The sequence below is a fragment of the Phoenix dactylifera genome, unplaced genomic scaffold, assembly GCF_009389715.1.
Source record: "Phoenix dactylifera cultivar Barhee BC4 unplaced genomic scaffold, palm_55x_up_171113_PBpolish2nd_filt_p 000797F, whole genome shotgun sequence".
Taxonomy (NCBI): Eukaryota; Viridiplantae; Streptophyta; class Magnoliopsida; order Arecales; family Arecaceae; genus Phoenix; species Phoenix dactylifera.
The window spans coordinates 143,143-215,231 of record NW_024068164.1 but is presented as its reverse complement, the minus strand read 5'-3'; the positions used below and the strand labels follow the sequence as shown (position 1 = coordinate 215,231).

The following is a 72,089-nucleotide window of genomic DNA, read 5'->3' as shown; positions in this document are numbered from 1 at the left end:
GGAGAAATATCTAAGTATATGCAAATATCTAAGTATATGCTCATAATGCTTTTATGCTTTGAATTGAATACAAATCAGCTTAAATTGAAATATGTTGATTGTGTTAAGCTGATTAAATCTAAAGCATTATCATGAAGTATGTTTTAAAAATATATGTTTTCTACTTCATGCAACTTTGCTATGTATTACTTCTAGAAAACAATATCTTTTATATTGCATATACTCCAAGTTTTGTCATCATCAAAAAGGGGGAGATTGATGACCCAAAGATTGATTCATAGATTGATTTTGATGATCACAAAACCTTGAAGTATAGATACTAATGTTTATGTTGCAAGGAGAAAGATATTTATTTTGCAAGGAACATAGCAAGTTGGAAGAACACAAGAAGGCCTCCAAAAGCTCTCAAGAAAAGTTAGAAGAAAGCTACAATTCATTGGCCCAAGTTTAAAGTTCAAAAGGTTCAAATTGGAGGAGTAAAATCAAAGGAAAAATTCGAAAGAATAGTCTTCGAGTCGACTCCTGAGGAATTCGAGTCGACTCCAATGTTTACCGAGTCGACTCCGGGGAAGTATGAGTCGACTCCTAGGAGTCACAGGCAAAAAAGTCAGAGAGCAGTTTTCGGGTCTGAAATTCGAGTCGACTCCAGTGGAACGCGAGTCGACTCCGATGGTTGGCAGGTCGACTCCAAAGAAAGCAAGAGTCGACTCTCAGCGGTACATAAAGAAAAAGTCAGAGAGCATTTCATGGACTCTGAGATTCGAGTCGACTCCCGCAATACACGAGTCGACTCCGAGACTGCGCGACCATCAACAGACAGAAGATCAAGTTACTGCCTCTGAGATTCGAGTCGACTCCCAGACAGCTCGAGTCGACTCCACGATAGCTTCACGTCAAAAGGCAGAAGACCAACTTTCAGAAACTGAGAGCCGAGTCGACTCCGAGGAAGTTCGAGTCGACTCCAAGACTGGATGAGCCAAAAGACAGAGGATCGGGAGTTCGGGCTCTGAGATTCGAGTCGACTCCCAGGACAGTCGAGTCGACTCGAGTGGATCAAATTCAAAATTGGATCCACGGACTTCAGTGGATGAGCCGACTCCGAAATTGCCAAGTCAGCTCCAGAAGTTGGCGAGTCGACTCCAGGTTAAGACGAGTCGACTCCCAGTCAATGCACTTTAATTCAAATTTGGAACAGTGGCCGAGTCGTCTCCCAGTAAAGCACAGCCGACTCCTGCAACAGGCGAGTCGACTCCTTGATCGCGCGAGTCGACTCCAATCCCAACGTAATATTGTCAGGAAAGTGCAGACTGTGTCAACGGCTCTATTTTTGTCTCTAACGGCTATATTCTTGTTTCCACGCCATCTAAAGCTATAAAACAAGAAGAGGTAGGGGAGAACGAATGGAAGTGGGAGAAAACATTTAGGAAAGAGATTACAAGGGAAATCTCCCATAAGCACAAAAAGGGCCATCCAAAGAGAAATAGAGAGAAGAGAGCTTCCAAGTGAATCCCAAAGCTCCTCTCCATCAGTGTGCTGCCCTCCGGTGATCCTCTACCTTCGTGCCAATCAGAAGAGGGTCAGTAAAAGAAGAAGTCGAGCTCCTCCATCTTTCAAAACTCGTTGAGGGCTTCTCCTTTACTCTGTTTGTTTATATTTTATATTTGCTTGTTTAAGAAGCTTTGATTTGTTTTAAACTTTGTTTTATTATCTTGTAACTTGATTCAATCACGGGATTGAATCAAGGGGTTAAGGTTTGTTGGTGAGCCAAAGGGAAAACCAACGGTGTAAGATTTGTTGGTGAGCCAAAGGGAAAACCAACGGAGATAGGTTTGTTGGTGAGCCGAGGGTAAACCAACGTGTAAGGGTTTGATTGTGATCCCGAAAAAAACAATCGGAGTGGTTCTAGTCGGTGAGCCTGGGAAAACCGACCGAGTTCGTTGTGACCTCGTAAAACAACAAGTTGGGTTGTGAGCTTGTAAAACAACCGACTGTAATCTGTAGGATTATAGTGAAATTCCCAAAAAGTCTTGGGGAGTGGATGTAGGTGCTGGGGTGCACCGAACCACTATATGTTTGCTGTGTTTGTAATGCTTTTTGTCATTATCTAACTCACACACTTACTCACTTAGATAAATTGCTTGCTTAACTATTATCCGCGAATTCTTTAGTTGCAAGCATACTCAATCAAGTCACATTCTATACATCAAACTGTCGCTAAGTTTAACTTTCACTGCGCATATATACAACTTAGCATAATTAATCAAAAAGTGCTAGAAGTAGCTTAAAAGTTTTAAAAGACCCAATTCACCCCCCTCTTGGGTTGTATCTACTGGGCAACAGTGTGCTTATTAACTAAGACTGCACTAGTTTTAAAAAAACTAGATACCTCATAGCTCAATTTTTTAATGTCTCCTGGAGAGATGCTTAATTCTGCAGTATCTGAAGTTCGCATCTGAACAAAATAAAACTATATTCAAAAGGCAAGCAATTGCACAAGAAGCAGATTGCATGACCATGTAAATGGATTGCTGAAACTTCACTACTTGTGTTGGAAAATAAAAACTTCCTTAGATCCCAAGAGTAAACGTCATGAAAATTAGTAGCATCACAAATATGCTAACCTTTTTATCTTCCTGTTGTTGCGTAGGCATCTCCTTTGGTGAAGAACAAATGGTTCTGTCATCAACTACTGAGAAGCTAATTGGGGAAGATGAATCTCTCTTAGCAGTTTCTGTTAGGCAAACCATAATATGCTTAGGCCATTACTTCTATGTTAAAAGAATAAAATGCTACCAAGATCAAGAAGAAGATGCAATAGATCATAATTATGTCCAAACCTGACTGGTTTGAGTTAGATGAGTCCGTTTCAAGACCAAAATCTGGCAATCCTGTAAAATCCTCATGGGCAAGTACCATTGCTGGCATGCCTATGCATAGCTGATCTCCTATCTATAATACAGAAAATATATTCAATTTTTTCAGTTAGAAAGCAACCGAAAACGAAGGGGGGAAAAAGCTCATGATAAATTTCACCTGCAACATATCAGATTTCACATAAACGCTTAACCTGAGGGTCAGACAAATCTACTATTAAAAACAAGCCACCTAAAGAAAAAAATAACATTAATATCTCCATTTGCTGGATAAAAGGAAAATACTTCTCATTAGTTTGGTAGATAAGTAGTCTTGGGCTTGAACCTTTAGTAGCACTCAAAACATATCACAAATTAGAAATATTCATATCTCTATCCATTTTTATTTGGCAAGTATGATTATGGACATGTACATTCATCGGATGCCAAAATTCATCTCCATAACTACTCTAAATGGATACAGATGCAATAACTTGTGGGTACAACTGCATATACAATCCGGATAGTAAACTATGTTGGTAAAAATTGTTCTACTTTAATGTTTTATTAACTCAAAATAAACATACAAACCTCCGGACTTTATGGAAAAATTAAATTGAAAACTTCTTCATATTTCTTGTTCCTCTTTTGAGCTTATGAGAGCTATATGAGACTAAATAGGGCTGAAAATAGATTCAAAAATTGAGATACAAATAGGATGTTTCAGTCGGTTTAATGAAGCAAAAGGTCCTAGAGATTCAAATTTAGTCAAGATGAAGCAAGGAACTTTGATAATACAAAACCAATGGCAAGTTAATGAATAATATTATTTCGCTAGATGAGCCTCACCTCAGGAGTAGTATCATCATCAAGAGAATGCATCGAAGTTGGTGAAGTCATCAGTGATTGGATAAAAGATTTGGATGGGCCAGCTGCACAATATTCATATGAAGCATCCACTTCTGAACTGAAAATTTCTTCTGGGGAAGGATGTTTATGGAATGAACAACAGGACCTTAATTCCTTTAACTCTTTATTCAGTTCCATGACCTTCGCCATCTCCTTTCCTAAGGGCCCCTTCATATTTCCAACTTCCCTCTCTGAATCCTGCTGACATGGATTGAATCTCAGAAAACTGAAGACCCAAGTGTGCATAAGACAAAAATACAATGACCTATAGCAGATTGCACTGGTAGCTCGGAATATGAAACATAGGTTATAAATAATAAACACCCTTGAAAAAATAGAATAGATAAACTTGATAGACTTTGATTTTTTTTTTTAAAAAAAATATGTTTAGTATTTCACCCTTTGTTCATAGGTACATACATATAAATCGGACTTATACATTAAACCAAAAAAAGCTTTGGTAAATATAAACAATAAAATTAATAAAAAACCATCCAAATTGTGATGCCACAATAAAAAATGCATAAAATAAAGTTCATTTGTTTGATGGTCTCCAATCTGGACAGTTGATACTTATTTTACTGTAACCTAAACATCAAAACCTAGTGGATATAAATTTACCCATGTTTTAAGATGTGTAGATCATAATCAATAAAGTGGATTTTTAATTTATTTTCCCTATCATGTATTTTAGCACACTGGTGCAATTAATGTTGTTTATTTTCTACACTTGATGTATAGTTTAGGACCTTCGAGATATACATTTTTTTTTTTGTTTCTAAGCATTTTTCAGATGTAAATTATGTCCAACATTTGGACTTTCGATTTTGCATAGTCAATCATTGATTTATTTATTGCCAAAGATTTAATGTTCAGTGTGTAGTCCAAATTATTATGCATGCATGATGTATGCATGAATGTTGCATGCCTGAATGTTTAAAAAAATAAAGCGATTTAGAACTTCATACATGCATTTCTTACAGGGTTAACTTGGCTGGAAGACATTATTCGTGTCAAGAAATATATAGGCAACATAAATCATCAATTAAAAAGGAATTGCTGCAATGAAGAAATTATCAAGTGTAATGAAAAAGAAACCTATTGTCGTGATATTACCTCAAGCTTTTGCTATACTGCTTAGAACATTCCATAAAGCCTTGGCAAAATCCTCATGACTTCTTCATTTCTCTTTATTTTTTGCAACTCAACATGCACTTCTTCATTACATTGCACTCCACATGCACTCCTCCACGAGATTTTGGAGAAATATTTAAAACTTGAAGGTATTTCAGACTCTTGAAGTTTCTGGGAGTTAACCTCTAAGATTTTTTATTAATTAACCAGGAAAAAAAAGCATAAATTAGAGGGAGGAGATCGAACGGTGCCATAACGGATTGTAAACAAAAAGAAACCCTGATTCACACATTGCCAAGAAAGGATCTGCAACCATAAGTTTCAAGGAAAATGTTCCAAAACCTTTTTTAGACATCTGATTCTCGTCATTTGCATCCGTATCAACTTTTCCTACGTCAACCTGAGAATGGGGAAAGAAAAAAGATGACATTATTGCGTTATCAATCAATTAACAACATGATATTATTATGCATATTTCTTAACATCAGTTCCTATACATCACAAGCTAAATAGCTAGAACCCCCCAGAGTAGCTGGAATTTGTTCGCATGACGATCACATTCTGTCTATGCGGTCAATTCATGCATTTAACTTTTCTATTGAATGATATAAAATCTCAGCTGATCCCATATAGAAGAGATAATTCCTCTTCACTAAGATTAAGGTTTTTTAAAATGACAGGAACAGGATGAAACAGTCAATGTTAAATTGAGGAGAAAGTGAGGCCAAATCCAAGACCTCCACAGACTTATCCATCTAGCAACCAAAAAAACAATAACGAAGCATTTCTAACAAAAATTTCCTAATCCGCCTCAACTTGCCCTTTTCAACTCATAAGTGATCAAGAATCCAAAATCCAATTATGAAAACTAATGTTCTACTTTAAAATCAGTCACCTTCAACTTATGCTCCCTATGCAACATCATTAGGTTAATTTTGTTAGACATAGACAAATGGTACTATGGTAATGATAGACCTCAAACAAAATCTAGAATGCATGCTTATAAATGTCATAACAAAATACAGGGTTTTCTAAAATGAAAAGGTTGGCATTGCAACCCTGAATGAAAAATATTATTATAACAACCATTTAGTCATAATCAATTTCAAGTATTTTGAAATTTAAATTTTTTTTATGAAGTATAAATCAAGGTTTTCATCTTGGCCAAGATCTCGGTTTGTATCGACATAGGCACCCCCTAATACGAGATGTCTAAAGCATGGGGTCTTATTATCTCAAAAATATATAACTGATAAAATTTGAGATATTGGCTGATAGATTATTCATATTGGCTGATATTTTTCAATCATTTTACTCCTTTAAATATGGTTTTTTACATTAAAAATTCTCAAATTATTGTTAAATATTGTTCTTATCTCGGATTTACCATATTGGTTGAAGATTCCAATATCTCAATCTGAAAATATCGGCCAAGATCTTGGAAAATTTCAGTTTTCCCCAAAATTTCCCAATTATCATATCAGCCAAGATAAACCGAGATCTTAGTTCATCTTAGTCTTGGGCTACTCACCAAGATATAAACTGATATATTGAGATTTAAAAACCTTGATATGAAATAGGAATTTCCCTAAAAGATATGTGTATCTGTAACATCTCGTTCAAAGAAGGAAATTACCAATTAAGCTCATGTAAATCATTGTTAAGTTCCTTAATGAACAAGCGTTGACCATCAATAAAAACAGGTTAAATGATCTTCTATAATATGTCCTGGGAATGAGGAATCATAGGGCTGATGATTGCCTCAAACAGGCAAAATAAATAAGACCATCATGCCAAAATGGAAGGTATGGATTGAGGAAAAGATGACCTATTTCTTAGATGAGCAAACCAGTGCCCACTTAAAATAGCTGTTTAGCATACCATTGGTAAGGTGAGGGCATTGAGTACATAGATCAGTCAGAGAGGAAGTTCTGGTAACATACAGCTCAAACAGCCTCAACTACGAGAACGATCTTCAAAATAAACTGCCTCAAATAAGTATCAAGTCAGCATGGTCACAGGATCAGATACTAGGAACAGGATTAATGACTGCAATGCGAAAATAACTTGCCCAAAGATGATGACCAGCCTTCAATGAGCAAGAAGCCACAATGTTGACAAAAAAACAGGACTGCATCAGTGGTAAAACAAGCAACAGAGTTGGTGGGCTCATTCAAGAAGGTATGATTATGTTTAAGACCATGCCAGTGAGCAAAGTTTAGGACTGGTAAATTTCTCATTTATTTATGACAGCATAAAACTCAAAAGATCAGGTTAGCCACCATAACATTGTAAATCCAATGCGGAGATATTTATGAACCATGACAAATATTTAAAAGGACTTCAGTCTACAGAAAATAGGCTAACAAAAAAAGAAATAGGAAATAAGCCACACTCATGAGACAAGCATCAACTAGAAGACTACAGAAGATCTACCTTAAGCAGAGCTAGCAGCTAGAGCTAGCAACGAGCCACCAGCCACAGGCTACACATAAAAAGCTAATATCTGTCCTACCACTGCTTCTATGCCTACTGCTCCAGCTTCCGACTAGTCCTATCAATTTCAATTGTACGATAGCTTCGTCCTTCAATATTTTCAAAACAAAAGGTCTTTCAGAACACAAGGTGAATTTTTATCCTTTCTGAGGGAGATATTCTGTATTTACCCCGACTTTCCAACCTAATCCACTATGTCCTGTTAAAGCCCCATTTTTCAGATGACACTTCATTTGATTGGTTCTGGCAACACTAGAGTTTGATGAGCAGCACATACAAACAACAGCTTTAGGAATTCTCACTAAATGTGATGTTCCATTACTAAAACTACTAGTTTATGACCCTCATCCTGAGTATTCCCCACCTAGTTGCTCAAATAAATTTCATCTGATGGAGTGGAATTGATTCATTGATATACTTCCTCAGACTGCATCCAAAAAAAGAACCAATGTACAAAACAGATCAAGCATTTACTTCAACTGCTTCCTAGTTGGAATTTATGGATGACAATCGAATGAAGTCATGATAATATAAAATGAAAACATCTGATCCTGTGCGCAGTTTAAGATTATTCCTATATCAAACTAAGGAAAAAAAGTCAACAAACTGAAATGTGAAGTCAAGATTTCCCATAAGAAATCCAAGGAAAAAGACAAAAGACAACAATTTGACTAACAAAAAAATATTCACATTGTCAACATGCCAACTTTTTCAATTCATACCTTCAGTGCACACAACATACGTTTAGGAATGTTATATAACGATAAGGACTCATCTGAAAGGAATAATACAACCACAAAGCTGAATGCTTGATGTTTTTATATCATTAGAAACAACTGACAATATTTATTTTGTGTAATCTTCAACGTTTGAAGAAAGTAAGAAGCATGAATTAAGTGACTTGGACAATAACAAGGAAATAGGACTTCAAGTATTAATATTCGTAAAATAGCTAATGAAATAAAAATTCGTTCACAAAAATGTGTCAAAATTCATTCATAACAAGAGCAGTTAAAACTAGGCTACAGGTATCGAAGTAAATGAGTTAGGATTTACCTTATTCTTAATGCATAACAAAGGTAAACACAGAAGTCACTTAAAAGACATATCAAGCATCAGAGTGTTAATGACAAGCTACAATTTTGAACTCTCCTAATATAACAGCATCAAAACTTGTCAATATTAGTATGCAGACAATATGGCAGACAAGTTCAGTGGTGTATGAATTCTCTACTAAAAAACACAAACAGCATTTCTTTGATTACAAAGAACACTAGCAAAAGACAAAATGGGTACGTGAAGCATTGGATAGAAAAATACCAATGAAGTTTCTGAGTTGTCGAACTTCATTCGCTTATAGTGATCCATTCTAATCAATGATGTTGTAGTTCTTTTCTGACTATGCAAGGTTTGTAAGTTCTTCAAGATTATTAAACCTGAAATTGCAGATGACAAAAATAAACAACATAACTAAAGGAGTAACTAAGGTAAAAGAATAAATGCATATAATATAGTTTTATAGCTAATATCGCAAAATCAATCACTAACAAACCACTATACAAAATCAAACTAATTAACATTTAATTACAAATAAACTTAAATTAATTTTATTGGTCTGCCCTTTTACATCAAAAGAAATAAGAGTGCAAGAAAGGATTACCAATATAGAAGTGCAAAGAGATGTAGCATTTTGACACCATTCGTTTATAGACACCATAAGAAAGGAGCATCTAACATAATTTTTAAACTCAAGGGAACAACATGCACAATCATACAATGAGATGACCGCTACTCTTCTATCCCAAAACAAGAGATAGAATGTCATTAGGACAATGATCTATAAAACTGGTAACCTCATCAGCATCCCTGTTATCGGGTTTATCAAGGAAAACAGACATAAGCGAAAACATGAAGCTAATAGAAAGATATCAAACAACATACAGGAGACATTAAATAGAAACTGAAAAGTGCACGAAACAGAAAAAAATGGTTCAGAACACCATATACATGTGCGACAAAAGATGTTAAACTATAAAATGATTTCCATATAGTTTATTGGATAACAGAACATGTATAAGTACAATTTTTCTCAATATGAAACATCTTTTTCTACACTGCACATTCCACAAGGGAATTAGCAACTAAAGTGATACTATTCCATCAACTAGGGAATTAGCAATTAAGTGGAACATAACATATTCTCTTTAGAAGGATTTTATGAATTTCCCTACTAAGATTTCAATTTGAAATTCTGCATGTAGCAAGGTTACAATTTATTTAGATTAATAATTAGAAGGATTTTATGAATTTCCCACTAAGATTTCAATTTGAAATTCTGCATGTAGCAAGTTACAATTTATTTTAGATTAATAGTGTTATTTTTGGGCTTGCTCTTTACGTTACCAGCTTCCATCTCACTATGTTTTAAATGGACTGTAAGCAAGAGATGGGCAGCCAGGGACTGCATAGCGAAGCACCAGGCAGGTACCTCAAGATTAAAGCAGCTTAAATAATAAAAATAAGGTCAAATGCAAAAAAAAGAGTTATATCCAGAAACAAAACATAACATACTAAATAGTATGTAGTTAAGTTTCAAACATGATGCAGAAAAACATTGAAGCAGGCATCTAGGCAGTTACATGCACCTTTTTCTAAAACATTAGCACATGGATTAGCACATTGACTACTTTCCTCTTTGTCCAGACTAGAAAACATGTCGAAAGAAACTCAAGAGGGTTTCCCCAAGGTAGCATGAAAATAGACATGATTTACACAGACAACAATATCATATTTGACATTCAAAAATGTGGATCTCGAAGCAGTGATTTCCGAAATATATAGAAACTAAAAATGTTGAAACCTAACAGGTGACACATTTAAATATTCCCTTTGAAAAGAAGACAGAGAAATTGAAGTACTACTTGATTTTCATGTAAGGAGATGCCTGTCTTAGTAAGAAGGACGTATCTGCATAATCTTCCCTCCCCCGGTTTTACAGTTAAAAATCTGCAAAATGAAACAACATGGATACTCAAAAATACTCAGAACCTAATTTTTCATGACTATTTAACCAGACAAGTTATTGATACCATAATGTACTTATAACCCCAAAAGGTGAAGTACATGAAAGGGAATGGCTAACAAAATGATCCTCAAAAACATTAAACAGCCAGTAAATCCCACCATCCTAAGCACCTAAAATCATTTATATGGTTAAACAAATATTAAGCACTTCAAAAAAAATTATTTGTAAGTTCATATAACGACATGCAGAAAATATTAAAGATGGTAAATGGTAAGATATCAATGACAAAATTTGACAGCTTGAAATTCATAAATGGTAAAATATAAGTTTATTATTCACTCTCAAAATGAACTAAGGGATTTTCTTTAAACAATTACAAAGTTGTTCAATCAAACAAGGTGTCTATGTATGTTCAACTCTCCAGTGAGAAACAAAATACATTTATAACCAAGTCCGCAAGAAAACCAAATCAAAACTTGTCTCCAAAATGCCTTGCCCAGGATACTCTATATTGAGAGAAAATGTGCTTCTCAACAGCTATGATTAAGAATATTTCTTGCATGGACAAGAATAAGTCTACAGGGACCATTATAAAACTTTCTTGTATCATGATGATAATTATGGTGGCTGCAAATTGAGAAAGCCATTGATGGTCCCAATCGCTTCAGGCAGAGTAAGATGTCTGTAACCAGATATAGCTATAAAAGATGCCATACCAATCACACAGCATGTGAAAGGACTGCTGATGCGGGAACATCCTTGGGTCCATGAAGTTGTCAACAAAAGTCCAACCAGTCCAAGCTTATTTTCTATCTATCTGGTTTAAAATTGTTTAGGGGATAACATAATGCATTTATTTCTTTTTATAGGTGATGGGCTTTAGATAGGACAGTATTAGGAGTTCTACCATTGAAATCACTGTAGTGAGAATTGTACGCCTACGGTAACAATGACCAGCATATAGCAGTCTCCTATTGTACTTGTGGAGTCCTAATTGGACCAAGGGTTATTGCTGGCTGTTAGCGTTGTTTCTTTGGAGTTTACTTTGAAGAGAAAGGGAAAAGACCTGGCATGACTGTCTCTCTCCTCTCTTATCCTTTCTCCCATATCCTCTCTTCTGTTCTTTCTTCTCTATCTTGCTTAAAATCTCACTTTTATTCTAGTTACTATTACATTTCACTTGGTGGGCTTTAAAAAAACAAGAAAAAAAAAAGATATGCGCTTCTTTTCTTGCAATCAAAATACCTTTGAACTGTTGAATTTCTTTTGAGTACATGATCTATGCCGGGATTAGATCTTAAACTGTTATGAAAACTAATTCTTCGTTCCTTTGATCACTTGATTATCCCTCAGCCTAAAGTTTAACTCTGACCTCAGGAACGACTAGATCCTTCTTTCCTTCCTTATCCCCCTCAATCTCTGAAATCCATGCACTGTATCATGAACTAGCATGCATTAGCCCTTCAGACCCTGATTTTGGATTATCAAAACCCTAGAAGCCCTTCTCAGTTTTTTAAAACCTCAAATCATTCACTTCAAGGGTAATCATTGCACATGAGAAACCTTAATGTCTAGTCTCCTGTAGCAACTGCTCGATGATGCACCATAACTTTTGTTGTGGATATATGGTGGTTATATGGAGATAATCATAAAGAGATTCAAGATCTATAAAGATACATTAATAAAGTCTTTGCCAACAAGCCTTAGGATCCTTAAAGTATTGCCATGGCTTGGTGTTGCTTGCTTGAAATGCTTATCTTCATCCTCAATTGAAGCATATATTTGGTCTTTAGGAAGCAAGAAAAGAATGGAAAAAAAAAATCATTTGAATCCTTTATACATTCCAATTGCCACAAGGCATTCGAAAATGGAGAGATCCACTAAAGCATCAACTTCCAATTGTTTATTGGTAAATATATTACCAAACCATAATGGTCCTACAATATTGGATTGTTAGCTTATTCTCTAAGGAGACCACATCTAAAGGCACTTGAAAGAATACCTCGATATGTCAGGACACTACCAATTTATCATTCCTGAGGTTGACTGCAAGACAATGGCTAGCACGACCAGCAAATCTATGTAGGTACATAAATTTATACATCAAAATGATCCATAAAAGGTGAACCAATGTTTTAGCCACAGCATGACTACCAAGCTGTTATGCAAAATGCTTATGCACAGTGTTTCATAAATGTAGCGAACACATTGAACAACCTAATGCAAGAGAGTTTCTAAACTGAAGTTGCAAAACATTCTAGTCGCTCCCAAATTATTTTTCCTATATCACCACAAAGAGCTTGGTCAAACAAGGTCAAATGTCATGGACAGTAAGAAACCATAATTGACATCTAATAGCAATCGGCTTAATAAGATTTCCTTGATTCGGCTCCATTAAATGGTAGGGATGGGCAAGAACACTGGAAGAACTCCTAAAAGATAATTTAAATAGTTTTTCATTCAAAATATCACTTCTTCAAGGCTTGATACAAATGTGGAACATGCTAGCATGAAACATTAATGCAAAAAGAAAGGGTATTCAACCAAAGCATATGGTCAATTTTCCAGATGTTGTCTCAAAAAAATGTATTTAACTTAAAAGTGAAGCAAATAATGTCTCTAGAAACAAAGGAAATTAAGAAAATATACTGAAATAAGCTAACAAGGATACATATAAAGTTTACATTTGTTGCAACTAGTTCTGAAATGGGAATTTTTTGAAAAAAAAAGAAGAAGGTAATGTTATCATACCAGAGTCATGTGCTTCTTGCCTTCCAAATAATATTTCAAATACCTAGTCAACTACCAAATACAAATGAGCATTACAACTTAGTAGATGAAGAATATTCCAAAAGAGAAGTATGCAAGTAATCTTCATACTGTCACAATCAGAACTCCAGGAAGTACTTAAGCGTCACATTATATAAAATGGCGGATTGTTTAATGTAACACAATAATTTTAAAAAAAAAACTTAATGGTAAAGCATAAATAACTACCAGTGCTTTACTTGTTATTATAGAATAAGCAGATTAGGACCCTATAAATATCAGAAATCAAGAAATGGAAATATACCAGCGAGTTCTTGAAATGCTTGTGCAATGGCTTCTTTGGATTTTTTTGGTGTTCCAGCAAGGACTGGAAAAAGAAAATCATGAGCAAGAAAAAAAAAGAATATACAACTCTCTATCGAATACTGAGGAAATGTGCAAAGTACTAGTTGTGTATTATTCAGAACTGTAAAGAACCATACCACTTAGTATTTAGTAGCTACTTACTCTTAAACACAGACCAAAAAACCATCGATGTGTTGTTGATGAAGTTGCTCTCTAACAATCGAGCACCCTGCAAATGGGAAAAAAGTGAAAATGATGACACATATGGATAATCAAATTTTGCAAGCTACACAATCGTCACTATGATCACATAGTCATGTCTACAGTAAAAACCCAGCATGTTTATACATGCCTGTTAGTATATTAATGTCCTAAATATCGGCTTAAAAAAATTATGGTGGTAGGCACATAAACAATGTCCGGCAACCATTGGTATTTAGCAACAAACTAGACAACAAGATTTATCTTGACAAAGCATATTGTCTCTACATTAGTTGAAAAGCATATTCCTCATTCAACCTCCAATTGTCGTGATCCAAAAAATTGTTGGAGAGTACTCCATGTCAGGCCTATCAAAAGTGATATGACAAACAAATTCTTCACATGCTAACCAGATTATAGGTGAATGTTTCTCTTCACTGCTATGCAGGCCATCAGTCTTCAAGAGTATACGTACTCTTTGGCACGTTGATGTAACTCTCCTCATTATGTGGTGTGGAGTCACATTCTGGCCCAAGATCAAATGAAAGGTGGAATGCAAGTATGCAACCTCAGCCCGCATCAATAATTCAATATGAGCCTGGCTCATAAGGCATGTTTAAGAACTAGCACTTATAGGTATTTAATGAAAGAGCGCACGCTAGGAAAGGAAGAGGCGCCAGGCCAATCAGCCCCACTAGTGGTGAGCCCCCATATTCCTTCTCTTAGGCTAAGAGAAACAGAAAGGGAGTTGGCACCACTATAGTCCCCACATTTATCACCCTCTTTTGTTCGATGGGAGAAATAGGAGGGGGCCAGGGTGCCCTCTATTGGATTTTCCCCTCCTATAAAAGGCCACTATTGGTGAGCCCCCCTCTTCTTTCTCTTGAGGGAAAGAAAAAGGGGACTGGCCCAACTAAAGTCCCCATATTTACTGCTCTCTCTGCCTCACTTCCATCGAAAGAAAGAAGAGGAGGTGGGAATGGCCTCTTTTGGATGCCCCCTCCTATAAATGCAAGGAGGGCTGACCACCATAACATGCATGAGATCCCTCTCTCGCACATGCAATCTCTCTCTCATCACCTACCTCTCAATTTCCTCTCTCTTACTCTTTCAAGCTTCCAGGGTGTAGAAGAAACAGTGGAATATTCCATTAGGTTGGCAAAGAGGGTCCAAGCAATAACTTAGGCAGGGGTACAAGGATTGGATGCCATGCCTTATGCATTCATGAGTGCACAGCTGTGAAACAATCTCAATTGGATCACGTATTTCAATCATACAACATATGTTATGATCCTAAAATATTTGTATCCTTGGTATCAAGTGTAACACATAGGTTTCATGTAATGCTCCTCTTATAATCGTGCTATAGGATTATTGCTCCCAATCTACTTCACATGCGTCCAGTCCATTTTGGTTCATAGTTCATGCATCTATACAAGAGAAACAACTTGCAAACATGGAAGAATAGAGAGACACCATAATATCCAGATCTTTCAAATGTTCCTCTCCGTTGCATGTGGACTTAATATATGCATCCGTCTTGTGTATAGCATCATGAGTAGTTGGTTCATGAACAAATATAATTAACCCAAATGGTAACCAATGAATTTAGATACTACCTAACGAGGAGAAAAAGGTAACCTGATTCCCTGTTTTTCTTTCTCTTTCTGCTCCAGCAAGGTCTGCTATGGTAAGAACAGCATTATTTGGGGGAAAATGCTGTTCATCATCCACACTTTTACGAGCAGCACGAATGTTTATTGATGCATTGAGATCGGCTGCAAGAAGAAACGGCAATAAAAATCAGAGACGTTTAAAAGGTCGCCAACAAACTCTTGCAGTTATCAGTTCGTAAATGAATAAGAAAAACCGAGATCAACAGCAAGAACAAGAAAACTAAAAAACAATAATGAATAGCTTAGAGAAGTTAGCATTACATTTGAGATCTGCATAAGCAAGCAAGACAAAAGGCATGCTTGTTTTTGCCTCTACTTTTCAGAAAAAGCCTTCCAAGACGCATTTTCATAAGAGTGCTTTAAAGAGAAGCACTTCTTCACATGTTTGGCTCAGTAAACTCATGATGGAAAAGCTCGAGTTAGTCAATGAGACAAAAGTATGTGCAGATAAAGCAATATATATATACACACATACTTACATACATATAGAGAGAGAGAAAGGAGTTAATATGCTCTTTGGTCCCCTAACCTGAATCAAATATGTAGAATTCAAATCCCGAGGTCAACGAGCATACTGAATTCAAATCAAGGTGAGCATAGCTTAGTTTGGGTCAAGATTTATTTAATGGGCCTGACTAATAGTTCAAAGCAAAGTCCAGCTGTCCATCTCATTTAAAAGCGGTAGACTTAAGTCCAACTTCGTTGAGGTTTTTGAATTGGGTCTAAATCTAGGAATCCAAAATTAGCCATTAAACGAAGCCTAGCAGTTTTGAATTGAGTTCATGATAATCGGATGGAACTTTAGTTTCTACTGATTCACTTGTACTCAAGGTACACCGAATCGGTACCGGTCGGCATACCGGTGGCAATCCGGACCGAGTTGGTACTGGTTCGGGCCGTACTGAACCTGTACTGACCCTGTCCGCCGCGCAGGAGCGCGCTCGCACGGTTTCCAACGCGCGCGGGCGCGCTACCCCCACCTTTTTTTCCCGCATTTCCACGAGCAAGGCCACGCGCACGGGACGCATTTCCCCGCGCGGGATGCGTTTCCCCGTGTGGGGCAATGCACGGCCCCGTCGTTTTCTTTTCTTCTTTTCCTTTTCTTTTCCTTCTCTTCTTCCTTCTTCTTTCCAATTCTTCTCCTTCTCCTTTCTTTTCCTCTCTCCTCATCTCTTCTCGCTTTCCCCCCTTCTCCCACGAGCAAGGAAGGCCGAGCACCCCCGACGAGGATGCACCCTGACGAGGCTCGGTACCGGTAAGTCTTCTTCTCTTCTTCTTCTTCTCCTCTTTCTCTTCTTCTTCCTCTTCTTTCTTCATCTTTCTTCCTCTTCTTTCCTCTTCTTCTTCCTCGCGCGTGCGAGCAAGCTACCCCGCGCGTACCGGTCCGATTGCACTGGTATGTAGCGGAACTCGTTTTTCATGGTTGAACCGTACCAGTTGGCCTCAGTACCGGTACGATACGTGCTAAACCGGCAGTACCGGTACGATACATGCCGAACCGGCCAGTACGGGCCGGTTCAGCATACCATGCTCGTACTCCCATTGAGTGTGCTCCTAAAGAAGTCAAAACATCAACATTTCCAATATATAAACTAGCAGTTTCAAATAATCATAAGTTAGAATCTAATGTTTCTAGCTTTCTCCAAAAGCAGCTTTTTAAATTTTTTGCTTGTTTAAAAGCAAACACATTCTATTACATGTTACTGAATGTAACATTTTCTCAGATAGCTCTTTCTATTATAAAACAACTTACAAGAACCGATTTGAAAGAAAATGCCAAAAATGAAACAAAAGAGTGAGAGATAATAGGTAAGGTAGGACATTTCTTATTCAAGCAAGCATAATAAAATGGATGGTGCAACATCACAATGTGATTCCTTGTTCAAAAGAAAGAAATGCAGTGTCCACAATCTGACCCCAAGAAATGTGTCAACATCTCGAGTCATGAAGATGGAAAAAATAAAATGGAAAAGGAAAAGATGCTGATTTTTCTATATTTTAAAGGTATATTTTTTAGTTTGAATAATTTAATAGCCACATGCCTTGATTGATAGTTTGAATTTGTTGCAGCAGTAGCTCGTTTCAACATTCCACATGTCACTAGACTCTCTGCTTCTGCAAGATTAGAAATCATAACCTGAAAAGACAGAACAGAAATATAACTTTATCTTATTGGCATTGATGAGATAAACTTCCAAAAGAATTAGATACAATGATAACCAGCAGCTACCTCTTGATGACCCTTAATGGTTGATTGTTGGAGAGACAAATCAATTCCATTTGGAGATAAATCAAGGATTCTCTCTCCTTTCCCTCGTTCAGAATATATTTCAAACATTGATAAGTAATATGAACTGTAAAAGCACCAACCATCAATTTTAGTAGTTCAGGAATGAGATAAAAAAGAAAGATACATGTACACTAAGCGCCAAGCAAAATATTCTAAAACAAATTGGCCAACCATCTCTCCCATTTTTTAGAGATACATTTATGATTTTCCATTTGAGTATTTTTATTACAACCATATACATATGTATGCGTATGCACGTATACATATATGTGAGAGAGACTAAACTATTGGTGATCCCATAGGATTGAAGCCTTAACCCAACCAATGCAAAAACGATGAATGACCTTTAATATTGAAGATCCACACCATTGATCAAAATCTACAATGTTCGATATATATAAACATCTTCTCAAAAATATGTATGCACATGCAATAACATAAGACCATGCACTTCACATTATGTTTGACAGTTTGAATTTTTAATTTACAAGTTTCATTATTAATTTTGCAGCAGCAGGATTGAAGCTTGAATCCTACAAGAAGAATTCTATAGCAACTCTCTCCTTCTCTTATATGTCTGCATTATTTTATTTCAATCAAGAAACCTTCAAAATCCGGCATTTAAATGGACAGCTAATTTGGATTGGCTTCTGTCCAATTCTTCTCTTTGAGAGAGAGAGAGAGAGAAAGAGAGAGTGCTAAGTTATCTCTTAGGCTATGCACTTCAAATTTTCCATACTGACATATCCCTCAACACTGATATGTCCTTCAATAGATAATATGTTAACCAACCACTAGACCCCTAAAAGCTTAAGCTGTCAAGGAAGGGGGCAACAATGTATACCAGGCCTCAAACACCCCCATATGCGGCCTGGACCACGTACATTAAGGCATAAATGAGTCGAGAATGACTCACCAAGATGAGAAAAATTGGCATGAATGGAGATTTTAACTTGTGACCTTTGGCTCTGATACCATGTCAATTAACCACTAGACCCTAAAGCTTAAGCTCTTAGAGAAGGGGACAACAAAAAATATGAAGCCTTAACATAGCAAACAAAAATTTCCCTCCCGAAGCTGATTAAAGTAGTGGAGCCATGGAGATTCAATACTTAACTTTAAGCTTGGTATACAACTCTCATTGTATCTACAATTGTGAAGTTATCTAGTCATCAAATTCCAACCATCCAACCAAATCTTCTCTAGTTGAAAAGGTAGAGCTACATACCACCATAAGATCCAATTAAATGTCAAAATAAAATCTATGTCACCCATTTCCTTTAGTTTAGCCTAAAATACCTGCACTTGGCACTTAGACACAAATATCAGTATGACACTCGAATACAGGTATATAAGAAAAAAAATTTCTTGGATTTCAAAAGGATCCGATACTTCGACACACCCACACCCAACACTAGCACACAAGTCAATGTAGCTTTCTCAACCAGCTCAGAAATAAGTGTTCAGTAATAAAGAACGAGATATACCAAGGCAAAAGATCTCCCCATCTATAGACTTTAACACATGAGATTGAAAGGAAATGATTGCAACCTAGTTAGAGATGTCACTAGGCCATACTACCAGAACCAATCTATTATGTTTTGGACCAAGTCATCTAGTTGAGCCTTTTCAAGATTGGCATATGCTCTGCCAAGATCCAGCCCACTAGCACACTAAACGTATAAAGGAATGTCAAATTAGTGAGGATCACAGCAGAATCAACCTCCAATAATCGATTCATTTCAAATATGTGTATAATTAGGTCAATGGGCCGGCTGATTGGGTCGCTTTGCATGTTGCTCACCACAGTGGTGACTGTTTGTGGACATCTCTGGATGATTGCCTTGTTGAGCTCAAGGATAGATTCTACTCTGATTCTGCCTGGTGTAATTACACTCGATACAGTTGAGTTGTAAATTCATCAGGTGCACACAAAAAAAATGTGGTTCATTTTTGAAGTCCCAAATCAGATTGCAATGGTTTTTGAACCCTCTGAGTTGATTCAGGAACAATAATTCATCTTCTCCTTCTTGTGAACCATTAAATGTTAGCGATGTTCCAAGCTCCTGTGCTTCCATCAGTCAAATTTCAGCATAAATAATTATCAGAGGCAGCATCCATTTTAAACAGATACATACTCTAGAGGAACTACTTACCTGTACAAAGAGAACAGCCTAATTCCAAGTCCATGCACATTGCCTTTTAGCATTTATCAAAATAATAAACAGCCATAAACCTCCATTTTAGTTTTCGTAAAACATACTTAAGACACAATACTTTTTTAAATTCCAATTGCTTAATTTTTCAGGCTATGATTTTCTGTCTGATTATAAAATGAAATAAGATCTTCATAACACTGATGTACCCTTTCCACCTTTTACAGACTTTCAATTCACAAGATCTACCTTACGGAAAGCTAACATCAGCTTTTAGAAGAACAATCTTATTCCAATCCTTCTCCTTATATAAAATCTGATCTTCACAGGAATCATTTTTTTAGTTACTCAGAAGTTCCCAACTGCACCCTTGCAGACAAATACCCAAAAGCATCAGCATTAGATGGGAGCACCAAGCAAGGGGGAATAATAACGGACCAGTCCATAGGACTAGGGATGGTAATGGCAAGATTGGCAAGGTGGTCTACTGGTTGACTTCCTTCAATGTTTGCCAATCATTACAACACATAAAAGCTTTAACCCCAAGATCATATAACTTGCAGATGTATTACCTTCTGTCTTTGCCAGAATCAGCTATAGCCTAATTAGATACAAGTACCACTTTGAGGACATTTATCTCAACATCAGATAAAAACAGTCAGATTAGGCTAAAATCCCTGTCCTATGAATAAAATAATAGAGAAAGGTAAACCTCATCAAGACTAACATCCACTAATGTCCTAACTCTCCATCTGTTCACGATACACAGGAATCAACGAATTACATCTAGAGAAGAAGGTGTTTGACTGAAATGACAAGTGAGGGGCCAAGGAAAAGGCACCGAAGGTGAGAGGGGAAGGAAGAATCCTTCATTTCAAGGAAATTACAAGGGGAAGGTTCAGAACATATGTACCAGCCACACCTGTCTTTCAATGGTTCACTCACTTCATCAAGATAATATAGAGAATATTCCAAGATGTAAAGGGTGCTAACCCAAATATCAACCTGGAAACAAATTCTCATACTAAGTAACTACAGCAGCAAGTAATAGTTGAGAGCATTGGATTTAGCCCACATGCTAATGAGAAACCACATGTATCATGGCGTCTGCTACTCTATTAAATACTCGCCAATTAATATTGGATACACTATGATATCTGTAGGATAAATGAGATATTATTGCCCCTTGTTGTATTATCTTAAATATTGTTTAGGATTGCAAATAAAGCACTCATAAGAGGACCATGGGCCAAGTCATTACAAATGCATTTGTATTTCCATGAGAACAAGGCCTATAGGCAATCATGCATCCTTTCACTTATTCACATCATCACATATTGGCATGCGACAAGAGAAACCTTCAAGTCATCCAATTAGGACTTATAATGAGGGATTAGAGTGCGAGAGGTTTAGAAGAGTGAGCGAGGACTACCATGTACCAAATCCATTCATTAGATAAAGTAGTTTAATGTATATAGAAAAGACAACAAAGATGGTTGGATTGTTAATCAACATTTCGTTCTCTATTTTTAGGGGTGATTGACTAGCCATCGACTTTTCTATCAGTGGCTTCCCTAAGCATAGTAAGAGCCAAAAGAATATAAGGTAAAGCCAACTTCTGATCTAGGTTCAGTATGGTCGGCACATATAAGTAACCTGACAATAAAAGTTTATCAAAAAAGTGAATTTAGAAGAAAATTGAGAAATAAAGCAACCGTAAGGAGCAAATGTTTGCAATTATGTGTGACAAAAAAGTACCTTGATGAATAAGGATCCCCACTTCCAGTTGCATGACTAAAAATCTGTCGTAATGCGAGAGGCAACATACCCGGATCTCTTGGACACCCAAACATCGTGTGAGTCTTTCCAGAACCAGTGGGGCCCATTGCAACCAAAAGAGCATTTTTTCCTCCCATAAAATCCAACACTAAAGGATTCATCACCTTGTCATAAACTTCTTGCTGCAAATACAAGTCCCGTCAAAATAACACATGCCAAACATATATATAGAAGTAACAGAAACAATGAGTTAGAAATAAACTTTGCAATAATGATGGAGAAACAACTCAAATGTTCAAACCAAGACTATATCCTAGACAAACATTTAAGGGGCTGTCAAGGCTGCATCTAAAGACAATTTCTAAACATCATCACTTTACCGTGATTTTTATCCATAGCATGCTTAACCAAACCAAGTCAAATGTTGATCATATTAGTCCACATTGTTCTTTTCTACACATTCTGGATGCAAAAGAGATGAAGATTGTAACCAGGTAAGGAGAAGTACGGACATTGAGTGGTTGAATGCAGTGCTGTTGCTTTTAATTGATTTCAAGAATTGATAGCAGCCCAGAGGCAATGGTGGTTCACTGGTTCGCAGACTTACTTATAGCCAATTTTGACAGTCGTTTTGATTAAAAAAATATATATTCTTGTGAAGAATTCACAACAGCAAATTCTACATATATGGTTCAAGATCGGATCATAAGATGGTAGAGACAAGAAGCTTACCTGAAGAGAATCCTGCGGAAAGACAAAGGAAAAGCCATCATACACCTCGCTTTTGGTGCGCTTCAAGTCTAGCAGCGAGGGCTGGGCCGATAGCGTGACCGAGTGCGAATCATTCACTGCCAAACAAGAGCTCTTGTTCTTGTTCTTTCCGCCTTAGGCGAGGCGCATTTCCCTCGAGGCTTGGCTTTGCCGCCGCAGGGGTTCCGGCTGGGCCTGGGCCGGATCTCGAGGGGTCGAATCCGGAGGAATACCTTGAGGTTCTCGGAGGAATCGGCAGATTGGGGTTCGGGGGATTTGGGGACGGGAGGAGGGATTTGGGGCGGATCGGGCTGGAGGATTTCGTCGAGAGGGAAGGGGGTGATGCCGTCGACGGCGGATGATAAGGAGGAGGGATCCGGAGCGGCAGCGAGAGGTGTTTGCTTTGCCCGTCGGGGAGGGTTTCGCCGGACGGTGGTGGGGGCACGATGAGACGAGGCGGGGGGAAATTCCATGGCTCTCTCTCTCTCTCTCTCTCTCTCTCTCTCTCTCTGCGATGGGTATTTTCTTGGGTTCTGAGGGTTCTTTTGGGCTCCTCGGTTTGTAAATTCAAGATGTATATGGGCGGGAGTCGGCGGAAGTGGGGTAAGATTATTTTCTTTCTGCTTGACCAGCTGGGATCCACCGCCTCAGTGAGATGGGTCGAGGTGGGTGCATGAATTGGGGGTGCCAGTTGAGCGGGGTTGGAGTTGGACCCACGCGAGACCGACTGGTGCATTTCGCTAGTCCAGTCCGGATCACGAACCCAACCTACAATTTAAATTCGATCGCAAACTTTCTCTTTCTTTTAAATTTTTTTCATAAATATCCTTCTAAAAAATTTAAATTTATGAATACCTACTTAAAATTTATATTTATTTCTATACCATCATAAAATACTATTTTTGCACAAATGCTCCTAGTACAATGATTCTTCTAACACCATTAATAAAAACCATATTAATTTTAATTAAAAATAAAATAAAATTTTGAAATTACCTTTTTATCTTCCATCGCGATCGTCTTATAAATATTTTTTTGCATATTTACCCATTAAGAGTATTTTAGTCATTTTAATTTGAAATCATTAATTTTTTAACGGCGTTAGATAATATGGGTTTATATAAAAAACAAGAATTAAAAAAAAAAAAGAGAGTAGCAAAATAAGTATTTTATAAGGGTATATATGCAAATATCAATTTTAGAAGGATATTCATATAAAATTTGATATTTAGAAGAGCATTCATATAAAAAATTCTTTTTTTTTAATTATGAACACAACCGTATGCCGAACCTATTGTGTATGCAAGTCTAACAATGTGTTTCACAGCGAACTCATGATGAAGTATTGATGTTGCTGCCTCCCTTTTAACACTTTCTAGCTTTTCTTTTGCATGGTGGACATCCAACAAATATCCTTTAAAAAAAAATTGATGCCAATGGTAGAAGTGGCTATCAGCTTTGCCTACCGTATAGCTAGATTTGTTTGCGGTCAAACTGATTATTAGTAATCAAATCTCAATTCTGGTTCATTATGGATTTGCCGAATCATTAATTGTGTACATGATAATTTTTTTTGTGCACAAGAAACTGACAGCATGAAGCATTTTCACAATTATAAGTAAATAAATCTCAATTCTGTTTTTCAGGCTTGAAGTAAACTTCAAATTCGAGCAAACTCGGCCCGGTCAAGTTTGGCTAAAAATAAGTATTGTGAGAACTTGTGCAGTTGTATGTTTAGTTCCACATTTGATAAAATCCTATTTTGTTGCAAATAGTATTGGAGCAAAATTGGTCAATGATCTATATAGATTAAGGGTCAATGCAACATGAGTCTATTTGAATTGACCATGATTTGAATAGATTTGGACTCTTGACCTAGAGATAATGCTAAGGATTAAATAGAGAGAGTATGTAAGGATTCATGGAGTCGTATGTTCAGTTCCATATCGATTGTATATTAGATAAATCTTGTACTTATATAAAGCCAAAAAATTTAAGTAATATATTTTAGTTAGCCTTTTTTAGCATAAATTCTGGATTGTTATAAGTATATTGAAAAGCAATCCAATGACTAAAATCAATGAGCCCCTCTCTATTTTAACAATAAGGTGGCTTCATCATATCGTTATAGCTTTTTAGGTATAGACTTTGATTTTAGATGGTTTGATGAATTATGTTTAAGCTAGGTTCTTGAATTTGAAACTTGAGCCAAACATAGGTTGAGCTAGCTGCTGATAATTCAACATAAACAACATAGAAAATATAAAGAAAGATCTTACCAATATCATTGTTTATACCACTACCAGACCAATTGTAATCTAAAGAATGATACAACAAGGAAAGTACAAGTCAAATGTATGGTGTGGTCCTAAGAAGATGAGAGTTATCAACTTATTATGAGATTTTAGTAGAGTAGAATCTAAGGATGGTACTTATAACCATCTTCATCTTATTTATGACATAAAAGGAGTAGGATAATTACATCTATCTTTCCACTGCCTATGATGTGGAAGAAGAGATAGCACTACCAATCATGTATGACAATATTGGGCTATATGACAAATAATAGTAAGGACGCATGTCCAAAATGAGTTGTGGCACCCATTTTATTTTTTATGAGAAGCCACTTATAAATATTGGATAGTAATTTTAGAGAAAAAAAAAAATCTTTTGACATCCAATATATCAATGTATTTTATTTTATCTTTACCTCACTATTTGTCAGTAGGACTTTATCTTAGAAGTAGTATTAACTTAGATCTCTAGTACTATATAGCCCATGCTACAACTTATCCCAAACTCTTTTTCTCTATCAATGGTGTGATAATAGTAAAAGTTCTCAAAAGTCAAGATAATTGGATTTAGGCTACTCTCATATTATTCCTTCATTAATTATTCTATTTTTGGCTGTTTTAATATCGGTGGCGTGCCTGCACATCTGCTATTGCTATCACTAAAAAAAATAGTCTTTTTCGGTACTTTTTAGAGCTTGTACCAATGCTTATAAGCGTTGGTAATTTTTGCACCGACGCTTTCAGAAGCCGTATGCTAAATAATTACACACCTATCCATGAGATAAAGATACATCAGTTCCCTGCTGCACGAAGTCTCAAAGTCTGAAAACCTTACAACCATCAACTATAGGGAGGACTAACCACAGAACAGGATTTCCGAGAGGACACCAGTCCATAGATTTGCGTGAACATGGTCCTCAATTATTTCCAAGTCCTCCAAATTCGAAACCATGGAACAATTAGTAGCTTCTACCAGGGACACCCAAACAACAAGCACCTCCTGTGAGGCCTAATAGTCCCACATCGGAAAGACTCGTTCCAGAGCCTGGGCATATAAGGCGGGTGTCTCCTAATCCTGCAGACGCGTTTTGGGTGGAAAACAAAACCGGGGAGGGGTGAAGGACGCTTGCGTGAAGCCCCAGAACCGGACAATATCTGGCAGGGGAGCCCCGTCTTCCCCCTTCATGTGGCCCCCATGTGGGCACTAGGTGCCTCACGTGCCTCGCAGAGGCGGGGGCGTGACATTTGGTATCAGAGCCGAGGACGGCTCTTGTCCGATGGTGGGAAGGGTGTGAGGCCCAATAGTCCCACATCGGAAAGACTCGTTCCAGAGCCTGGGCATATGAGGCGGATGTCTCCTAATCCTGCAGACGCGTTTTGGGAGGAAAATAAAACCGGGGAGGGGTGAAGGACGCTTGCGTGAAGCCCCGAAACCGGATAATATCTGGCAGAGGAGCCCCGCGGTCCCCCCTCATGTGGCCTCCACGTGGGCACTAGATGCCTCACGTGCCCCGCAGAGGCGGGGGCGTGACACCTCCTCTAGAGAATTTAGGTGGATAGACAAAATGAAAAATTATTCTACGGTCTAAAATAGAGAGACCATTCCTCCGCCACAAGAAGCAGCACTTCTTTAGGAAACCATGCAATGATACAAACCTTTCCCCTGAAAGAGGAAGGAGACGACGAAATTCCCACAGCAGTCATCTTGGATTCGTCTCCTCTCCTACGTGCATACTTACACATGGTCATTTCTATAGAAAGTAGGTAGAAACTATTTCCCAGACTTCTAATGTCCCCGTCTAATGATGATCCACAGAGGTTAGGATAAGATCATTAAGGCTTATGTCGTGCCAAATTTGCCATACTTTTCCAACCAAAAATAGTGGGACTAGATAAGGATGGCAACATGATGTATGATTCTTCTACATGATGTATGACCAGAATTAATCATGATAGAGATAAATAAAGGGTGTATGACACGTATGAATATTTTTTGCTCATAATATATGTTTGAGTAACGCTGAGATTTCTCCAGTCTTCTATGTGCACAACTTCTTCTTCTTTCTTTTTTTTTTTTTTTTTTTTTTTTTTTTGCTAGTGCGGGTCGATCATACCCGGCGAGAGCGGATAGACCCAATAAAGTCGAAAAATAAAATACCTCGGAGTGCCAAGGGCAACTCCCCATCACCAAGCCATAAGGTGTCTCCGGAGTGACAAGCTACAAACGCAGCTACCCAATCCGCAGCACCGTTACCTTCACGGAAAATATGCGTGGCCTGAAAAGCCCATCCATCCCTCGCCATGGCCCAGATGTCCCGGAGCAGGGGATGGTCACACCCGCCACCCCTCGGATCCCCCTGGATCCAACTAATAACGGTGGCTGAGTCGCCCTCCAGGATGATAGACCTAGCCCGTAGGACGCATCGGGCATAGCGAACGCCTGCCTAGGCTGCACTCAGCTCCGCACATGGAACCGAAGTATCAAATAACTGCCTGCCACCAGCAGACACGACCCTAGCAGACGGATCCCGAATAACAAAACCCGCGCCTCCCCTCAAACCACCATCCATAACAGACCCATCAAAGTTAACCTTAAGAAAACTCGGGGGTGGGGGTTCCCAGGTGAAAAACACCGTACGGGATACTGCCGAGGCAGGGTGGGAACCCCAGATGTCCCGAGCTGTCAAGGTCCCTCCAACAGGACTAGTAAAACACAGCTCAGCCGCCCGAGCGCAAGCACTCTCGACCACGAATCGCAGTGACATGCGTCGTTCACCAAACAGGCGAGCGTTCCTGGCCAGCCAAATCTGGTAGGCAAGACAGCTCGCTCGAATAGCCGCCTGACGAAGCACTGGGGACCCCGATCCCTGATGCACCGGACCAGGCTCACTACCTCGCCTAAGGAGACGGAAAAGGTCGCCCATCCTAACCCGGGACCTGGTCGAGGAGCTCCACACACGAACATCGGGTCCGCCACTCTGTGGTAGAGGGAGTGAGCGAACCCGCTCCGCCAAATACTGCCCGAAGAACCTGGCCAACCGAGTCTCATCCCAGCCAGCCACCCCGGGAGTCATGAGATCACAAACTCGAAGACCCTCCCCAGCCTCAACACTAACCGTAGTCGGCCAAAGCCGCAAAGGAAGATCGTCGACCCATGGGTCCCTGGCAACATCGATACTACACCCGTCGCCGATCAACCATCGGGTGTGACTAGACACTAGCGGCAAATACCGCGCTATCTCGCGCCATAGAAAGGAGCAACTCCGCCCTCCTCGGGCCCAGCCCTCTGGGCCCACCCGTCCATAGCGGCTAGTGATGATCCGACTCCAGAACCCCCGCGGCTCCAGAATGACTCGGGCGGCATGCCGGGCAAGGAGCAGCTCTCGTCTCTCGAGGAGAGATACCACCCCTAGACCACCCTCGCTGAGGGGAAGGCATATGCTTTCCCACGCCACCAGGTGCACCCCCCGACCTCCTCCATGTGAGCCCCATAGGAAACCCCGAAAAAGTTGCTCAATCTTCAGTAGAACAGACTTTGGCACGACCGTATTTGCCATAAGATAGACGGGCATAGAGCTCAAAACTGATCGAATCAGCCTGACTCTGCCCATCATCGACAGGGATGATGCCCGCCACCCCTCTAGTCTACCCTGAACCCGCTGCAACAGTCCAGTACACTCGGACACACGCAATCTCCTACCCGAGATCGGAACACCCAGATAGGTCCAGGTACCATCCTGCTCGGGCATCACCAGAATCCTCCGGATCCTCCGTCGAACCACGAGTGTCGTACCAGGGCTAAAGGAAATGGAGGATTTCTGGACATTCACTTTCTGACCAGATACAAAGCAATAAGCAGCCAAAACCCTCCTGATGGTCTGAGCATCCACAACGCGGGCCCGAGTCATGAGGAGGCAGTCATCAGCAAAGAGTAAATGTGATATCGGCTGGGCCCCAGGAGCTGGGACGTAGGCCCCTAGCTCACCGGCAGCACATACATCCCGCAGCGAGCGAGATAAGACATCAGAGCAAATAATAAACAAGTATGGAGATAGCGGGCATCCCTGCCGAAGCCCCATAGTAGATCTGAAGAAAGGAGATGGGGAACCGTTGACTAAGATAGAAAACCTCGGTCCCCGAACACACCCCATAACCCACCTAATCCATGTCTCATGGAACCCCAAACTCTCCAAGGCTAGCCTAAGGAAGCTCCACCGGATTCTATCGTAAGCACGTTCCATATCCAGTTTAACAGCCATCAGGCAGTGTTGCTTCGGGGCCCGTCGAAGATCCCACATCATCTCTTGGGCCACCATGACATTGTCTGAAATATTCCTACTACCCACAAAAGCACCCTACTCGGGACAGATAATGTCAGCAAGGAAGGGCTTCATACGAATCATGAGTATTCTTGCGACAACTTTATATAAAGTTGTACACAGACTAATTGGCCTAAAGTGGCTCGGCTCGACCGCATTCTGACGCTTAGGTATAAGAGTGACAAAAGTAGCCTTCCAATCGTCAGGCATCCCAGCCCGCCTAAAGAAACACAAGACCGCTTCCACCACTGCACTCCGTACGATACCCCAATATCTCCGGAAAAAGAAAGGTGGAAAACCATTTGGGCCCGGAGCCCTATCCTCCCCTAGAGCCCAAATGGCCTCACGCACCTCTCCCTCCGTAACAGGTCGAACCAACAAAGCGTTCTCGGTCATACCAATTTGGGACTCAGCCCTCGGGAGCTGGCCCGCAACATAAGATCCACTGTCCTCCGTCCAACGAGATCGAAAGAAGTCGAACAGAATACGGCTGATATCTGAATCGCCCTCCACCCGATGGCCCTGGTCATCCTGCAAGGACCGGATCATATTCCGCTGCCTTCTGATGACCGTAGAGCGGTGAAAGAAACTAGTGTTTCGGTCACCCTCTCTGACCCACTGGATTCTGGATTTCTGTCTCCAGAAGATCTCATGTTGACGCAGGATCGAGTGATGAGCGGCGAGCAGTCCCCGGAGGCTAACCATATCGGCCTCAGGGAGCACACCCACCTGATCTTCTCTACTTTGAAGGTCAGCAATCGCGGCCTCCACACCTTCCAATTTCCTAAAGATATCACCCACGACCTCACGATTCCACCGCCGCAGCCGTCGCTTAGTCAGTTCCAATTTACGTGAGACCCTCTGCATGGCGTCGCCGCGAACCGGCAGACCCCAAGCTCCTTGGACAATGTCCCAGGATTGAGGGATGGACAGCCAAACCTTCTCGAAGCGGAAGGGGCACTGGTAACTAGAGCCCGCTGCCGTCGAAACCAGCAACGGGCAATGGTCCGAAGCAATACGGGGTAAATGGCTAACCCTGTAGGAAGGAAATCTAGTGAGCCAGTCAGCAGAAGCAACCGCCCTATCAATCCGCTCCCACACTCCGGCACAACCAGACTGGTTATTACACCACGTGAATTGCGAGCCAGAAAAACCTAGATCAACTAGGCCATTTCTCGAGATGAAGTCGCGAAACTCCCTCCTGTCCGCGGAATCAGTAAACGCCCTCCTTCCACATTTCTCACTCCTCTCCAAGATACAATTGAAATCACCCACAATCACCGTCGGAAATCCCTGAGCGATCAAGTGGGTAAGCTCATCCCACAGCACCCTCCTAGTCCGATGGTCAGTACTAGCATACACACCGCTCAATATCCATGGAGCACCGTTAGGTTCCGAAATAATCATCAGGACCTGTTGGGCACAGTTATGGAAAACATCGACTGTGGCCACACCCCGCTTCCACAAAGCCACAATGCCCCCGGACAACCCCTGGGATTCAACCACATATGACTCCCACTCAACCTCAAAACGCCGTAATACACGATCCAGACCTCTACCAGACAGTCATGTCTCATAGAGAAGGCAGATCTCTGGACTATGGATCTGAACCAACCTCCTGAAAGATGACATAAAAGCTGGCTTAGCCGCCCCTCTACAATTCCACGCAAGAATCCTCATGGGGAAAAGTCCGAGAGATCGGCCGCAAGCACATCCACCCTCTGGGCCATAGGGTCCATCGCTGCCTCGTGATGAGGAACATCCCGCAAACCCTCATCCACACTAGGCCCGGACACAACACGCAACACTGCCGCCCGAACCCGCTGAACGACTGTCGAGTGATCCGTAGACCTGCTCACCGCCTCCTCGGAGACACTCGAGTCGCCTAGCCCAGGCTCTACAGGTGCAGGTGCATCCCGCATCGGGCAATCTACACCGACTGGAAAATCGCTGGTCATGGTCGGGGTGCCCAAATCAGGCCCGCTCGAGACACCATCCCCTAGTCCCACATCCACCGCTAGGGAACCTAGAATGGTAGGGATCTCGGACGATGAGGCAACCCCCAAAGCTCGGGCACTGAACTGGAACCCAGGCTCACCCGCCAGCTCGGCCCGTGGATCGGGCCCAGTAGCAGGCCCATCTGTGGACCCCATAGGGCCCACATGGGCTGGGAACAGTGGAAGGCCCCCGCCCACAGGGGCCTTCCCAGAATCCTCCGCACGGGCCCCAGCCAAGCAGGGCCACGCCAAACCCATCGCGCGACGGGCCTGGGAGCCCATCGCGCGAAAACGGCCATGCCTCCCGCGGGGCTCACGTGCCCCGCGACCTCCCCCGTGGCCCACGCGTCCCACACCCTGCGGGCGGCCCGCATCAAGCAGCGACCCAGAGTATCTGGACCGCTTCTTGGAACCAATGGTCAACCCGGTTTCCGAGTCCACTCGTCCCACGAGTGAGTCGCCGGACATGTCGACTCGAGAGTCATCTTCCTGCCTACCGGGAACCGGGGCCCCCTCTGCCGGCGGGGAGTGGCGACGGGCCACTTTACTTGGCTTTTGCCAGCCCTCAAGATCCGGCGGGGACACCGGAAGCCTGGGCGAGGCAACCGGCGAGGGCGGCCGAGATGGGGGCGCTCCGACTGAAGGCTCAGTCGTCTTCCCCGGCTGCGGCTGCGGCGGACCTTTCTCCCGCGTCTGCCGCGCACGGGTCGTCACCAACCACGGGCCGTAGAGCGGCCCGGGGATCTCCTCCCCCGAAGGGCAACCATCCGCCGGTGCCGGAGCCCCAAATCGGCACCCTGACTCAAGGTGTCCAATCCGACCGCACCGCACGCAAAAGTCCGGTAGACTCTCGAAGACGAACGGCTGCCAGAGGGCCTTCGTCTTCCCGAGTATCCGGATGCCAGGGAGGAGGAGCTCAGAGGCGTCAATCGACACCTTGACCCGCGCAAATCCCATAGCTCGGCGCTCCTCTGTAACTCGGTCCACCGCCAATGGTCGCCCAGCCTTGGCCGCAATCTCCAGAAGAGTCGACATCGACCAATACTCTGGAGGGAGCCCAGGCAGCCGAAGCCAGACCGCCACCCTCTGCACCGGATATTCCCTGGGTAGAAAGTCCGGCGTCCACGGCTCCATGGCTAGGAGCTGCCCCGCCACCACCCAGGGCCCTTCCGATAGGGCGCGATCCCGAACCTCCAACGACCGGAAACATAGAGCAAAGTGGTCGTCGGCTAAAGACACCGCCACCACCTCCCTTGGTTTCCTCAGTCGGGCGGCCACATCCTTGGCCACCCACTCGACCGGCACCCGCCGACCGAGGCTCCGGCCAACGAGCGCTAACCCTTCCCATTCCCGGCGAGCAACCTCAATGGGCTCCACCGGGAGCTCAAACACCGACGAGAAGTGGTGGCTCAGGCGAGCCACCTCCGTCTCAGTCAGTCGGTGAGTGACCCATGGAGCCGGCCGCGCCCGGCCAGCGGGTCTCTCCCCTTTCTTTACCGGATTCGTACCTTTGCCTTGCGCTACAACCTCCGCCCACGTCCTTGTCGTCGCCGCCGCAGCCGTCTCCGTCAGGTCTTTGCCTTCCGCGGACGACGGCCCCGATGACTGCTCCCCTGCCGGACCCGTCGACCCCTCCATCGGCTCCTTCCCCTTTCTCCTGGCCATGGGAGACCTGCACACAAGAAGCAGACCAAACGACAAACCCTCCTCACCGCACAGGCCCGGCCAGCAGCAGCTCACCGACCACCGGCGAAGAGAGCCGTTGGGTTGACAGAGCTTTCTCGCTCCTCAGCGCTTTCTCTCTCCTCAGAGCTTCTCACTCTAAAGAGCCGTTTACGGTTGGCGTTTTTTTAGCTCTTGCACAACTTCTTCACTACTAACACGAAAACGGGTATGCTTGACCCTAAGTTCATTAAAATCTTTTCAGTATAAGCTGGCCCCAGTCGGAGTCCTGTGTTAAAGGACCGGCGGTGAGTGATGAAACATAATATACAAGTTGGAAACAAAACGAGTGATCCAGCAACCGGCTGCATAGGAATCCAGGCGAGCCAATTCCAATCAGCCAATTTATAGCTGCACTATTGCATCGGATGGTTGTTTGGCCAAACAAATCCATGATTTAAATTGTCTTGTTGCTAGACGAGTGTTAATTAACTAGCTATTGTATGTTCCAATCTTTTTTCCTTTTGCCTCTCTTGTATTTATTGTACGTTGTGGCTTCTCAAGGCTGCTCTCCTTTTGGATGTTTGCATTTTTAACCAGCTAGGGACGGTTTCTTTAACTTCATTTTCATTAAACAAGGAGTTTATCAAAACAAGATATACAGAAATACTAAATATTGTTAACACTTTTGACATGAAATAATTGTTGCTGCCAATATACGTTATGATTACGACTTACAAATTAAACATTTGTTGTTTAATCTATTACTTTTTATTACAACAAAGGTGCTGTAGAATTGTGCTTTGTTCAAAGATAATGCCATAATGGCGGCCACATGTTTTTTTTCATAAAAAATGATGACGAAAGTTATTCATGTCTGAAAGCACTTCTTAAGACTCAAACAGGAAACTGGACTCGTCAAATCTTCAAAACCTTTGGCAGCCGCTGCAGTGTGATGCCGTTGTTAATTAAATCTATGAGTCTTGATTGAGAGGATCAAGGGGGTTTCGGGTCAACCCTGCCCATTTTCTTTAGAACTACCTTCCTTGTCAGAGCAGAAAATCTGGCTGGGATTCTGGTTGTAGCACCACCATAGGCCAGCTAGTTTCTCCCGACAAGACTTGACTTCGCCGAGGAAGGTAAGCGAAAAGAATCCTGTGAGTTCTTCCCATGATCTTGGGCTCATTCAAACCATGCTTTCCTCGCTACAAAATGGAAACAGACCCAAGTATTCATTTTCCACTCATCTAAGAAAAAGTCCAAAACCATTCATTTCAAACAAGTTAATCCAAAACATGCATGTCCTTCCACCGCTGTTCTTTCCAGGCAACCCCCCAGTTTATGCTTTGGTTTTCACGTGGGCCTACTGTGTTTCATAATGGGGAATGACGTGGCACGAGAAGGTTGGCCTAGCCAATCCGGGAAGGAGATGGGAAGATGTCATCCTTGTGCAATACCGGACCCACATATGGAAAAAGAACTTACTGGTTTGGTTTGGAGGGAGAAGCGAGCAGAAAAATGAAATGTTGGTATGCGTTTTCTCATTTAATATTTCCTTGGAGTCAACCATGGGAGGACAGATCGATGGACGTAGAAGCTTCTGCCTACCTAACCCAGCCGGAAAGAAGAAGAAGGCCACATATATCTATATATGTATAAATTTAATGTTAATTTAAATATCAAAGATTGGACTGAAGAGGTAAATTAATCTTACCTTCGTTATGCTGGTCGATACTGACGTTGTTGAAACGCAGCTGGGCAAAGACTCTCTTCCTAGAACTTAATTTCTTTATTTTAATAAAAAAAAATTGGACTAAGCAGTCACGAGGTTTCGTCTTAGCCATGGAGGGTTACCCTTTTGTCGTGTTTGATGACTTATTCATAATTTGATTTGTTAGACTAAATGCAAGGATAACTTATAATGAGTTATTGGCAACTAGAAGTTATCATGATGCTGCGACGTCATACATGTGGAGGGATAGGCGGTAGCAATTAGAAGGTGAGAGCAAGTTATATTTTTCATTTTATGCATGGTCTTAAAAATTGTGCACCTCACTTTGACAGTAGTTCTCTACCATCAAAATGCCACCATGCCCCGCACATTCACGTCGTGGGCTTAAATGCTTAAATATTGTTAAGACCATGCATCAATGTGACAAGTACCTATTCCATGGGTGCAAATCCTTAAAGCTGATTTGTTTTGCTGATCATGCAAATATAAAATGATGAGATGGTTGGTCACTTCGCCAATTTTTTCTTAGATTATATAGAGACCATGGGACAAACTCATAGATAATTCATGTATTATGAGATTCGCTAATTAAGATAAACTTTATATAGATGATGCTCCATAGTTGTCCTTAGAGAGAACTGATACAGAAAATATTAGCGGAGCGTAAAACAGAAATATAGAAGAAATATAAAAAGATCTTAATTCAAGAAGCGAGATTACATTACAGGCCAGTAATGTCCATAAAATTTTTGAGTGAATTTGGTGGCTAAAAAGACCTGCTGTTTGCTTTTCTAAAGACCCACCAAATTAGAAGCATATGTGCTTGTGATTTCAGTGGCAAAAGGATGAGGAATTACTATGTGCAAGGCTATATTGGTGCATGCCATCAATCAGCTAGCGATACGTATTTGCATGGGTTCCATTTATACCATGCTCGTTTCAGTGATTAGCCCTAGCAGTACACCTAGACCATTGGGTACATACTATAATTTTCCAATGGGACCTCTTGTTTAAATAAACCAGTGCACATTTAAGGAATCACTAAATTCAAAACTATGTGCCCTCCTATTACACACACAGTGTCAATTTAAATTTAATGGAAGAATAAAGTAATCATAAATAAACTGTAATCAACCCGTGGGCAGCCTTGTGAGCATCCCACCAAGCTCCACAACTTATGGTAATTAAGAAACACATTTGTTTGAAAAACCAATCATGTCAAATCTCTGAATTCTTCTTCAAGGATCACTTCATAAGGCAAATGTACAGTATTATATATTCAAACAATAAAGTAGAGAATATTCTGGTCCGCTGTTGACCCGGCTGCCCTTGTGGAAACTTAGTTCTATCTCCTGCGGGTCCCAGGACTTCCTGATAGAGGACAAAACATCATTAAGCATTGACACCGCACCAGACGGAGGGCAACATATAGAACATGTTTTGTTTTCGATTAATAACAAGAAATTAACGTAATGACAAAATTATATTAACCATCAATTTAAGCCTTTGGATCAGGTTCTCATGAGAGTCCCCACCCAACCTAAAGGTGAAATCACTGTTAATCTCTGACATAACATCGGATAAAGGGCAACGTATTAACGCGTGATCCGTTTTCAGTCGAGTGCCCTATATTTTTTTGTTGTTGGGTTTGGGTAATTGATAGCATCACTTTGTCCAGATATTTGTTTCATCCTTCTATTTTGATAGGTTACCTAACCTTCTAACCATCGGCTTGCCTCCTTTCACCTTCTTGTCCATTAGCCTATATGAATTGAATGAGACAGGCCCCAAACTGTCCACCAAAAAGACTTGCAGAAAGAGCAAATGGATGACAAGGTTTTTTAGCATCTTTTTTCTCTAATTAAATGTTAATATAACCAATAAAATATTTATGAAACCTAATGAGAACTAGTAAATAGAAGGATCGATCAAGCACCTCTTGATAGAAATCCATGTCTTTCTTTTATAAAAAGATCACAGCTAAACAATAAAAGTGCAGTATTCTGTTCCAACAATTCTACAGAAAGAAGAGAAAAGCAGGATTTATCATATAATCCTTTTTTTTTTCCCTTTTGAATGCTCCATCTCAACAAGGCTAGGAGACTAATAATTAAGCACTTCATTTCATTTCATCTCAACGGCTCTATAATCCAAGACTCCAGTTCGGAGCTCAAGAATGCCGTTACACTTGCACTCCTGGCTCTTCTGCAGCCCCAAGCTGCAGGAGAGACAAAGTCTCATCTCCTCCTTGATGGGTTGCACTGATTTATTTTGTTGGAAGGGAGGGCTTATAGACAGCTCTAAATTTAGATCCGGGCGCTTGTATCGCTGCCATGATGATGAGTCCTCGCTGCTGCTGCTAGCCTTCTCTTCCTCGCGCTGAAGAATTCCCCCATCCTTCTCCTCTCTCTCAGCAAAACTGATAATGAAGTCCGACGGAGGTGCATGGATCGGACGGTGCGTGGCGGGGTCAATTCCCCGATTCACCAGCTTCCTTCTGATGTGTGTGTTCCAGTAGTTCTTTATCTCGTTATCCGTCCTCCCTGGCAACCTTCCTGCTATAAGAGACCATCTGTGGGAAATTATAAAAGTTGTTGATTAGCGAACATGATATCAAATCAACTGCTGATATATTAAATATTGTTATAATATGATTGTGAATTTCTTTTCTAAATTAAATCTATCTGCATGCCTTGGGATGGTAGGCTTGGCAGACCCTTGCGTTCCAGTGCATATAGAAGCCAAATGGTTTTAAGGAATAATAACCTCCAAGGCCCAAAGGCAACCATGCAATAAAGTTGTAGGCTTGCAGCACCAATTAATACAAACCAAAAGAAACTCGTCTCCAACCCTAAGATGAGTGAAGGAGCTGCATATGACTCAGTATTGCCATCATCAATAGCACTCCTTAATTAGCAGGTGTTCCTCTGAATGTTATTGTGAGTTTTAGGGGATTGCTTACTTGTTGCCGAGGAGGCTATGGAGCTTGATGATGAGTTCGTCCTCTTCCTCGGTGAAGTTACCACGCTTGAGATCGGGGCGCAGGTAGTTTATCCAGCGGAGGCGGCAGCTCTTGCCGCAACGAAGCAAGCCGGCAGCCTTGGGGAGAGAGCGCCAGCATCCCTCGCCGTGAGCCCGGATGTAGGCGATCAGACGGTCATCTTCCTCCTTGGTCCATGCTCCCTTGTTGGTGTGAGCCTTCTCGCAGCACGGTGACCTTCCCATGGGCTCTATGGTTAATTAAGCTCCTCCTTTCTCGAGAGTTTCCTCCTCTTGGGTGGTGGGAGCCTGGGAGGTGGGGATATATAGGCGTTTGACCTGGAAACAAGGAGGAGGGGTGGGAGTCTTGTTCTCCTAGAAGCGAGTTGGTGAGAAAAAGCAGGTTCCGGGAGCGAGAGGATTGCAGGCATCTCTCTTCCCGTCCCATGCCATCACCATCATCCCACATATATATGATGTCGCTTCGCCACTTCAAAAAGGCACGACCATTGCGGTGTGCCCAACCAACAATATAGACAAAGCATAGCGGCATGCGACCACAGTAGGTGTGACCTAAAGTTGGCTGGAATGACAACGGCCTGACTAAGGCCGGCCTGTCGGATAGCATACTAACCTTTTCATCATATTTATTACCATAATTTATGCATAACTGATTATTATTATTTTTTTTTGTGGCAAATCAGATGCATTAAATTAAATATGAATAGATACAACCCAAAAAAAATAAAATCTAAAAATATTGAATAGGAAGATTACCCGAGGAAACCCATATATATATATATATATATATATATATATATAGCATTGATCTTGTGTGGTTAGATACCATCTAGTCAGTAGCATTATTAATCTTTCTATAAATATGCGAGGCGTCAATAGAGAACAATTAGCGCGTCAGTCTCTTACAATCTCGTAATTTTGGATGCAGACTACCATCAACAACGGGTGGAATAGAAAATCATCGGACGGTCATTATAAAGTTACCCTCTAAAAAAATTTGTGAAGCTCCCAATATATATATATATATATATATATATATATATATATATAGCATATTTCAATCCCTCCCAAGACGTATGCAATTCTGCTGTTAGAATTGTGGTACTAAAAATTCTGCCAATATGTATATAGCATAACTCGCCTCTTTGGAAATACCAAGATGTGTGCATGTAAAAGTTGGTATTACGTACAAGTGAATGTTGTTAGCTAATGCACTACCAGAGAAGTTCTTTTATAGTCGTATGAGAAATTTGGGATCAAATTACCCTTTTATTTAATTTCTAGGGGCTAGAAGTGTCGGGGAAGAGCAACCTCTATTCTGCAATCCAAAATCTTCTAACGGCAGAACCTAAAAGCAGGCACAGTCAATAAAATTAGAAAAAGTATCCCACTTCCTCTATTATTTTTATAAAAAAGCTATACATAGCAGGGATGAGAGTGGATAGGATAATATCCATCCGAATTTATTTTTATATCTAAAATTATTTGGATATGGATAGAAATTTGAGCATCCAATTAATATCGATATCTGCATCTATATTTATCAAAAAAAAAAAGGATATGAATAGACAACTATACAAATCGTATCCGAATATTTGATTTTATTTCTAATCCAATTTAATTTTATATAGCACTTATAAATTTTTTTAAAAAATAAATGACTATATTAATATGCTATTAACTTGATCTATCATTTACTTAGTAATATATTTGATTCTATGGTAATAAAGTTTAATCATCCGACTTATATTCATATTTATATCCATATCCAATTAAAATAAATATAAATATAAATTTTTACATATGACTAACATCTGTATTTATATTTTTTTAATAAAATAAATATAGATATGGATATATTAGTAGAAAAAGGTCACCATACATAGGAATTGTATTACCATATTTAGGTTCTAATTTGAGCAGCTTGGAAAGATCTTTGTTATGAAGATCTATTTGAATTTCCTGGCAAATCATTTGTGGCAATGTTGAAAGAGTCCTTGTTTGGACAATATCATTCCTCGCCACTCAGATGATAGGATGGGTTTTGTTTGGTTAGAACCAGATTTATTGGATGATGAGATGGATATAAAATAGAAAATGCAAAGATTAACCCTTCTTAAACTCAAAAAAGAAAAGAAAAAAAAGGATATTAAAAAAAGAAAACCTGTTCTTTTTCGGCATTGTTTATTTTCTGATATGATTGGCTGTACTCAAATTTGATGGACCTAAACCATCTATTTTTAGAAAACAAACAAACAAAAAAAAAAACCCCGCAGCGTATGATGTAATTAATGCAAATATACTTCTATTTATAAGACCTACAATTCAAATGATTATTGGGTAATCCTCGACCATTAAGAGAGGTGGTCGCAATGTGAACCCGTCCATTTTCCATACCAAAAAATCTTGCTCGAGTCTCTATCGCACCTGCGTAATCAATGGCGCGGGCCATTGCCTTCCTGGGTAGTTGCTTAAAACTGGACCAGCAATTAGGTGTTTGTCGAGAAAAATATAAAGAACCATCCCCACAATTTGGACATCCATCTGGGTGGCTTTTTTTTTGGAGCCTCCCTTGTCATCAAAAAAACAATTGGACATCCATGATTGAGACTATACAACCATCCACGATGTGGAGGACTCATGCCAAATCCTCATCTACCAAACCGTACCAACATTACGTTAGGGACTTATCTAATCACTATGTTTGTGCTATAAAAAAGTACATGGTTACATATTGCTAAAAGTTTAGGAAAAAATGATGCATTTTGACGCGCGCGCGCGCGAGAGAGAGAGCGCTTCTAGAAGCTTTAAAAGGTGGAGAATGGCAGGGTAGGGAAAAGTTGTGGTTAAGGTGCGAGCTTTGGTTACCTTCCACTTGTTCCACATGCTGGTGGTGCAAATCTAGGCGGAAGTGGGGTTAGGGAGGAGGTTGGTTGCTCTTTTTCTCGTCATTATCTCTCTTTTTGTTAAAGATCCCACCCTTTCAAAGGTGCATATTTTATTTCAATATCTCGTGGGCTATAGAAGCTAAGAATATTTTTGGTTGGAGGGAGTTGAACTTTAGAATGAAAATAGAAATAAGTGAGTCCCATTCCAGCGATTCAATTGATGAGAGTCTCATTTCTATTCGAACTCCAAAAGAATAAAAATATGTCCCAATTCTTCAAAATCTAATTTTTACTTTTTTTCTAATATTTAAATTTGGAAAATGACAAAGTATAATGATCCGATTGGTAAGATACTACATAAGAAACTAAATTCTTTGCTGCATTCACCAACAATGGATGAAAGACGAACTATTGCAAAAGAACTGTCGAGGAAACATGGAACTAGTATTTGAATTTGGAATGCCCTTCTATAACCTGATGAACACCTTATATTGGTATAGTTTGAAAAGTTCCCTCCAGCTAGAGCTATATGCAAACAAGACCGGAAGTAAACCCTATTTCTAAGAGTCTCCATACTTCCAAAGAAAACCACCCAATCATCAACAGTTTAAATACGAGTTAAAACTTTGAGGTAAGGAATGGATAGGCTTGGAGAAATGGGTTTTCCTTCCTCTCTCTCCTGAGCAGTAGGTATAGGTGTTGTCCATGGGCTTTTACTTGACGCTATGATATGCCACCTGCCCCTAACTGATTTGGTGTTGCACCAATGCTCTTCTAAAATGGACGACCTGGGTGCAATGTAGACCTGTTAACGGACCCCAATACCTTTTGGACGGGCTCTGGCTAAAGATTTGGGAGTGCCAGGCCGGACTGGGCCTGAAAACTAGGCCCGTTTAATAAATGAGCCGAGCTTGGGCTTGGGGATTAAAGCCAAGACCCGAACCTGGCCTATCTTGAATTCTTTATTTTGCAAGAATTATTTGTTTACATTTAATATGTTTGTAGATCTAATTGATAATTACTGTTGAAATATGAACTTAATAAAGTTTAGTTTTTTTATATTAGTTATTTTAATATTATAATAAAATTAAAAATGTGCATAAAGTCTGTGGTTTGGCCTGGAGCTTGTAGCCATGAAAAAAGCCCGGCTGGCCTAGAAGGTAGGCCCGAAGGGTGGGCAAGGCCAGGATATGTGCCTGAGAGAATTATGTTCATCTTTGGATAGGGCTGGCCCGAGCTCAGCCCATCATGAAAAGATACCGCTGGCCGAAATGACCCAAAGATAGGTAGTTAGGAATCAAATAAATGAACGGCTTCCGTTGTCGGGCCCCCTTAAATAGAGGAAAGGAAGCTTTCCAAAAAGATTCTCCCAGAAAAAAATAAGGTATTCTGATTTTAATGGACAGCTGATCCTGTTTCATTTGCTTTTATTGTGCCAAGTACTCCTCGAACTCCCTCAATTATATTATGGAGTCATTTGGAACAAGTTGTGGTGCTATGAGTTCAAGAGAGACTGGAGGGAAGAAAAGGAATCAAATAAATGCATACAAATGTGGAAGTTAGAGAACAGTAATTCTTCATAAAACCACTTTAAGTGCAGCATCTCCTAGACAAAACGAAAAAAAAGGCATACAATTTAGCTTGGATCCGTGATGTTTAATGAAAGAGTTTTGCGGGAAAATAACAAATATATAGAAAAATACAATGATAACTTTTTGTTAATGAACACGACAAATTTTATTTGAGTATATAATTCAAGCGAGCTAGATTATTGCATGTCAAGCCTATGTGGCTCCAAAATCAAGCTTGGACAATATTGCAAAACAATCTGAAAATTTCATATCCCCAACACAAATTATTCATTTCTGATGATATTTACCGACCAAAACTGTACAATAATTCCTACGAATCCGAGCCAGTGCTTGCGGGCCGCCGGTGACACAAGAATACTACTGCATTGCGTTTCTCAAGTGGAAGTGAACATGGGCAGCCATATTTGATATGGCTCAAGCAGGGATGTCATGCAAAAAATGTAGAGCAACCTAGAATCTCATCCAAAAAATACTGTTTGAGTTACTTAGTTCTGTATAAATATTCAAGATTTATCCAACAAATATCTGACAAAAGATTAAATATATGCCCGCACGAGTCTTCACATATTCTTCCAATTTAAGCTAGGCATCCTTACCAAGTTAAGGGTCCAAATCAATTCAAATTTAATCATAAGCACCACGATCAGCCCATGGTCAGCAACAATGATCTTGTGCTGCAGTGTTCTCTAGTCCACATAGGCCATGAGCAAGGTCCGCTTTGATACTATTTGTTATAATCCAAGACTTTATCCAAAAAGGCTAGTCTAAAGATTATTTGAGTTTCTTAATCTTATATAAGTGCTTGAGTTCTACTCAGCAAATAACCGATGTGAGACTAAATATATATCCATGTAAGTCCTCACATCAACATGGAAATAATGTAGCCCCAAGGTAGGTATATCTTTCTATGGTTATGAAGAGAAGAAGTAAAATTGGGGAGGAATAATTAAGCAATTTATGGGTGACAGATTTCAAAGATCAGTCACTCATAAAGAAAATTCCAAATATGAAAGCCTCCAAAATCACAATCAATAATGAGGCTGGCAAAAAAAAAAAAAAAACTCTAACGATCAAGGTATTTCTGAAAAGTCTATAGGAGGAACAAGAAGTTTTGCAACTAGGTATATTTGGCATATTCCAAGGTTTTGAATTCCAGTTCGTTGATGATCATAACTTGTTGCAACATAATATATGAAATTTTACTTTTAGTTGTTGGAAAAGTAAAAAATAGCTGTTGAGGTGTTGTGAAAGTGTAATGAATCCACCTAACGGGTCCATGGGCAAAACATTTCCTGCCCATTTTTAATTTGAGACACAATAGATAACTATCGAAAAATATAGAAACATAGAATAGTAGAAAATCATTTTTATCACAACTAGCTAGCTAATACAGTAGAAAGCCTAAAATTATGAATCATCTCATATCTCAAAAGATTCTCAGAGAGAAATAGCGAGGATGAATAATTCAAATAAAGACATACAAGGACATAAAATCAGGTTTCATTTTGATTCATGGATGTAGAGAATATAAAAATATATGGTGGTAAGCTAGAGACGTCAACTAGTATCAGTTACTACTCTTATTTTGCTTTGGTATTTACAAGTGAAATATCTGCAATTATATAGAAGAACGGTTGTGAAAATAGAGAGATCAATAGCACATATAAAATCAAAAAAAAGGGGGGGCAGCAATGCAGTGGAAACTCTATAGTTATGTGAACTAATGCATCTGTCGAGGTCATATTTATTTACCTTTCATAATTAACAGGGCGAACTGCAGAAAATCAAGTCGCAGTAAACCAGCTACTGAGTTGATCCATGCCAAAGTCTGATCTTTGACGTTAACTGAGTTGGAACCAACCAAATTAAAGCGCAAAAGTTTACCTAAAACAACACAGTACTAGTTCCAATACAACTTGGTCTGACACAAACCCGTTCAAATGGAAAACCTGTTAGTTCAAATGTCAAGTATCTGAGAGCAGATAGGAGACCATATATGTGCAGAACTAGTTTAAGGGCAATGCAGCCATGTACATGACCTCGCCCATGAATAGATGACATGTGAATCAGTCTCTATTGAAACAGGTAGTATTATTGCTCTGCATGATTTTATAGGCCATGATGACAAGCCTCTGAAGGATTGATGGGTGTGACACAACCAAGAAACCAAATGACATACAATTCAATCGTTCCAAATGGCCTTGCATCTGCCAAGCCAAGCCAAAGTTGTTCTCTTTGTTTGGCCTAAGGTTTACTGAATAATATGAGTCACACAACCCTTAAAACTTGTCTTGCAAATCCTGAACCTCAAATTATATCCAGGATTTTCATCTGATGAACTCCCATTGGAAAATAAGACATGCAAGGCCTGCATGAGAAATTCTTATTTTCAAGAACATATTCTCCATGCAACAATGAACAGGCATTGGCATAATCTATAAAATTCTAACATAAACATTCCAACAGTAAGTTAGGATTAATTCAAGTATGTGCCTTCAAATTATCAAACTGTCATACATAATATTTTTGCATTACATAAACTTAAGACCAACATAAAGAGACCAATTTAAGCCCTAGGCTTTCCGGCACTCGGTCCATAATCCGGTTCACATTACCCCGTATCTGAAAAAGGACAACAAAATGGACTATGAGCCAACAGCTCAGTAATAACACTTCTAATTAGATCAAGTATATAATAACAAAAACTACTTGGATAAATGCAGATGGCTCTATGAATTTGTAAAAGAAGTAATTTTGCAAATTCGGGACGAGAATTCTATATTTGGCTATAGATGTTCAACATCATAAATGGTTAAACCTTCAAAATATTAGTAAAATTCTAGGTTTAATATAACTATTGAGAAAACACATTTTCATGAAATTCTCAAGAACATTTACAAATACAACATCTTTAATTCTTTGTGACTATCACCACCATTATCCCAAGGACAAGATTCAAAACCACATTGGCCCAGTAAGGTGGGCCAAAATCATATTTAGTCCTATAGTAGAGCCTCGAAAGAAATTAGTTTCTAAACATATATTACTAGCGATCAGTTCTGCTAACTAGACCCATATCATAGCTAGACTAGAGAGTATCTATTAATCAGTCCATATCTATTCCATAACTAATTTTTCTAATATACAAAAAATATGGAGCTTTCAAATATTCATAAACTTTTGAACAAATTTTCACTAAAACAAAACAATTAAATAACTCATTCTACATATTTCAACAATACTAAATCAAGCCAACATGTTCTTTTTGATACTTTAAAATTCATCATAATGCTCAAGTAGAAAATTTCATGCTTGATCCTTATTTTAAAATCCATTTTATGTAGGGTAAACATAATATTTATTTTAATTATAAAATTTCTATAATAATTCCATAAATTCAATTTTTGGAACTATTATTGATATTTACAAAATATAATTTAAAACTAGATATCAAGATATGATGACATCACAGAGTTAAGTTACAAGCTTAAAAAATAAACTTCTAATAATATCATATGAAAATGCATGGTAAAAAAAAATGCTAGGATGGCCAAGAGATCTATAGATCTAGATCAACAAAGACTTTCTCTTGATAAAAAGCTACACATGGTTTAAAATAAATACACCGATCATTAACATAATCCTTAAAAGTCCATTCCTCTGAATTATGAGACCCTCTTAGGGCTCCTCAACCTAGGTTCTTTCAGATTAGGGATGGTGACCCTAGATCTACAATGGTGCTATCTTTGGAAGGTAGAGCCCTAATTGAGGCACTTATAACTTAACCTAGAATCCAAAGGGTCTAACTATCCCTTATTTGAACATCAATTGAGAGATCTAATCTATAAAATGCAAGAAAGATAGATATTAAGTAATAAGGTGTTAGTGATTACATTGTGCACAAATCCAAGTGGTTAGACCCTTGAAATTGATGACCCTAAGAGATAATTAGTCCAAGCCTCTAGATCTAAGAGAGAAGGGTTAGGTCATGCATGAGAAAGGAGGATAAATAGACAAAAATGGGAAAAAGATGACTTATTTGAGAATGGACGGGAGAGGGGATAGTGGTGCAAGAGGGATGGTATGTGTAACAACTTAGGACCTCACCCAAAATGGCTAGTCGGAAGGTATTATTTGGGTTTCTTGATTCTGTACCCAGCGAATAACCGATGTGGGAATAAACACACGCTCGACGGGTCCTCACACCGATGTGTGAGGATCCATGCAAGCGTATGCTTAGTCCCACATTGATTATTCGCTGGGTAGATCTTGAATACTTATACAGGATCAAGTAACCTAAATAATACCTCTGGCTAGCCATTTTGGGTGAGGTCCTGAGTTATTACAAATGATATCAGAGTGGATCCAGCCCATAATCTATGTAGACTAGGGGACACTGCAACATGGAACCATTGGGGTTGACTACGAGCCGATCGTGGTATTTGTGATTAGATTTGAATGGATTTGAACCCTTAGCCCGACGAGAACGTCAGGGCTTAAACGGAGAGTGTATGTGAGAATCCATGCAAGCTTGTGTTTAGTCCCACATCAGTTATTCGTTGGGTAGATCTTGGATACTTATACAGGATCAAAAAATTCAAATAATACCTTTTGGCTAGCTATTTTGAGTGAGGTCTTGGATTGTTACAGTATGGTGAGAGACATGGGAGAGGAGATGATCGACATTGAAGCAAGGCAATGCTCAGGAAGGCTTGCGCATGGGAGGAGGGAAGAAGAAGAGAGAGCACAAGAATTTTCTAGTGGAAGAAGGAGAAGGAAGATGGGAGGGTTGTGCACGGGAAGAGAAGAACGGATGGATGAGGTGATGGAGGAACCACGTGGAAAGAGAGAGAATGCAAGAGGGGGATGATTAGGATATTGTGCAGGGAAGAGAGAGAGAGAGATAGAAAAAGGAAGAGCATGCAATGCAGAAAAGGAGATAGAGGGAGAAAGGGTGGCAATTATGCAATCCACCATTGACTAGTTGATATGCAATTAATGGATATTCAATCACAAGAGTACGACATTGCATGACTATGATAGTAGAATGATATGTTGGTGGTTTCTCTAAGTTATCATGTCTGGATCATTGCATCAAGATCCCTAACAAATATGTCTTCGAAGGTGACTAATGTTATCTTGACATCATCTACATGAATAGGATTTCCAATACTCATAATTTTGCTCTTATGACGTCATCTTGAATTCTTCGAGTAGGCCATTGTAGACCAGTTTAACCGCAACCAATATATCTTCCATATTAAGATTAGGATAATTAGAACATACTATTTGGTGAAACTAGCTCTATTTTATCAAGATATTTAATCTTTAGTTATCAAAATTATCAAGCTTAAATCCTTCTAACCAAATATGTAACAAATGGACTCCTAAGTAACCATAAATGTTGCCTTTCTGCGATTATCTACTCGAGTATCATATTTTGGAGACTAGATAAATTGGGTGATTTTGAGTTTGCTTAAAGTTGTGGAATTAGTCCTCTTTTTTTGCCTTCCTCTCTTTTGTTTTTCTTTTAATTTGATGACAAACTAGTTAATGTGACTAAAAATATACTCATCTCAAGATAAACTGTTGCAGGCCTTAACCCAGGCAACGTAGAGAGAGAAGAGACATAGTAAACAAATGGATTAGATATGGAAGAAAACTCAACTCCATTAAAGATTTTTTTTTTCTTTTATTGAATCAAAAAAAAGTCTATCTCAAGCTAAACCCTAGGTTGCCTTATATTGATGGGCCTTATATCATCATGTTAAAAATACAAAACTCGGCCTTGAAAATAAAAGTGTAACTCATTATAATTATTCAGCCACAAAGTATGAAAATTCAGCAAACATAAATGACAACTCCAAAAGGAAATTTCTAGGACTTTTGACCAAATATTGGATTGTTGGAAGATCTGGCAGGAAATCCGCTAGCTTCTACAAAATTTGGGATGATCCAGTTGATTGTAGTATCTGTTAGCTAGCCATATCCTGCACCGCATCATAACCTTATGATGATGTCGACTATATTAAATAGCTAGCTCCAAGCATTCCTAAATTTCGTTCTTCTAGGTGTCTCATGGATAATGTAGACACACTTTTTTGGTAAAATTGCATGATTACGTAGCCATAGTATAGGTACAACCAACAGTATCAGAGTACATCAAGTCATGCAACTGAAGGGGCATCATTAGGGGGGATTTGTAGATCAGTGAGCTAGTATGGTTCGCCACATGAGAAGTAACCCAATTTATAGTACTATTCTCTTTCTGCATACATGAGCTGCCTTAATGAATCTCATTGTAGAGATCAATATCTTCAAATTCTCCAGAATGGGATGAGTATCATCATGTGCAGTTAACAATTCTGAATGCAATGATAGTTTCGAAATCCCGCTCGGGTATAATACCAGGGGCGTTGATGACTGTAATGGTATACACCGAGCCATCCTACGCTCTTGGCATTGCACAATCATAGAAATGACAACCATCCACTGCAACCAATTCTGACCACTAATCACAGAACAAACCTAGCACTGCCATTTGCAACGTGATCCATAATACTTTCGTCGAAGTTGATCTTGAGGAAGCCAAGGGTGGAGGCTTCCAACCGAAGTGGATCACCCTGAACGATGCAGACTCGTCTGTAGACTGTAGAGTATGCCCAGCTTTCTTTAGCTATCAAAGACCGCCGAGTAGCATTTGCTTGGATGAATTCATTGGGATATGATTAATCTTTCATGATCGTGGTAAGAGGATCCTGATCTGCACCTTCAAACATGCAATTGTTCCTGGACAACCAAATGTGGCAAATAATGTAACAGGTGGAGATCACTCTACCAACTTTGTTTCTACTCCAGGACTCTTCTTTGAGATATCTGAGCAATGCATCCAAGGAGTGCAACAGACCACTAATGATGCCAAGGTCCCATGCAACCCGCTAGACCTTGCGAGCCTTGAACAATGTAGAATAACATGATTGATTGTCTTCTTATTCTTCGGGCAATGGAAGGTGATCCAAATCCATATTCGACAGCAGGAGAGCTATTCTAGGATGAATACCCAGCTTCCAGATCCAAGCAGTGTCATTAAGCATAATGGGAGAATATAGACACTTTATTCAATTATATGGAAATGGTAAACTAGTGATGTTTTAAACTAGGAAAGATAGACTATGTTTTAAACTAATTTAGCATTTATGATAGGTCTTTGATTGAGGAGAGATTTTAAAAAAAAATAAAATGAGGAAATGAACAAGCTGTATAGAAGAAGAGAGATGTGGAATCCATCAAGGTTTATATTTTATTAATTAAAAGGCCAATCTACATATTATAGATTTTAAAACTTTCCTTGGATCTGTACAAGAGAATAGATAAAGACCTTTGAGTAACACATAAACAAAACTTCATTAAGTTTAAAGCTTTCCTAATTACCTGACAAGGACCTTTTTGGCAAATCTACTAAAAATATATGTTTTGACAAGCTCAAAGATCTACTAGCTGGTTTGACACATATCAACAATGGAACTGGTGGAGGTGTGTGATTCCAATTAAAGGAAGGCCATGAAAAAGGGAGAAACAATCCCAAGGCTTCCCAAAGGGAACAGCTGGCTCGTAAAGCTGATGTTAGATTATGAAACCATATCTCAGAAGCAACACTAACTCCTCTAATGAATAAGCTCCAAAAGGAGAGGGGTGTTAATGGATTGTCGAGATCTTAGGTAGTAGAACAAAAGCATCGAGGAAGCAGCAGCTTTGGAGAAGATGAGAAAGAAAGTCTCATTGAATACATGTTCTCCCTCTTCCTTCGCATCCATTCAATAGAGATGGTAGCAACTCGTTATTGACAAATTTGTTTCCAATCTGGCAAGATGAAGAGGCAAATTTTTATCCTCTTGAGGTCATTTTGCTCTCATAAACACTACGCTTTTTGGCTAATCACTTTCTAAATGTTGACTGTTGTCTTTCCAATTACTTGACTCATCAACAAACTGAGCATCTTCCTCTAGAAAAGTTATATGACCATCAGCCTTCTCTTGCTTTGTCAATTGTTGCATTATTTATGGATATAAGCAAACTTGGAATTAAGAATTAATGAATTTTAAGCATGCCCTTGTTGCTTAGTGGAGGTGAAAACTTCTTGCTTAGTCCTATACCAGCTATGTAATCGATAGATCTTAGGTATCTATACAGGGCTAAGGAACCGAAGTAGCATTTTGCAGCTAACCATTTTGGGTGAGGTACTAGGCTGTTACAAACTTAAAACCTCTAAATGGAAGAATATATCCAAAATTCTATATTTTGTGGCTTAACATTTCATTCACTTCAAATAACCATCAAAGGGAGGCTTTGGCTCAAGAGATGGCTAGCTGATTACTCTATTTTCCCTCTATCTTTCAACCAATTTTTGCTAAAAGGCCATCTTAATTTTGCTTCATTTTTGTGATAATCTTTAAACTCTAAGAATATTTTGATCTACATCCGCCGAATTGAGATCTGTTGACTGAACTGCTATCTCTTGTACAATGTTCTAAGTGACATACCACCCTCAACCATATTCAATTGAGCAAGATGGAGTTAAAACATCTCTTTATTTTTCTAATCAAATCGTTCCGCCACTTCAGCTATAGTAGCATTATTTCTCCTACTTCATTAACACTTAGGACATGTCATAGACTAGAAAAGATTAGAACCTTCATGTAGCTTGTCCTCACGGATCCTTGCCAAAAAGGGCTAGGATATTAGCTTAGGATGTCTTTTATGCTTTTGCAGCCATCTGTAACTTTATCAACCATCAATTAAAATGATTGGGTCCTCGTTCTTCTCAAGTTCAACCTTTGGATGCCATCTTGGTCTGGCTCAACAAGCATAATCAACCTCGAGAGATTACTTTAGATCAGCATGATATCAACTAGGTTCGGCAACTAGATGGGCAATTTGGAAAGAGAAAAGTGACTGCTAGTCAATGTAGTTGGTAAAATCATTCAGAGTTGGTTACTACGATCCGATCCTAACCCAATCCGATTCATTTGAAATTTGGATAATTTTGGGTTTTCAATTCTACGACCTGACCTGACCCAACCTTATTAGAATCTGTAAAATTATTTGGGCCCGCAGGCCGCAGTCTGTGGAGGACCTGGAGGTAGAAACAAGTTATGAAGACATAGATGGGTTGACCCAAACCGGACTCGACTCGAGCCCAAACAGGATCCATTTTTTTTTTGGTTGGGTTCGGATTATATATAAATCCGACCAGACTTGAATGACCCGTTGGATCAAAATTGTAGTGGTAGATCTGATCCGATCTTCTATTGGGTTGGGTCTGGATCCAAAATTAGAATTTGAACAAGAAACTGAGTTGGGTCAGGGTCAACCCGATCCGACTCGACCCATCTGTACCTCTAATACACACACACATATATCATCTTTCGGTGGATCATAAGCTATAGAGCAATAAAGTGTCATTCCATCGAATACTGCATGTAATACGATTAACAAGTCAGCATAAATTTGTATATTTTTAAAAGCTAGGGTTCAGTTATTAACCTATTACAAAAGATGACTTTGTATCATATCATACTAATTAGTGGAAATTTTGTCATTTATTACGATAATGTTAAAATTATAAGCTATGCTTCAATTTTCTGAATTCCACATGCATTGCACTTGCGTTTACAATTATATATTTTAATTCCTAGCAGATCATAAGTTGTGAACTGAACAAACTAGCACATTTTATGAAGCAGACACCACTTGTGGAAACCAATGGAGACATCAGCAGCACAATGAAAACAGATCTACAAAACTAATTAAAGGGCAATATGTTCAAGCACATGCATCAAATATACATACATACATACATATTATATATATATATATATATATATATATATATATATATATACATATATATATATATATATATATATATATATATATATATATATATATATATATACATATATATATATATGTATATGTATATGTATACATGCATTTCTACCGATTAAAATCAACCTAAAAATTCAGTTTTGAAAACATATTGAGTTTAAAAACAAAAATAACCTTAGGAATACAATCATGTACATACAGCTAAGATCGTGCGGTAAATCTAAGTATAAGATAGATGAGAGGATTACATACTTACCTGCTGGAATACTTAGGCACTTAGCATAGACTGAGCTGAACCCAAATAGAAGGTAGCAGTCTTCCTGAGAGCGGCCGCATCCATCCGCTCGACAAATATTCCCAATTTCCGGTCCTCAAGTTCAGTACATCTATCTCATGAGCAGCACCGTCCAGTCGTTCCTCAGGGAAGTCGAAAGGAGCACCAAAATAAACGCATTCCGGTCTATATCCTGGAATGTCCTTTTTTGTGCGAACTGCCAAGCTCTGGTTTATAGCTTCACATCTGAACAGTGCATGCCCGCGAGCACTTTCCACCCTGGACGGCCCTAGTGGCGTGTTCAACCTCAACTTGAACATTCTGAAGCACCCCTTCCTGTTTCTACTGTTATCAGCCCCTTCATGATAAGAGACCAACACGAACAACCTTTTTGATGCCGTCACGAAAGACAAAGTACCACGAGGCTCGACTCGCAGTGAATGAATCAGTCTCGACTCCAAAGGACCAGCGATGTTGCAAACTGAGATGTTGCCTCCTGCGTCCATCATGAAGAACCTGTCCTTATGGCATGCCATGGAAACGATCGTCTGAGTTAAGTTTGTTCTCAAAACGGTCCAGGAAAAATCACCCACTTTGCAGAAGGCAACATCGTTTTTGTTAGAGTAGCAGTTGCTCATCATGACCATGCCATGTCCATTAATCGGAATCAGGCGCGAGGACAAGAAGGCACGCCACGGGTAGATATCCGCGTACTCATTCAGGCCTTTGGTGCCATGCTTTCCATGGCCTACGCTCACGAACTTTTTATTGTATCGAGAGAATTGATACCCAGGTTGGTGGAAGAAATCTGCTGTAGGAGGGAGCTGGATTTCATCCCCGGTCAGGGGATTAAACAACGACAGGCTTCCGTTGGGGATGGTGATGTCGAGCAAGACTAGCCAACCGCGGCCGGATGCGAGGACTATCTTGTTAACCATCCCAGGCAAGAAGAGAATGCGTACCTGATTACTGGAGAGGCAGTGCACAGGGCGGACATCGGTGGTTGGATCATATGGCAGCATCAGTAAAGGGATGTGTAAGGGGAGAGCGAACCGGCTGGTGGAGGATCGCCACGAGTGGCACACGCTGCGGAAGCGGATGTAGTCGGCGGGCTCGGTCATCTTCTTGGCGATGGCCTTCAAAAGATCGGTCGGCATGTTGGCCCATCGGGATGACATCGTCGTCGATGCGCGCGCGAGAGAGAGGAGCGCTGGGGGTGGCGATCGATGGAAATGGAAACAGGGAGGCAAGAATCCTCTCGGGGATTGCCCAAATTTTTAAACTCCGGCCGCTTCTGGGGAGAGAGAGAGAGGAGCGTATTCCGTGGGGCGCTGGGGCTGTTAAAACATTGGCGAGGATCGGCCGGATTCGGGCTGTATCTTTTGCGCGAAAGAATGATTGATCTCCTTTCGGGACGTGGACCGTTGGATCGTGATCCGCACATATTGCCAAGCGCTCCGAACGCCTTCAGTCATCCTCTGCACAGATCTCGAAGCGACAATTGCTCGCTCCAACGGTGGATGCGAGGGAAGGATGGTGAATCCTTACGCCCCCGACCCGTATCGGCCTCCGGTTTGCGGTCCGTCAGTGAAAATCGCGGTGGCAGGGGAATGTGTCTGCATGCTGAGAGTTGAATGCCGCAGGGCGCCGGTCAGTTGCATGGACGAAGCAAACTATGCCACGTGGCGTAAATTGATTGGAGGAGTTTATGGAAGCTGTGCATGCATTGAATTGAATAATAAAGTACCATCCCATGGCCATCTCAGCAAATTAAAGTGTTTTTGTCCCCCTTGATGATATTTTGCTCCTTATCTCTGCCTCTACTATTATAAAATAAATGTTCCAAAACACATTTATGCATAACCGAGAGGTTTTGTTCTTTCTATTTTTAACCTATCTTAAAATATCATATCTTCTTTATATTTTTGGAAGAGGTCTGAATTGGTGAATTAAGATTTGCTAAAATTAGGATTAGTGGTTACATTTATTGCATATCAACTCTAAGCCTTATCCAGCAATTACTTTTAGATGAAAAGAAAATCTTACCAAGATTTGGAGATATATGCCTGGAGGACTTAAATATAATTCAAGGATCACTCAGGGATTTAGAAATATTTTTTTTCAAAGTATGTAGGCTAAAAATAGGTTGGATCAAACTGAGGCATCTTTGAGCCTGACCTAGATCTAACCCACTATCTGATTGGTCCGAATCAGGTTCATGAAAAAGATTTTAGATCCATCAAATCAATTGAGTTGGGTCAAAGTCAAGTTAACCCCAATCCAGTCCAAATATTCAGGTTCAAGTCAGCATTGGATTTGGTCAATAGCTCAAGACAAGCGTTAGGCTATTCTTTTCTAACTAAAAATATATAATTGATAATTAAAATCAAAATTAAAAATTTATATAAAACTAGAAAGAGCCAACTTAAACTTGACCTTGATTTCATAGAACATTCTTAAATTTACATACTAGGATTATTTTATATATACATATACATATACATACATACATATAGACATAAATACACACACATATACATACATACATACGCACACACACAAGGAAGAAAAAAAGAAAATAAAAAGAAGAAGAAAAAGGAAATAAGGAAAAAGGAAAGAAAATAGGAAAAGGGAGAAGAAAAGGAAAGAAAAAAGGAAAAAGAAATAAAGAAAGAAAGGAGAAGGGGAAAAAAGGTTGAAAAAAAGGGGAAAAAAATAAAGAAAGGAAAGAAGGAGAGAAAGACTGAAGACATCTATTAGGAAGCATGAGTAGAGCCACTGCCGAGATGGGATAGGATGGTGGGGTAATCTATTTCATAGAGAAATCAGAACACCTTTATCCCCCCAGAATTTAAAACTCTAAATGCTTATATTGATTTTTTGTCTCAAACTGCTTCAAGCTTCTTCCTGATATAATTTTTGTATAGCTAAAGGTCACATACCATTATACACATTTCATGGTCACCTTTTCATTTTTGTTCATGGATGAAAACAAGTATTGCTCTAGAACCAAAACACGTGATATAGAATTTAAATCAATAAATCATAAAAGATAATGTAGATGTTGAGTGTGACCCTAAACTTAATTTTGTAAGGCTCCTCATGAAACTTCAAAATGCAGAATAGATTATTAAATTAATTGGTTTGATTTATTTATAATTTAAAAAATATTATCGAGGATGGAGAATGAATCTAAAATAAACATAAAAAAAAGAGAGAGCTGTGCGTGAAAGAAAGGGTATCTTTAAGGAATTTTTGTTTGCCCTCTCTTTCTTTTGCTATGTAGGAATCGGTCAATTTTGGAGCAAGAAAGGTCGCTGTTCTTTGAATTCTACCAGTTGGATGCGTACCATCTCAAAGAACTCTTGCCGGAGATGTTGATCGTAATGAACTCGCGCAAATGTATAATTCAAAGCTAATTAGCGAGTTGCAAAATCTTACTACCAAAAGTCAAGGAACAAAACTAATCTACGTTGATGTCTACTCTACCTTGCTTGTCTTATTTGTTATCCAGAAAAATATGCCAAGTTTTACAAATCTTTCTTTTGTATTTTTTGGTAAAGATAAGTTGCACAAAAATTGTAATGGAGAAAAATAAGTTGTTAGGCACTTTTGTAACCTACGTGTTGGCTGAGACATAGGTAGCACCTTCCCGACGTAAATATTGTGGAACAATTGCATGAAGTTGTTATTCGACGACTTGGTTAACTAATGGATTTAAATTTGGAGTTTTGTGCAGGATTTGAAGAGGCGACAAAAGGATGTTGTGGTACAGGAATTTTGGAGGTCTCGGTGCTGTGCAAGAGCTTAAGCACTGTTTGCCCAAGTCCTTTCCTGGGATCGCTATCACCCCACGGAGAGAGGTTATGAGGTCCCAGTGGAGCAGCTTATGCAGAGGTACATCCACTTGCTAAGCTGGGAAGGCAACATTTCTCACCGGCGCTCGATTGTGACCCTAATCGCAATATGGTCTCTGTTCAATGTACTTTTACCAAGCGAAATTCAAAATTGCAATCAAGCGCACCACCGTGTACTCCGGCAATGCGCTAATACCACGAGTACACCACAACCACATCACGTCCACTTCAACGAGCGAGTAGAGTAGTTGGTTCCTTGATGTTCAAGTATATCCTGGTACGCCAAGTGGTTGGAGTCCACTTATTATTTACCCTCAGCCACTTAATTTAAATGCAACGGTGTTGGTCAAAAAAGTTTTTATTAGAATGCAAATTAAATTTTAGCGACTTTTTTCGTAAAAAAACTCGCAATCAGTTGAAAATTATCTTAAGTTTTTCCAGATGCAAATTTTACACCGTAGGTGCGGATAATATTTTTGTTGCAAACAAGCTTCGGAAAAAAAAAAGATTGAAATAAGTCAATAGAAACTCAATAATCCAACATAAACGTAAAGTCTCAGAAATATGTGGACATTTTGCTGAGAGTTGGGTTATATGACAGTCAGGCCTTCAGCCCCAGCTGTTTCACGGGCTTGGAGTATGGTCAAGTTAGGATCATCATACAAGATTTAGATGTTGCTTTGACTATCGCAACCAAAGATGAGGTGAGCAAACAATTGTCCTTCGCATAATATGGCATTCACATTTACAATGTTTCATTCAACTAATATACAAAACAGTCACGTTAACCGTTTTCACTATGTTCATTCCGAAGACACCAAAATGAAAATTTTCACTACAAAAAAATTGAGCACATCAGATGTTGAATACAACTTGGAGGGTTTGCTTCTTCGTGCTTGCCCAATCCAGACTGTGGCCCATCTGAACATGCTACAACCTCGTTTTGGATGTGCAGAACGAGGTGAGGCAAATGCAAGTTTTAATAATTAAGTGATTCCACAAGACCTGAATGCCCTGATATACACCCACATATCACAGAGCTTCTGGGATGAAGAGTTTCTCTTGCCAAAATGTCCAAATGTGATTCTCGGTTTATATTGCCATATAATCTCTGGATATACAACCATCACAATAACGAGGAATACAAGCAAAAAAAGGTCTACCAATCTTCAATATCATCATCTTCTTCACTTTCCTCGGAGTTGCTTCCTTTTTTATCTATGCCCAACAAATCAGAGTTATCCTCCTCACCTTCTGGATAATGTAAAAGATTTTTATGCTTATGAACATCCAGCAATGTCTGCGTGCTAAGCCATTTAATTGTAGGTCTACATTCAGCAGCTTTGTAGGACATGCCGCACAAGCTTGAACTGTTGTAGGTGTCACCTCTCTCCAACAGCATCTGAGTCTGTATTTCCGGACAGAGAAATCAATGGAAGCTAAAGAGGGAGTAGGACGTGCACATGTAATAACAAGACAGCTGGATAAAATGTCCATGCCTAGGTGTGGTTTAAGAGTAATCGATTCACATGAAATTTAGATCAATGAAGCAAGTAATTTTAAGTCATGAGTCACTGACCTATCCAAACTTTATGGGGCATCTAAGCATCTAATAATATGTATGAACTAGGACTTGTATTTTCGTTTTTGTTTCCTACTAATTTGTGCTTGGTGACAGTATCAAGGGTTTGGTTCCTGCTGCAGAGATTCTACAGATGCTTAACACGCCCACCAACCAAACTTATGATTCCCAAGTGGGGTTATACGTTGAAGCTAATTCTACAAAATTATTTTCTCAAACCAGTTTACCTCTTGCAGTAGTCCTGAAGCAAGCTACAAGAGGAAAACTTATTAGAGAATAATTTGGCTACTGCATAACAAGTTTATAACCCCCGCATAAATTGGACAAAAAGGTCTCTGATATCTGGGGATTGTTCCATTTGAAAAGGACGTTTATTAGGCTATCACAGCAAAGGGGAAGCTCTCTCTTAAGTGCTTTTTCTTCCAAGAATTTAAGAGGTTGGATAAAGAAGAAATGAATGAAAGGATAAGACAGTTCTCTTTCCAATAATGCTAACACCAACCTATCCACAAGAAATATTGATGGTGTCACGTATCTAACAATAAGAGAAAATTTTCCCTCTCTAAATAACTTTTGATGGTGTCCCCCATGAAGTTCCCAGTTGTGACACCAAGCCAGAAGCAGAATTTTATGGAAATCACAATCTGGAGGTCTTTCTCCACTGGGGCATAGCCTTTAAGGTTTTTCTACCCTTGGTGCTCACTGATTGACAACCAAAAGTTTATCCTCCTTACAGAGACAGAACAGAACAGATAACTATTAGCTCTTTGCACACACACACTAACATGTGATATATCAGTTTTAGATAAGTCTGCTATCTTTCAACAAGGCCATCAATATCAGCTGATATAATATAACTGATCTACCTTATTGTGTCTTGATGATTGCTCAACTTGCCAAAGCCTTGGGCGGCGGATGGTGTGCCACCTGCCATATCACGACCCATAGTTAAGAAGCTTCATGTCGAACTGATTATATACTACTATTATAGAATAACCGAGCAAAGAGACCTTGAAGGTGAGGGCTTAGAATTTGCAAATAGTACCCCACGTATTGCCACTGAAGCAGCAAATGCTTGTGCTACACTTTCCACGTCGTATATCTCAGGTATCATCTGACGCCTTGCTGGGCGTAGAACACCACCAAGAAGGCAGTCAGCATCACTTAAATAAGACGTGACCAACCATACATTATCAACTTCCTCATCACTGATAAAATCGAGAACTGCAGAAAGAGACGTGGGTCTAGTTACATTTACAAGGATACTTAAATATCATGACATTCAGAGTGCAACCGAAGTAACAAGGTTAATTTCTTTCTCATATTAAATACCAATTTACAACCTTAAGCAGTCCAAATTAAGATAACAAGCATTTTATGGGATAATTTACATTTATGGGCCTGCCCCAGTGGTAATACCCTCTAATTAGCAACCACAGGTTCTAGGTTTGATTGTTGGGTGGTGCAATTCCAAAAGGCTGGACCTGGATAAGTATGGTAGGCGTGGGTTTCCCTCCCTTTCTCCCAAAAAGGGTTCACACTTTGGCAACAAAGAACAAAGTCCATACTAGAAATTCGACCAGAATATTGAAACATTGAAATTGCCGTTAGATGGATCAAAAATCATATTCTAGACTCTCACAAACACACAATGTTGTCTTTGCCGCAAGTTTCTCAACTTCATGTTTAATTGCATGCATGGAATAAAAGCAGTAAGTTTGATAATCGCCTACACCAAGAAATTAGCTATCCACAACTCAATCGAGGTTAGCAAAAAGAAATTTCCTGAACAACAACACAGTGAATTGGAAAGGAACAAGTCAAGCACCATCACTACAACATACATTGGAGAACCAAATTTTGTCACTGGTATAACAGAATGCCATATTGTGAATGACCTCATCAAATTAACTAAGCAATCCATCCAAGACATGGTTTTGAGTCCATTCATCAGAATGACTTCCACAAAAGCTGAACTATTGCTAATTGCCATTTAAAAGAATCAACACTTTCTCTTCATGATATAACAAGCATGTACAAAAAAAGAAAATTAAAATTTTGTCACAAATAATTTACTAGGGCAAACACATATTCTAGTATGAATTGTAAATACTCAGCAAGTTTCTAGACACGATGAAGTGGAAAACCAGGATAATGGTAGAAGTATTACCATTTTCATGGAGAAAATCAACAATAGGCCGCACTTGCCCATGTGCCTGAGAAAGAACTTTCTCTGGAGTATCCATTTTCAGTGGATTCCTTGCAAATCTCTCCTGCAAAGCAAATGAATCTGGTTCCACAGCAGCAAGTGATAAATGATCAAGACACAGGGCAAAGAAAGAATAAGATCCTCCAAGAGATAATAAATACAATATAAAAGGCAAACAACAAAAGTTGATTCTTTTACTTTGTTCATGCATGGCCAGAGAGAAGGTAAATGGTGTAGGGGAGAGTAGTATACCAAAGTAAACATATGATGATTACACCAAAAAATAGGTGATAAGAATTTATTATGTTCAACTACTAAGGATTACAATGAGCCGTTGCTAGTAAAGGGGTAAAAGTCTCAAAACAAAAAAAAGAAGAAGAAGAAAAAGAAAAAGGGTTGCAAATTCAAAAGCCGGGGATGAAGAATGATTGCCTGATTAAAGATACTATCTAAACAAAAAAACCCTACCATGATGTAAAGAAAACATCAGCTACTAGATTTTGATGTTGATCCAACAATCATACCATGGGGATTCATGGAGATGGAGACCCTTTGCTGCGATAAACAGATATCTTGTAATCCATCTGAAACCTGAACAACTTCATGATAGTTTGGCCATGAATAAAATACCGAATGCTAACAAAGCTAGATTGATCGCACCAGATAAAGGTGGTAACATAGAAGGGAGCTACTAGTTATGCTCTTCAATGGCGGAGACCAAGGATTGCTGCGTCGGAACCGGGGTCCGGACCGGTTGCCTAGCAGCATGGGTCAGTATGCCCCCATGTCGTTCTGTGCCGGGCCCATACCGACAGTAGAGGGGGTGGGAGAGAGGAAGAATGGGAGAGAGAAGGAGAGAGAAGGGGGACAGAGGGAGGGAGAGAGGAGGAGGGTGGTGGACATTTGGCGGAAGCCGACAGAGGACCAGAGAGCCGCACGGAGGGGCGGAGAAGGGGGTCCGCCTCCAGTTCGTCTGCTTCGTACAAAACAAGGGTTCCAAAGGAGGCCTCTTTTTATTTTCGAAAATTTTCAGTGAAGTCGGCAAAACCGGAGGCGGAGCCTCTCCTCCGCCCCTTCGTGTGGCTCCTTGGCCCTTCACCAGTCGGCTGCCACCCTCCCTCTCTCTTCCTTCCTCTCCCTCTCCCTCCCTCCACACTCTCTCTCTTTTCCTCTCTTTCCTTCTCCTTCTCCCCCTCCATCGCTAGTTTCTCATTTTGGTTGTTGGAACCGTCCTGGTCCACCACCAGTACGACTTGACGCACCCCGAACCAGGCGGTTTGAGACGATTCCGCCGACCATGGTGGAGACTGACAGTGAATTAGTGGAACATAGCATTCTACAAATTTTAAGAGATCCAATCATGGTGGTTTCATCATCCTAGAGATGATACTCTTAATTACAAAAAGCACAACCAATGCAGAATTACAACTAATCCGAATATAGAAGATGCTGCAATCATAATTAGGCTCTAATCAAATTATCAGCCAAGGAAAACCACCTAACATTTAATCTACTATCTCGGATCCACTAACTACACTAAGGGGTGCACTCAAGGACAATTTTCACTGAATGCATGTAGAAATGAGTTTGGATGCACATGAGTCTTTTTTTTCTGTTATACATCAAGGAAGTAAGAGAACTGGATGGCGTGGAGAGAAATGTTTCACATGGATTGCTAGTGGTTGAGAGGAGACTTCACAAAGGTACAGAACAGAGGAGGACCAGAGACAGACTCATGGCAGCTAAGCAAGGAAATTAGGATTTTCAAGGGGATTGGGATTTTGGGTCTTGGGAAGTCTCCTCTCCTGGTTCCCAAATCTCTAGAGAAACGCACACTAGGCCAACCATTAGATGAAGATCCAACATTAGACCTATAACAAAATATTAATACAATGTATAATATTTATGCACCATATAATACATAATAGACTTGAGTCAGGTTGTAGTTGGGTAGGATTGACCCAAACCCAGCCCAATCCAATTCTTAATCAGGTTAATCAGGTCATAAGCTCCCAATCAGGTTGTCAGTTTACAAAAACCTACCAAACTGCTATTTAAATGGCTTGATTTCAAGACATGTTGGATCAGGGCCTGATTTATAGGCAAGGCATACATCAGAACACAAGTGTTACACTTTAAGAAGATAATGTGGTATTGAAATTTATTGGTCATGCACAACAAAAGAAATGCTCACCTTTAGGTTTTTAGAACCCAAAAAGATTTAGATGGTAGTCATTAAAAAATTGAGAACTCTTGCTTCAATAAGAATAATATACAATTTCAAAGTGATGAGAAATTCATGGTCCATCAATCCACTGAGGATGGCAAAATGATGTAGTTATTGAAAAAAAGATACAGTGACAAACATCACGAAATTTAACAATGCAACACAAGGATAGCAAATAAGGATTAGCAAATTTAAAAGAAGCATCCCCATGCATTTATTTGGACCTCCTGAAGACAATCTTGGTAAACTGCAGAACAAAGTTATCAAACTAGGTGCCAATCAATACCAAACTTATATATCATGCTACATATACGATCTTAGGTAACCAATTTAGATCCAATGCTCTAAAAGTATTGTGTGTGTGTGTAATCATTATACATACCCAGTGCACATGGATCTACTGCCACCCTCTTATTGTGCAAAAACTTCCCCAAGGCATGGAAAATTGTAAGTGTTTCATCTCTTCCACATGGCAAGGATATCTTGCAATCAGGGTTCCCATCTTCATGGCTTGAAATTGACAATAATTTGGACTTATCGGAATTCATTTCACAGTAAGAGTTACTTAGAGTTGATGCAGGCAAAGTAAAAAATCTATCTGGTTTGAGACAAGAATACTGCAAAGATGTTATAGCATGTCTGATGTCACCTCCACTGGATTTTGCTATCTGATCTATCCCCTCTGCAGTCACATGACACTTCTCTTCCTGACATATTTTACTGAGCGTTTTCCTGATAGAATTTACTGTAATAGGATTGAAAGCTACCTGCACACAAGCAAATTGAGACACTTCTCTGAATAATTTGATGATTTACTAACTGCACAAAAGGTCTGCAGGAAACCTTACCTTATAAGCCCCAGCTCTCTCAAGAGATGACGCAAGTTCTTCCCAGTAGTGTGTGGCATTGTCACCAGACTCCGTTTTATGATACTCAGTGATCAAAATAACTGTTGGAACTTGAGTTGATTGAGTAAGAGTTGTTAAGCATTTGTTTAATCTTGCAAAAGCAACTCTTCCAGTTGTCACAGGAATGTCGTCGATTAAGAGAATAACTGGTTTTCTCGATCCTCCTATCTTCATTGGATGAAGCAATGAATACTTTCTGATCTTTTCTACAAAGTTTTCAAACTCATCCAACTTTGACATGTAGCGTATTTCTAAAAAACGCATCAGTATCAGTTGTTATAAAATAAAACAAAAATTAGAACACCAACTGTCTAATAATTATAATATTTTACAAGGAGAAAATCTTGGCCTGACAAAAGGCCTATCAAAAGTTTGACTTATCTGTTTACAGAACATTTGTTTGGTGTATAGTTCCAATATGTGAGAATCAAAATATCAAGTTAACCTGCAAACTTAATTGCAACTACAATGTGAAGTACCTGAATTAGTATTATGTATATACTCTTGCCAGAGTGTAGGTGTGGGAGTCATCCATTCACACAATTCAGCTCCAAGTTGTGATGCTATTACACGAACGGCTGCCTGTAAGAGAGATTTTGCCCTCATACATATAAGCCCAGAAATATTTTTAGTATAATGTTACAAAATAATATGATATAGTTAGCTAATTTACTAGAAGACAAACCACAGCTTCAGATGAAAGTGGATTACAATCAACAAAAAAAAGCTTCTTCCCCTGGACAAGTGTCTTATCTGATTATTTAATATATGTGATAGTTAAGAACTGCGCAACTAAAAACACACTAAATATCTTTCAATCAGCTTTCTGACATATGAGCTTCAAAGTTTAGACAGCACAGGATATCTTGAAAAAGTTCATATCTACATGCATAGAATGTTCCATTCAGAAATGAACAGCAAAAAACTAGCCATAGAAGCAAGATTAATATGCCCGAAAGATTGTAACAGTTAAAAATAAATAGGTATTCAGACTGATAAAGGATCAGCTGTTACAAATATCGGTTCATTTTGTAAATGAGGGGAAAAGTGCTTAACAGAACCAATTAGTAATAGCCACTCTGTTCTATTTTTTACAACAAACTATCCTTTCAATTATGACATTATGGAATCGTTAGAATCAAGTTTGCTATATTGGTGCATACCGCTCCCTATCGGCCATATTGTACTGTACCATTATTAAATTGAGATTTATACTGAGATTCGTACGCAAACCGACCCTCATACCAGACATACTGACATTGTATCAGCATGGTGCCAATATAGGATCCAATATTGAGATTGCAATGGTTAGCTAATCTCTACTATTAAAATCTTAACTCCTTGGCCCAGATGGACTTCACACATTGCCACTCTCATGATCTCTACAGAAACTCCAAGCTCTCAGAATCAGATTTCTCCTTGCTCACTTCTTGCTAAAGAGACAGAAGAAAATAAACCAGCCAGAAGTGGGAGTATATACACAAACAATATAAATCATTCATTAAAACAGAAACACAGCCCCTGTGCTTCCTCTCATATGCATTATACCTGCCCAACACTAGTAAGATGTTATTGCAAATTTGTTATGGTAGAACAAGAGAACCAGAATGACTAGTGACTTAATATAATCCTCGAATGCACCACTTGAGTACTAAAAGCAATGAGGGATCAGTGCCTGACAGAGTAATCACAAACAGGTGAAAAGCATCAATGCCTTACAAAAACAAAAACATACAGATTTTCCAACTCCAGCTTGTCCAGTGATAACAAGAGCACAGTTGCCGAAGCCTTCCTGTTATACAGGGAGAAAACAATCTCATTATAGTACATCTGTTACTATCACAGAAACTGATAGAAACATGCATAGTTAAACAAACAGCTAGGAGCATGTAACATTAAAGAAGTAAATCATGTAAATAGCATATCAAGGGTCTGCAAATCAAATCAGTACAAGAAATATTGATGTTAATCAGTAAAACTTTAGCAAGTCAAAAAATATGGTAGACCTGCATACTATCTATAGTGTAGGAGCATAATTTTGGTCTACTGTGGCTTTTTAGTTAATAGGGAGCCATTTGGTCTATGTAGCTTAGGATTTTGATTTTCTTTGAAGAGTGTTGGTATGATTAAACATCAGTATGAAAGAGTCAAATTTTCAATTTGACGGCAGCCAATAGTTTGGAAAGCCATAACAGTCGATCATCAGCTCCCATTCAAGTACATTACGAAAGCATTCTTCTGTTCATTATATTTTTCTGTCGAAAATTGTTTCTCCACACTCAAGTAAAGAACTCTTTTTCATTATGCTACCTAGAATTTCTATTGGTTTTCTTGCATCACTCCTCACTTCAGAACTTTAACTATGCACAATGATTCTATCAGAGCAGTCAACCCTATGTGTACATAATCAAGTTTTAACAGTGCAACACGAGTTTGCAAAGATATGACAAGGGTACAAAATCAATGAACAAAGAGTGAATGGTCACTTACATATCTGAGCATACACCATTCCAAGATCAGGTTTGGCGAAGAAAAAAAGGTAATGATAAGATTAAATCACCTGTGGCGTCTTTACCCTTTCTTCCATCCATTTCTTCACTTCTTCAGCCTGAAATGAAAAAAATTCAAAAACAAAAAAAACATTTTTACAGATATAATTTTCAGATATAAAGCTCAAGAAAAAAGTTAATGGTGCAATGTTATACTAATAAAAAATAAGCAGTAGGCATTTTACCAAAACAGCATTAGCATTACCATCACGTTCTCATTCACTCGCAGATGCAAGTCACTTTCTTTTTTTCGATGTTAAAAAAGAAAAGTTGAAAATTGTGGGTAAGATTTGTAGAAGCAGGTAGCCTTAACCATATGTGTAACATGAAGCCCAAAGGGCAAAGGTCGTTGCCATCCTTGTCAAGAGAGATGCCAATCTCTCCTTTCAACAAACCCTCATGCAGTTCCCTTTTGGAGTGGTTATTCTAAGGTGGGAGGTGGGAGCAACTTAGGGAAAATAAAACTTGAAAACATACATGTGAGTTAGTATCGTTTATAATAAAAGAGAAAAATCATACTAAGCCAGTGGTTTGGCAACACATAATATGGGAACATAACATAAAAAATGATAAGTGTTCGGTTGAAAGCATGGTATGCCAAATTAGCCCGAACCGAGCAGTACAGAGTGTACTGTACCATACCGGTACAATATCCGTATTCGGTACAGATGGCGTACCGAGTTCCATACCATACCGTATTGTACCAACGCTGCTAGTGTGGCACTAGTGCGGGGTCCGGTACCGAGACAGCAAATCTTGGTTGAAAGCGAAACAACCTTAGCTTAACAGTAAAATTAGTTGTTTGCTAGGCACGTGGAACATGGCTGGAATTACTAGAGTCAACAATTGCTTGCTTGGATTGCCCTCAAAACATAAAAAATGAGATATACCCTTAAAAAACAGTCTGTTATAATAATTTACTTAAAAAATGTTTCATTTAGGCTGCATTCGGTTGCTGAATAAATTTGAAAGTGATAATAATTTTGGCCGGATAGGATTTTTGTGTTTCTAGTTTGATGGATAACTGCATGGCATATCCTTTGTTGATGCCGTTGGGTTGGAGGAATAAGTTCATAGGATATGTGCTTGTTTATATATTTTGGACAAAATTGCCCTGCAGACAACCCACTAGTCTATCACAATGGCATATAATTTGCCGTTTTGGACTAAATTCCCCTTCTCCCATTTGTGGAAAACTGGGTATGGAGGGATTTCCTCCTGCCACGGTTGGAATGTAAATATCACCCAATACAACGCACTCTCGCACCCCCCAATCCTCAGCACCCAGTCCATGGCCAAAAATAATGGTATATTTTTCTTTAGAAAAAATTACCCTTCTTCTATTTGCAGAAAAATGACCGGGCATGGAGAGATTTTCACTTTTAATAGTGCCCTGCTCCCACCCCCCTTACAACCCATGGCCTCGATTAATGTTATATAATTTTTTGCACATAGAGACATGTTCATTAGCAAAGCATAAGAAAGTAATTAGATGCAAGGCTTTAAATTTTGGTGAGATTGAAAGCATTCCACTAGCTTGAATGTTGGAATGGGATGAGTTGGGAAATGGACCGCAATGGGACAAGACATCCACCATCCCAAATGTCGGTATGCAGGGCGTCCCATTCCACACAAAAGCTAAGATGGCCCATCCCACAGTATTTAAAATGTTCATCAGAAAGACAACATCATATATAGTAACCATGACTCCAAATTATAAGCAATAACACCATAAATCCAAAATATGAGCAATAACCATGCATAAGAAGAACCATAAATTTTCCAAACCCCAGTAGCAATAACTACCATTTCGAGGGGTTTATCTCTTGTTAGAGGACAAGTCTATTCCACAAGCCAAAAATGAGTGCTTGGCTAGATAAACCCCAAACCCGCGAGGGGTGCATATTCCATATACTAAATACTTAGTGAATACAAACATAAGTCCGAAAGGATATATTCAAAGATTTCAAACAGAATAGTATACTCTAGAATGATGCCTAATAAGTTTCTTGCATATTTTACATCCTTAATCTCCAAAATTTTTCTCTACTTTTAATTAAGCATTTGAGACATTTAAAGTTTTCAAATAGAGATAGAGACCATGAAACTGCCAACTCTATCAAAACCAAAACTTGTTTGCTCCACTAAAACCAAAAGCAAGGTTCCATACTGTGGTTTTGTGAGATTTCAGTCCTCATTTTTTCCTACCTCCCACCCTTTTTAAATCTAACGGACGGCCATCGTCATTTACTTGTACTTATGTTTCTCCTGATTGCACTTACCTTTTAAAACAAGTTTAAGCAAAATTTAATAAATTAAGGGACGAAAAATTCTATTGATGGTCCTATACAACTACACGAAACGAAAACCCAGGGTGAAAAAAAGAAAAACAAATGTACATACTACAAAGAAATTAGTTAAAAGAAGCCAGCATGCTCTTTATGTACAGCATCACTGCAAGAAACAAAAACCTTCTTTTTGTGAACAGCAAGCTCAGGCAAGGATCGGGGTTTATGTTTGTCAACCCAAAGCTCTATCCCATCTGTGCATGTAAAACCTGATTCAAATTGCCCATCTCAGCAAATAACAGTTTGAAATTGCATATATAGTAAATACAATCAGAAACATAGCTAAGCATTTTATACTATAGATGATTTCCTCTAACATCAACAATTGGCAAACAATGATGCATAAAGCCAGCACTAAATGCTTGGGACAAGGCTTGTTGATTATGTTTCTGATATGACAAATCCATTCTAATTTGTTTAAGATGTAAAATGAACATTTTTTCTATTAACTAGCAGCAGATATGTAGAATTCTTCCTAAAGAATTGCCAATCATTAGTGATTTCTCTAGGTGCCAATCATAAAAGAGAAAATTACACTCAGTTCCAGATTCAGGAGCTTAAAAGTTTAAACGAAAACATACCTGGTGTTATTCTAAATTCATGAAGACATTCACAAAAATCTTCAGAGAGCAAATCAAATTTGACCTTCAACAAAGCAATAAATATAAAAATTTCAGACAAAAGCAAGCAAATAGAGTAGAAAAGGAAACCAATGTATGCAAAATTAAAATCCAAGGCTTAAAAAAATATAAAACATTTAATTATAACTCATGCACTAAATTGGCCCGTTGAGAATCAACCTCCCAAAGGATATAATTACTTTCTCCTAACTAGTTGCTGAGTAAGATGGCCAATATATGTGTACTTTATTATAACCACTTTAGTACTTATCAAGTAATTAAGCTACCACCAAGGTTCGTGATCTTAGTATTGGAATCGTAGTAGTGCCATCTTGGTACAATATCAGTATGCCCAGTAAGGGCATCATTTCAATGTAGTGATACTCAATATGCTCCCTATACTATGTACTGATTCTATATCAATATGATACACTATGCCCAGTATATGCCAGAATGGACCAGCAAAGCGCACCATGGCTTCCACTGATAAAACAAACCACTATAGCTGCCTTAAATCACTTCATATAGGAATCTAGTTACACCTCACAAACCTTGAGTCTCAGTTTATGTGATTTACCTTCATAGCATGCAAAGTGATGCAAAAGATCAGTTAGTTTCCTATAGTTTTAGAGAATTTTCTTTCTCTTGCTTAGAAGTTTCCATATTTTCCTCATTTATTTTTTCTTTTAATGTCAGGGAAACCGGTGAATGTTGATCGAAAACTAATTTTGGGACTCTTTTTTTTTGGAGGTGGATGGGAGTTGAGTTTCGGATCTTGAGACACTCACAACAACCTTAGATTGGAAATTTAGCCATGTTTAGCAATAGCTGATAGGTTCATCATTTGGGACAGTATGATTTTAAGGTGAAATGATTATTAGACACAATTTATTAAAGTAGACTTATGGACCACTATATCAAAATTATTTTTCCATCATTGAGGACTTGACATAGGACTTCTCAAATTGAACACTAGTTGTCTCTCTTCTCTTCCAATTAAAAGATCCATCACCCAGCTCCTCCCAAGGACTCAAAATTGGATTACACAACCATAAATAATGAGGATTTTGATGCTGTTGCAATTTTTTTTTGTTTTTCAGATCCCTTGGATAATTTTTGCCTCAAATAGGTGTGTAGTTTTAAGGTTATGATTAGAGTACTTTTATCAAAAAAAGACTTGGAAGATTAGTAGGATTCATATTTGCTTCAATTTTCAAAGTATATATTGGGATTAAGACTAAGTTACAACCTATACTTTGTGTTGTTGTAATCTAAAATGTGACTCCATTATATAATACATGCTGTAGGAAAGTCCAATGAGAAGCATTTCTCAAAAGTGTCTAAGTTACCAAAAAAAATATTTTGTCCATCAGTCAATTTGTTCATATGTCGTGACAAATCTATTTATCTGAGTTAATGGTTTAGATTGCCTTAAATGTCTTCCATAAAATCCTGAGCAAGACCTAGTTCAGAGTACTTTAGAGATTAAGTCTTCCATAAAATCCCACAGAAACAATCTATGTGTTGTCAAGGTAATTTGATTATTAAATTAAGTTGTTCTTCCTCAATTTTTCCCTTGTTTTGGTGGTGAACTTCCTTATGCTGATCGGTGCAAGAGGTAAAGCTCTATCAAGGCATCTTGCTATACTTCATACTTGTTCTAGAGAAGAACTGTGATTCTGTGTGTATTCCTGTTGACATTCTAGTAACCTTTTGTTACTTACAAAACAAAAAAAAGTCCTAACCTAATCGATCTAGATGACATAACTGATGACAATGATCATCAGCATATATAGGGGACAGAATCATATATTGCTGGAATTTAGGATAAAAAGTATTGCCTATATTCCTTATCCTTTGGGATTTAAATAGCTTTCTTTTTCCAAGTTTATTTTTCCACTTTGCTCTTTGAATAGAAGTGCACATTCAAACTTCTCGATGCAGGTCTTCGGGATTATGCATTCAAACATAATTATCAGGCCTTCTACAAAAATTTTCCTCTTGAGAAGGAGGTTTTACATGATCGTACAGGCACTCCCAGTCTGTTCATTTTGATTGATTCAATACATAAGATTATCAAACCCTTGAAATTTATCGGGAATGTTAGTAGGCTTACTCTAAAAATGTTGTAGCATATGATCTCATAGATCATCATTTTCCTGGTTCTCAAATCTTTTGGAAAAAAATTGCAGGTTTCAAGCTCCACTGGCACATTACACTGACTGCAGTTCAAACCCCTTGGCAAAGGTTATTAGTAATTTCTATGGGCAATTCTAACACATTTGCGAACCAGTTTATGCTCTTGTGATCATTCCTCAGTGACCGGAATAAAATACCATAGTTCATGAATGCATTAAGCATAATAAATCTATTATCACTTCATTCGACATCCTCAGTAGAGCAGTATCTTATTTTTCTGGCTCCCTTTTATGCACTCCAGTTTGTGAACTACTTGTCAAGGTCTCAAGCAAAGTTCATACCTCAGACTCTCCAATGCTTTATACCATCCATCATCGGTGAGAGAAAAGATATTCAGCCTCAAAGGCATCCTTTTCACAAATTATATGTCACACATTGTCGTAAGCCCTAAGGGGCTTCATTTCTATCGTCCTCGTCTCTAAATATCAAAAGGTAATCAACTGAACCAATCCACAAGAAAGAGAAAAGGATGAAAAATAAGCAATCAAGATTTTGTTACCCAAAGAAAGAAGAGGAAGACGATGGCATGGAAATAGGTAACCACTAAACCCTACCAAGAAGATTCTTTTACGTTCACAAAATCAAAATTTTGGTTAAAGAAACAAGAAGAGATAAAAAAAAAAGCGGTTTAAAGGGCCAAAAATCGCATACCACCTCTAGTTCTTGAGATGCTTCACTCGAGACGCGACAACTCTTCGAGCTCCCAACTCGAGGCCTCTTCGACGCGACCGGTGGTGCCGTTCTTGATCTCGACCTCGAAGATACGCGGCCTCCAGTCGCCGAGCCGGCTCTGCCCTCTCCCTCCTCCTCCTCTTCCGAGGAGGAGGATAGCACCACCACGGGCCTCCGCTTCCCCATCGAAGATCAAACCCGTTATCTCCTCACGGATCGATCGGAGCCGCCGCTTCTTAGAGAGCAGAGAATGGCCCTGTGCCTTCCGTGGATGGAATCGAAGGCATCGATCCCTTCCTTGTGCCCCGGAGGCGAGGGGGGGGTGTCGTTCGGAGGTGAGGGAGATCAGAGACCCCAGAGATAGGCTTGGCGGGCTTTGGAAGGGTGGCTTCCAAGAGAAGAAAAAAAAGCGGAACAAGAGGCATTTTGCGGCTCGAAGGTGAGGGTACTTAAGTAATTATAGTGTTTGCTTTAAACCGTCCCGTTGATGGGGCCCAGCGTCACATGGGAGGTACGATGGGTCCCAGCTTGTTGGTTTACCTAGCCGCACGCGAGCCAACTCAACCTGACCCGAGCTACACCATCGAATTTAGATTTGGAGTTGTGTCGGGTTTGGGTATAGGCGGTCAGCTTAATTGTCAAGTCGAAAAAGGATAGACAAAGTTATTCAGCTCTTCAAGTGATCTCATCTGCCCTCTTCTCAGTGCTCTCTTTCTTATTTCCAAATCTCTGTCTTCCTACTAGTGTGTCGTGAATCAGTTCTTTTGCCAAGGTGCTGACTAAATTTTCTAACAGTAATTCTATTTTAGTTTCTCTAACTCTCTCGTCTTTTAATAAAAGCCGGATGGTGTTCGCACCTCCCTTCTTGAAAACAAAAAGTCAAGACCAGA

At 39.4% G+C, this 72,089-nt stretch overlaps 5 protein-coding genes, 1 long non-coding RNA gene, 1 other non-coding gene and 1 pseudogene across 12 annotated transcripts; 1 reads left to right on the top strand and 7 right to left on the bottom strand.

Annotated features, from left to right (window-relative positions):
* Positions 1-2,386: 2,386 nt before the first annotated feature.
* On the bottom strand, positions 2,387-3,911 carry LOC120107215 (the record flags this gene model as incomplete). Its single annotated transcript, XM_039120393.1, has 4 exons — positions 3,702-3,911; positions 2,838-2,949; positions 2,622-2,731; positions 2,387-2,452 (listed from the first exon to the last, which is right to left on the bottom strand). Coding segments are annotated over exons 1-4 (498 nt in total), but the record flags the coding sequence as incomplete, so codon positions are not given.
* Positions 3,912-5,046: 1,135 nt separating this feature from the next.
* On the bottom strand, positions 5,047-8,797 carry LOC120107216. Its single transcript, XR_005509117.1, has 3 exons — positions 8,712-8,797; positions 5,238-5,295; positions 5,047-5,080 (listed from the first exon to the last, which is right to left on the bottom strand). It is a non-coding gene; the product is annotated as an uncharacterized LOC120107216 (long non-coding RNA).
* Positions 8,798-10,052: 1,255 nt separating this feature from the next.
* LOC120107214 (kinesin-like protein KIN-6) lies at positions 10,053-22,855 on the bottom strand. Its single transcript, XM_039120392.1, is given in 13 exon segments — positions 10,053-10,380; positions 12,067-12,081; positions 13,168-13,218; positions 13,490-13,552; positions 13,693-13,710; positions 13,712-13,759; positions 15,373-15,492; positions 15,494-15,509; positions 17,450-17,544; positions 17,638-17,761; positions 21,612-21,814; positions 22,365-22,508; positions 22,616-22,855. Coding segments are annotated over 13 exon segments (1,209 nt in total). The 3' UTR covers positions 10,053-10,308.
* Positions 22,856-36,325: 13,470 nt separating this feature from the next.
* Positions 36,326-37,811, bottom strand: LOC103714603 (myb-related protein Hv1-like). The gene is made up of 2 exons (XM_008801911.4): positions 37,349-37,811; positions 36,326-36,958 (listed from the first exon to the last, which is right to left on the bottom strand). The coding sequence occupies exons 1-2, from the start codon at positions 37,609-37,611 to the stop codon at positions 36,511-36,513; spliced, it is 711 nt and encodes a 236-aa protein (XP_008800133.1). The 5' UTR covers positions 37,612-37,811; the 3' UTR covers positions 36,326-36,510.
* Positions 37,812-52,030: 14,219 nt separating this feature from the next.
* On the bottom strand, positions 52,031-53,185 carry LOC103714640. Its single transcript, XM_008801964.2, has one exon. It carries the CDS (start codon positions 53,183-53,185, stop codon positions 52,031-52,033), a length of 1,155 nt encoding a protein of 384 aa, XP_008800186.2.
* A 376-nt stretch (positions 53,186-53,561) lies between these two features.
* On the top strand, positions 53,562-55,898 carry LOC103714639 (annotated as a pseudogene).
* A 687-nt stretch (positions 55,899-56,585) lies between these two features.
* On the bottom strand, positions 56,586-71,599 carry LOC103714602 (cell cycle checkpoint protein RAD17). Of its 6 annotated transcripts, none has more exons than XM_039120388.1 (12): positions 71,179-71,597; positions 68,290-68,353; positions 67,832-67,917; positions 65,372-65,419; positions 64,547-64,603; positions 63,291-63,393; positions 62,752-63,062; positions 62,286-62,670; positions 59,638-59,757; positions 58,478-58,592; positions 58,334-58,394; positions 56,586-57,293 (listed from the first exon to the last, which is right to left on the bottom strand). In XM_039120388.1, the coding sequence occupies exons 1-12, from the start codon at positions 71,383-71,385 to the stop codon at positions 57,045-57,047; spliced, it is 1,806 nt and encodes a 601-aa protein (XP_038976316.1). In that variant the 5' UTR covers positions 71,386-71,597; the 3' UTR covers positions 56,586-57,044. The 6 variants fall into 6 exon arrangements, with proteins under 6 accessions (XP_038976316.1, XP_038976314.1, XP_038976315.1 ...); XM_039120386.1 differs by having other exon boundaries at positions 58,478-58,691; positions 71,179-71,596; XM_039120387.1 differs by having other exon boundaries at positions 58,478-58,691; positions 71,182-71,596.
* LOC113463216 lies at positions 65,633-65,757 on the bottom strand. The gene has a single exon (XR_003387079.2). It is a non-coding gene; the product is annotated as a U6atac minor spliceosomal RNA (small nuclear RNA).
* Positions 71,600-72,089: the final 490 nt, after the last annotated feature.

Excerpts from the sequence above, each read along its gene's own strand:
- LOC103714603 (XM_008801911.4), bottom strand. The coding sequence starts at position 37,611 with ATGGGAAGGTCACCGTGCTGCGAGAAGGCTCACACCAACAAGGGAGCA. Across the intron at positions 36,959-37,348 it reads CATAGCCTCCTCGGCAACAA|ATGGTCTCTTATAGCAGGAA; the intron begins GTAAGCAATCCC and ends AATTTCCCACAG.
- LOC103714640 (XM_008801964.2), bottom strand. The coding sequence starts at position 53,185 with ATGCCGACCGATCTTTTGAAGGCCATCGCCAAGAAGATGACCGAGCCC.
- LOC103714602 (XM_039120386.1), bottom strand. The coding sequence starts at position 71,385 with ATGGGGAAGCGGAGGCCCGTGGTGGTGCTATCCTCCTCCTCGGAAGAG. Across the intron at positions 68,354-71,178 it reads CATCTCAAGAACTAGAGGTG|GTCAAATTTGATTTGCTCTC; the intron begins GTATGCGATTTT and ends GCTTTGTTGAAG. Across the intron at positions 62,671-62,751 it reads AGAGAGCTGGGGCTTATAAG|GTAGCTTTCAATCCTATTAC; the intron begins GTAAGGTTTCCT and ends GCTTGTGTGCAG.